The sequence below is a fragment of the Dreissena polymorpha genome, chromosome 2 (genome assembly GCF_020536995.1).
Source record: "Dreissena polymorpha isolate Duluth1 chromosome 2, UMN_Dpol_1.0, whole genome shotgun sequence".
In the NCBI taxonomy this organism is placed as follows: Eukaryota; Metazoa; Mollusca; class Bivalvia; order Myida; family Dreissenidae; genus Dreissena; species Dreissena polymorpha.
In genome coordinates this window covers 84,218,319-84,288,195 of record NC_068356.1, presented here as the reverse complement: position 1 = coordinate 84,288,195, position 69,877 = coordinate 84,218,319, and the positions used below count along the sequence as shown (strand labels likewise).

Here is a 69,877-nt window from a genome sequence, read left to right as displayed (position 1 = left end):
TAATGTACCAATGTCTTTTAAGATTCATAAAATTTATACATAACATATGACCACTATACAAAAGCCTTATAAAGGGACTTTGATATACATACATATCAACATATTGTCTGTACAATCAAACCAACTAACCATTGTTAATCATTGTACAAAACAGAGTTGGAAAATTGGAAAATGAAGTGATGCCTGACAAAAAGAGAATATTGGCCTAAATAAGACTACTTGACATTACAATGGTACTAAAGGAACACTGGTTAATTAAGAATTTGATGTTGAAGAAGAAAATGTAAAGACACAATTCAGCTATTGATACATCATAGTTTTCCCGTTTATATTGGTAGGAAATGAAGAGCAAAAGTTAACTATAAAACCTTAAAACCAACTATTAATATCTACAACCATGATCAATACAATTACTCAAGGATTGCAATACATAGTATAACATATAGGTGAATAAAACTATGTATGGTTGCATTATGATCAAACATTAAACAGATAAACTTAACATACGTTAGCATTGAAACAACAAAACGTCCTCGAAAAGTTCAGTTTTTAAGTCAAGGATTATATATATATATATATACTGAAAATCTTGTTGATAATAGCCCTTCGATCTGTAGTGCAGTTTCTCAAAACAAAACAAAGCATTTAGGTTGATAAAATAAAATAAAATAGAAAATCGTTTTCGTGGTGTTGTTATTCTATATGTGATAGCTGCAGATTCCTCTGGTCTGGACCTAATTACTATGTACAATCACTATACACACTGACAGTATATACTGAATTGATACCAATTCCAATGATATAGGTTAACAATGGCTGTTTGGTGTATGCGCATCAAATGCACATCGCCGTGTCTGTCGTGCATCGTCCTTTGAGCTTCGTGCGTAAATTTTTATGTAAACCGCATCTCCTAAACCGCAGGCCAGATTTAAACGAAATCTAACAGGAATTTCCCTAATGTGATCATTTTCCAAAGTTGCTTACATCTTTCCAGTCCGTTGCTTTTGTTTATCGAAATAGCTAAAAAATAGTATTTATAAACTTTTAAATCTTCTACTTTAAAAACGCAAGGGTCATAAATTAATATTTTGTGTCTTACATAGTTTAGTGGTCGTCTTCTTAGTTTCTCAAATCATCCATCTGGGGTACAAACTGGTCAGGCCCAAAGGGTCACATTAGTTAATTATATTTATGTAGTGAATAACTCTTAAACTACAAGTCCCTGAGCAAAAACCCAGGTAACACGAATACATATTACATAAAAAGTATTACGAGACTATAATTACATGGAAATATGAATGATTGTTAACCGTATTATTATACATTTTAAATTTATTGAAAGTATTGTGTTTCTTAATGCGCTAGCATGCATAGGTAGTACATGTAAAGCACTTATTAGTACAACGTCACCGCCTCTATTTTTAGAAAAGATTAATTCAGTAATTCCCGGTATCCGAGTCGTTAAGAACGTTCACAACTAGTTTAACACAATGATGAAATAAACAAGTAAATGTCAGCTCCATTAATTGTTCCAATACTCCTTTGCCTATTTATTAAAGATACAAACGTATACTACTTCGTACTGTGTACTGGTCAAAAACAGCAACTTAATACCGCTTAAAGGCAATCGTGAACTAATTGTTCAAAAATGTTATGATCGACTTGAGCCCCTGGCAGCATCTTCAATGTTATTCCTGCCGCGTATATAAAAGAGGGACTTGCGTATACAAGAGCTTATCGAGGGGAGCGCAAACACTGTAGAGCCGAAACGGAGTATTCATTTTATAAGAAATATAAATATAAAGTGGCCTACCAGGTGAAAATATCCACTACTCCTTCACGAAAAACACGAAAACGACGCCATCTTGGAAGTAAGTTCCAACTACCCTCACTTAAACCCGGTAAGGTACCGTATACGCTAGCCCCCTGTTATAAAGGCCATTTAAAGTAGTTATTTTATTTATGAACGCGCTTCACATTCTGATTATAACATTAAATAAGGACGATTGTGTTCAGTTCTAAAATGTGGGTTATATGTATTTATTTGAAATTTTAAACATATTCATTTTAATAAGTGTGTAAATGTTTATCAACAAGCAATATGTGATAGTAATTGTTTTATATTTAAAATAAATGTAGCGTGTTTCCTTGTACTAAATTTGCAATATGTGTACGATTGGCGCTTAATGTTGCTGCTGCATAAATTAACCAAAGAAAGCTAGGTCAAAAGTGGGCATAGACAGCTAACATCGTTACGTGATCCCCTACACAGTTTGATCAAAACATGTCCATGCAATGTTTTCAAATGAATAATTCAGACGCTTAAAGTATCCGTCTGCGCTCTTAATTATATAAGTGTTTACAAACCTGTTTGCTAAATTCAGATATCATCCCAGACAAGGTGAAGTGGTGCATGTTTACAAATACAAATGCATGTGTGTTTCGTATCATTAAATGCTCCTATATAAGGACGTCTCCTTCTTCATTACTGTTAGTGAACAGTTAGGAAGACAGTTCACAGCATCAACCTCAAAGAGTAACATGCCGTTCGTGTTCCCTCACAGCGACGTTAGCACTGATTATTTCACGGACAACAATGCCTCAGGGGGCGAAGGTGGAAGCTCGTTTACTTTTATTAAAATTGACAAAGGCGCTGTGTTGAAGAAAATAAAAGCATGGAAGGACGACTGGCGTATCACGGGCGTAGAAGTTTGGATGACTGACGATAGCAGTCGCTTAGTGGGCACTCGCTCGGGATCATTAGCCGAATTTAGTTTTCAAAGCGGAGAAAACATTACCAAGCTTAATATTCAGGCAAGTGGACCGTATTCTTCCGTGGCAAAGAGACGGCGATTGGGGGCAATATGGTTCCAGACTAACAAAAATAGGGATTGGGGAATATTTTCAAGAAATCTCACTGAAGATGGGCCTTTCTGGCCTGAAGTAGGATCAGGGATTTGCTGCGGGATTTTTGGAAGTTCGGGAGACGATGTTGATCGTCTCGGATTTGCAATGCTTCGAGAAGTAAAACGGTCTATTTTGACAAACGTGACCTATCCGAATCTGGCGAGGGAAATAGTGGCAACTACCCCCGACACTGTAGCTCACCAGGTGTTCAGCAACAATACAGCAATAGAGCAGAAGTTCGAGTTGAGCGGCTCAAAAAGCGTAACTATCACCCGAGAATGGGGTCTCAGCACAACGTTGTCATACTCTCACACAGTAGAAGTTAAAGCTGGCATACCAGAAGTTGCTTCTGCGGGGTCGTCGTCCACCTGGTCTGTCAGCGGAACAGCCTCCTTCTCTCAATCGTCAACGACATCTGAAACGAAATCTTGGACATGGCCGCTTGTTTGTCCTCCCGGCAGACGCATTCTAGGTGAAGCCACAATGTACGCCGACAACATTGACACGGAATACGAGGCCGATATGGAGTTGCATCTTGTCAACGGCAAGGTCTACCGTTACAAGGAAAAGGGATCATACAACGGCCTAAACGCGAGGACTGGAAACGTCACTGTCACAGATCTTGGACCCTTTGGTGGAAAGTAAAATAGTGGTGACTGTTTTCCTTGCGCCGATATGATATCGTTTTCGCTCTCTGACTTATTAAATACATTTATAACATGGACTGAAACAACACACTCTGCATTATTTAATATTTAATATCGAAATTGATTTATTGCACTAACTGTAGTTATTCTCTTTATAACAATCTTCAGTACATCCAAGTTCTTCTGATTTGCATCGGATCATCTAAATATAAAAAAACGAATTTCACCAGAGATGCTGAGCAATTATTTGCCGTTATATACTTTATCATGTTACATTTATTTCTATAAAATAATTTTCATTCTCGAAATGTTTATATCCTATTTTATAGTATCAATAATATACTAGTGATGTTGATTATACATTTTATGAGTAATATACATAAATATTCAAGCCATGTAAACCAGCTTTTCATACGTTGTATTACTGCAAAACGATGATCCTGAATTAATACTATATGATGCTAGAGTTTGAAATTTTGTCATTAAGAAGGGATTTTGCTGATGTTTGTATTTATTTAATTTCATCGTTTCTCAAAAAATTGTACTTCTGTTGCTCTGGTATATATTAACCATTGAGTAATAAAATAGCTTTTAAATATAATTATTCTCTTGAATTGCTTTTTGATTTAAATAGCGATGTAAATTTATAAACTATGTTTAAGAATATTCCGTTGACCCAGCACTATCTAGCAGAGCAATACAATACTGTATGATGTGTGAACATAGGCAAGGTTTACATAGAGCAAGCTTTAACATTACAACTTTAAACAATTAATATAGAAGTGTTTGGCAAGCGGTTCGACGCATAATCCCAAGAAACTAGGTTTCTCATGAGAACCTAGGTTTTCAAATGATAACCTAGGTTCTCATTTGAAAACTTGGGTTCTTGAAGCCATGTTCAATCTTCAAGCGAGAACCTAGGTTCTCATGAGAAACCTGGTTTCTTGGGATTATTCGTCGAACCGCTTGCCATAGAAGTGGATAAATTTGCAATCATGCTTTGAAATTTGTGAAAACGCTCACAAATGTCAACGATTCTGTAGGATAACACTACGTTCCCCTTAACTAGAAAAACTATACAAATAAACATGGACAGGCGACCAGATATACAAAAAGAAACGTCATAAACGTAAGAAAACACAAGTGGTTAGCGTGTGGCTATGATATCAATCAGTGAAAAAAGACATTTTGAATGATGAATAATGAAATTATAACGAAGAATCAACATATCTATAAAACAAATTCACTATCAAATATATATATATATATATATATATATATATATATATATATATATATATATATATATATATATATAACAAGGTATTCAACTAAAAATCACCCAAAAACGAGTTGCATCGCTTTGAACAGCCATTACTTCATCAGTTGTGCAGCGATGTTCACGAACTGGGTCTTATTCAACGCATTAATGAATTTCCTTCCGGTTCGAGCTAGAGTTTGAAAAAAACAACACTAATCTCATATTACAAACAAAGCTAACCCATTTATAGTCCTTCCAAAATCACACATCATATCAAAGTTGCTATTTGAATGAAACAACCATTGGCGGATACAATTGGAATGTTTTGTTTGTATTGAGAGTTAAGTCGCTTTTCCAAAGTCTAGCTCATTCCGGTTTAACCCTTAAAGCGCTGGAGCTGAATTTTAAAGGCCTTTGCAAACAGTTTGGATCCAAATGAGACGCCACAGAACGTGGCGTCTCATCTGGATCCAAACTGTTTGCTATTCTGATAGTATTCTTTGAAAAAAATCGAAGAAAATGCTAATTTTAGAAATTCTGCAGACGACATTTTAGCAGAAGACAAATTACCCAGCATGCAAAGGGTTAATCATATTATAGCGCAGCTACCTTTCGTCGGATCACAGTCATTGCCTTGCATAGAGTCACGTCGGATCACAGTCATTACCTTGCATAGAGTCATTTTCGACATTCGTATAGTTACGTATAACTCTATGCATCGTTATGTATCGTTATTCATAAACATATACGTAAAACGATAACAAAACATCGCCCAACGGCGCATATTTTTTAAATTATGAACCGTATTGTTATAAGTGTTCATTGCGTTTCTCGTACTACACAGTTCGCTTGCAACGCGTTTAGCTAAATGATATCTCCCTTGTTTTCGCAAGAAAGCCATCTTTGGCCGCAGCGTGGATGCTAACTAAAGCGCAGATGCACCGAGTCTGATCACAGTCATTACCTTTCACAGAGTCAATTGCGACATGATAATATTTACGACGGATTCTTTATATCAATGTAAATAAAAATATAAATGAGCCTCGCTCTGTGAAAATTGGATTTAATGCATGTGCGTAAAATGTCGACCCATATTAGCCTGTTCAGTCCGCAGAGGCTAATCAGGGACGACAATTTCTGCTTTTATTGAAATTTTCGTTTTAAGATTATTCTTCTTGACACAAATCCAGTTAGGGCGGAAAGTGTCGTCCCTGATAAGCATATGAGGACTGCACAGGCTTATCTGGGACGACACTTTACGCACATGCATTTAACCCCCTTTTCTTAGAGCGCGGCTCAAATGCATATAACACCGTAAATATTTGTGAATTTTATTAAGAGTCACGGGAATGATTTAACAGAGGGGGTATAAAACGGACACTTCTTTCTCTAGAAACCCGGGGCAACTCGAGTCAATCGACATTTTTAGGTTGCTATCCGGGAATGGCTCCAACGCTCCAAGTTTAAAATCTGTCTCCAATGCCAATAAAGCGCCGACACAATGCAGGGGCATCGGCACCAAGGTACAAACCGTACCAAAACTGCTTCAATAACAAACACATAACACAAATATGTTAGTGTCCGGAAACTGACTTCCACTACAACATTAATTTTGCATTAAAAAAATCTAGTCCAATTATTGATATATTGTTGTTGGATGTAAGATTGCTTATTTCGATATCCATCGTCTGAAATTCCGGCAAACTAGAATTTCAACCAGTATTAAAAATAATAGTAATACAAACATTAAAAGAGCAAGACTAATTGATTTCAAGTAAATATTATATTAAACATCAAACCGCTTAACGAATAAACTTATTATTTTTTATTTATTTTACACAGCTATGTAGATAAATGTGCATTTATTGTTATTTATTGGCTGGTTTTTAGTTTATACCAGTAGTAAAACAAGATAAAAACAAATCCGATTCTGATTACAAAACAAACATAATATTAAGATCACAGTCCCAGTTATGGAATTATATGGAAGTCCTGTAGGGTCCTTTTGATTTATGTCATTTAATTGGCAACTTGCGACTTGTGACTTGAAACTTATGATTTGCAAAATGGCATTTTATGCGCGTTTAGAGCCTAATTTTCTAATGGGCGAACAAATATTGTAATGAATCTGAGGAGGTTTGTTGAATTGTTTTGTTGTGTGTGTGCAGTGTGTAATACATCAATTTATACGGACATAAAGTACAAAAAACGTGTTATGCATTTACGGCCAACCAATGTGAACCCCAGGGATGTGATTTAAACAAACTTATAAATAACTGGGTAGAGGACTACCATTCGATTTTACACTAAAAATACCAAACCTTCCGGCCTTGCGGGGGGGGGGGGGGGGTTCAGAGGAAATATTAATGTTTTTAATATACACATAGTGACATATGATTAAACTTTATTGCATTAGTGTATCAAACTTAATGCTCAATTTTCCCCTTCCAGTTTTAGATTATTTTCAACGTGTTCGCTTTAATCACTATGTTGAGCTTTAGCGACCTTTATATTGCGTAACCATTTGTATGATTTCGAACACATAGTTTTGAATTTTTACATCTCAATTTTGTATTTCATTTTTACCTTAAATTGTGACCTTGGCATTTTATTGAGGGACCTTGTTCTTTGCTTAGACTCTCCGTCTCCTTATTCTTCTCACTTCTGTTATTTTAAAATCCACCCATGCTCTACAAAATTATAATCCAGAAATACGTTAACTTTGACCTTGAATTAGGGGCATGGTTCATGTGCAAGATATTCTGCTCCACAATGCTGATTACTAATTCCATGTAATTTAAAAATCTATTCATGCTGGACAAATTTAATGCTTCAGACGAATAGACAATGGTTACTTAGGGTTGGTCTGAAAAGTAAAGAAACGTCGGGAAACCCGAAAAGGAGCTAATTTTTATAATATTCAGAGATCTCTGTCATCAAGGAAATTATTTCTTCATTTGACCTGTACGGTCACTGAGATATATTTAGCCTTCTGTCGGTGTCATGGAAAGTTATAATTCCCTTGAAGGCCAACAATTTGATAGCAAGAAACTTTAATATTTTGTAGTTAAAGTTATTTTATTAATCCAGAGTTAAAATAAAAATGGGGGTAAATTATTTACTATGCTTAGAATTGCTTAATGCATATCTTTTTAAGATACCGCAATTTGCAGCTGAATTGTGAAAATTGTTGCATATCGACGATTAATATGGTGTTTTTTCTGAAATAAGATTATCTTTTTTAAGTATTATTCAATGGTTGCTTGACAGATAAATGTCGTTATCTTTTCACGCTTATTTAAATATTTATTTTTTGCAAAACTTAAAGCGGGCGGGGAAAAATAAGTAGTAGTGGTCAAATAGTTATGAATAGAATGTACGATATATTTTTTCTCAACGATTTCATCGATAAAAATTTCTATTAAATTAATTGAACGGATGAATATGCATTGTTGCCACATGTTTTGTCCGATCTTCATGAAACTTCGTCAGGAGGTTTTTCTCGATGATATCTAGGACGAGTTCGAAAATGGTTCCGGTTTGTTGAAAACAATGGCGATCAGGGGTGGGGCATTTTTCCTTATATTGAAACAGTAAAAACTGTTTACACTCTAAAAGTCATATTTATAGTCCACTTTTAATATAACTTGGTCAGAACATTTGTCCTAATGATATCTTGGCTTGAAGATGGTTTGGGTATGTTACATAAAATGGCCGCCAGTGGGCGGGCGTTTTTCCTTAAATGGCTATAGTTAAACCTTGTGAACACTCTACATGCCACGTTTGATGTCCGCTCTTCATGAAACTTGGTAAGAAGATTTATTCCAATAATATATTTTGGACGAATTTGAAAATGGTTCCGGTTGGTTGATATACATGGCCACCAGGGAGCGGAAAATGTATCCTTATATGGCTACAGAAAAACCTTGTTAGCACTCTAAACGTTACGTTAATAGTTCATTCTTCATGAAACTTGGCCAGGACATTTGTTCTAATGATATCTTGGGCTGCACAGAACAGGTCAGTTCCTTTGTATCATAGGTGAGCGACTTAGGGTCTTTCAGGCCGTCTTGTTTGCGTTTTTATTGCGAAGTTTTACAGCACTGATTTTGTTCTTGTATCTATAGCAAATCAGAATCTTTTATATGCACGGAAAATATATATGAAACTTATTAGGTTTTAAGAACAATTTTATCGAATGCGATCGTATCATCATCCTTATATGTGCCTAAGTGGAATGATATGTCCTGATGGTTGTATACAAAGCGTATTTCAACTATTTGATTTTACTTAGTATTCAAACTTGTAACCTATTTGAACTTGTATGCGACTTGACAAAACATGATCGGTCGATCTGCAGGCGGACGCAATGATATTGACACCAACAGTCTTAACTGTTTTAATGTTAAACGTACTTATCGATATCTCTTCAAAGAGTGTTCATGTGCCATCCTGATAAACAAATCTGTTGATCCCAGGCGGACGAAATGTTCAACTGTATCCTGTTTAGAAACTACTTCATGTGATACTGTACATTCCTATCGATATCAATGTGACGATTTTAAAAAGATGTATAAGTGCAAGCGGTAAATTGCTCTACATACCGAGACAATCTTGAGAGTACGACTTTTGCCTACAATGATTCACTATGTCAATAGTTTGGCGCGATACCGGAGCATTCGCGGTGCAGATTTCGCATCCAAATGTATCAGAAGGAAAAGAACGAACTGAGGACTGTTGACTATATATGGGCCGTGCTCTGTGAAAAAGGGGTTTGATGCGTGTGCGTAAAGTGTCGTCCAAGATTAGCATGTGCAGTCCGCACAGACTGATGAGTTTCGACATTTTCCGCTTTTATATTTTCCGTTTGAAGAAAGTCTCTTCTTAGCAAAAAATATAGTTCAGGCGGAATGTGTCGTCCCTGATAAGCCTGTGCGGACTGCACAGGCTAATCTGAGACGACAGTTTACGCACATGCATTAAACCCCTTTTTTACAGAGCACGGCTTATATAATCTAGCATCATGAAACTCAGAATCAAACAAGGGACAAAATTGTCACAAAACCAGGTTTTCAATACAAATGTGACCTTGACCTTAAAGATATTGACGTAATTCTTTCGCGTGACACACCGTCCAATGATGGTGAACAAATATGCCAAATGATTTTAAAATCTCAAATAAAGAATGACATAGTTATGGCCCGGACAAGCTCATTTTTGACCTTTGAACTCAAAGTGTGACATTGACCTTTGAGATATCGACGTAATTCTTTCGCGCGACACACCGTCCAATTATTGTGAACAAATGTGCCAAATGATTTTAAAATCTGACAATGAACGACATAGTTATGGCCCGGACAAGCTTGTTTCGCCCGCCCGCCAGCCCATCAGACCACCAGCCCGCCAGCCAGCCCGCCAGACAGCCCGCCAGCACGCCCGCATTCGCCAATCTAATTATCAAATTTTCCTTCAGAAAACCTGGTTAAAAAAAACATTCCTGTCAGATAATTCATCACAAATGTCCGTGATGTGAATACTGAATGTGTCTATTTTGAATTATATAAAACCTGATTTACTATAACGTAAATTTAATTCGAAAGTAAAACTAAACGAGTACTGCACAACGATTTATAGATTGAACACATTATTATTACTATTCATTGTATTTCTTATGTTTCCATAGTGACGCGCGCTTTAATCGTCCTGCAAACTTTGAATATGTAACTTTCTTGGCAACATTATTTTGATTTTTTTGTGTATATATTCTGAATCACAATATTATTGTTAAGTGCAGTACCTCATTTGAGATTTATTACTTAATGTATACCATTGATACTGATGAAAAGTGGCAATTCCAAATAGATGTTGTACTATAATTAATGCGCATGTTATTGATTCTCACCTTTTAACAGACTTTGGCATGTTTTGGAGTTTGTCATTTAATGCTTTATATTGATAAATGTAAACATTGGATCTTAAAAGCTCCAGTATTTTTTTGTAAAAAGGTTACCCTTTACAAAGCTCGAACCCTGACCACTGACCCCGGAGTCCAAAAAGTCTAAAGTAAAAGTCTACTGCCATGACCACTCGGCCAATCGTGCTCATGTAATGAGAGATGTATGTTATACTAAAGCAATCCTCGTAGTTTCACAAAACATAACGACAACAACAGAACTCTCCAAAGTATTCAATCGTTTTGCGTTGCAACGCGTAATAATCTTCAGGTTTTTAAATCGTCAAAGGATGCATGTAATGGATATTTCAGAGCATGGTAATTGTTCAGTATTATTATTTCCTCACAAATATCATAACTAAAACGAATCTGAGACAACTTTTTAATTATTTTTTTCAATTTAACAAAACGTGAAAAAGGCCCCTTTAAATCTTCATGAAACAAATGTAAATGATGGACCGCTATACGCTTGCACTCTGGCGATAACGGGACTTTAGGGTACTAAACCTCTCATTTAAGTAGACGATTCTTTCTGGCGTGAGTTCGAAGCCTACTATAGATATGATCTTAACAAATCATGTGTTTGCAGTCTGTACATTTTTTCTTAATTATTTCATGAATATAACACCATTAATAGATAAATTTGTACCGACAAAGAGGGAATTTGCATTGTTTTAATAAATGCCTAGTTTAAAGGGAAATACCGTCGATACGACCACTTAAAATCAACTAGAATTTCTAGAACACTTCTCACTATCAACAGACCGGCCGTCTATAATATTCTTTGTGTAGAAGTACACTAACAGTTCCCAAGTATTGGTTGAAGAGCGCGGGCATGGCTTGGTATAAAAACAAACTGAACACAACTTCATTCGGCAGTCTAAAGAGGGTGAATGTTAAATAAGTATAAGAGGAACAAAGGCCTTAAGGCGCTCAACAGAGACCCAAAAGAACATAACTGTTCTTCGCAGGAAGTTTTCACAAGGTTACACTAATAATAAAAATTGTCCCAATATCTGGTTGCCAGGATCTTAAATAACCAACTATAATTTTCGAACTCAGACCATATACAAATATACAAATTTGTTAATGTTCTGAGCAAGTTTCGCGATGAGTGGGTAAAAGAATGTGACTTCTTTAGCGTTCAAACGGTTTTACTTTAGCATCATAAGTACAATTTCCCCGCCTCATGGCGGCCATGTTTTCCAATGGACAGGAAACATATTTCACTCGTTTGAGAAATCATGAAAACAAAGGTTTAAAGCAAATTTCATGAAGATTGTACAAACAAACGTGACATTTAGAATGCTCACAAGATTTTTTTCAATATGACCTAGTGGCCTAGTTTTTGACGCAACAAGACCCAGTTTTGAATTCATCTTAGATATCATGGGCCAGCGCTTCCGCTAGCTTTTAAAAGTTGGTAATCCTTACTTCCATGACTTAAAATTTGGATATCCCAGTCATAAAATATGGACGTCCCATTTTTATTTCAGTATTTTACAATGGACCTTGGAACTATGAGTTGCGTGTTGTTTTGTTCTTTGTACGATGGTTAAATTACAATACAAGGAAATGTTCATATTTTTCTATATCAAAAAAAAAAATTAATCACATCATAATATACATCAAACATAACACGTATGCTCACATATCTGAAGCTGTTAACTAGCTACTCATTGTTCGATATATGAACAAAGTAAATCTGAATTTTATTTTAATGCGTTTAAAAAGAGAACAAATGTGCATGAGTGATTTAAAAGTTATTGTCAGGTAAAACTCTTCTTGATTAGTTTATCTACTAGTATTTCATTTTACTGTACAACTTAACCCTTTCAGTGCGGGAACCGAATTTTAAAGGCCTTTGCAAACAGTTTGGATCCAGATGAGACGCCACAGAACGTGGCGTCTCATCAGGATCCAAACTGTTTGCTATTCTGATAGTATTCTTTGAAAAAAAATCGAAGAAAATGCTAATTTTAGAAATTCAGCAGACGACATTTAAGCAGACGACAAATTTCCCAGCATGCAAAGGGTTAAATATGAAAATTAAAAAGAGTTGTCCTATTCAAAACTACAATACAAACTACTTTTATACATACGTAAGTAAATATGTAGACCAGATGATTGTTATTATTTACAATCGGGATTTTTTCTCATGAGCACTGACTGGTTTGCAAAATCACTGTTTACAGTATCGTAAAACATATGCATACATACATGTGTTTATTCAATTTCTCGATACAAAATTACCAGATATACATTTAAACACCTACATTGCAATTAACGGATATCATAATCAGTACCAATATTACATATATTAATAAATGTATTTAATATTTACAAAAATACGAATCAGTAATTTGCATCATATTAAAGGTAGTCTCAAGAATAGACATCGACAATGCCACTGCTGTAACGATTTAAAATAAAGCTATAAAGTAGCCGTATTATATCTTGTACAGTAAAACTGCGATAACTCGAGGAAGCACGGGATCGACATCGATGCTCGAGTAATCGCAGGTTTCGAGTAATCCATGGTATTATTTGTTTTCACTGTCTCGGTTGATAATGCTAAATTTTGACCGCAAACGCTTTATTTACATTTAAGACGGTGCTAAAGAAAAAAAGGCTTTGTAAAAATCGCTTAAGGTTACAGTATAATAAACAAAACAATTAAGATGATCGTAAATTCATTTAATTATTTCAACATACACACAAAACATATATATAATCAAAAATATCTCATAAATATTCACTGTATATGTAGCATAACTATTTTAAAAAAGCACACAAGGTACGTACATGCGCATGAACAAAACACACACTAAAAACAACATAATCACTACACACTTTGCATTTTATGTACATTAGTCAGACTCGTATTATGCAAAGTCAAGAATTGAAGATTGTCGCAACCCATTAGCTTCCTGGAACTGATGGCGGAAGACGTTTCGCGATAATTATCGATTGCTGGTAATTATTTAATTATCATTAAAACTGTGTAGCTTTGATCTGCTTTTCAAAGGATGACAATTTGCAGTGTTTCTCAAACTGCAACTACCTTCACACCTAATCGAGCGCCTTTTGTCTGCGTGATTGCGCTGTTTTCACAACTCGAATATTTTAAGCACCGACCAGACGAGAAAACCTCCTCGAATAATTGCCAGTTAATTAGGTGTGAAATGCCTTCCAGGGACCGGCACACGACCTCGAGTTATCGAAAATCGCATGTTTGAGTTATCGCGGGTATTTTTATATAGACATTAAAGGAAAATGCTAGGAACTTTCTTTAATGCTCGAGTAATCGCCAGTTTTCGAGAAATCGCCAGCTCGAGTTATTGCAATTCTACTGTACAAGGAATTCAATAAATAAAATTGAAGAAAACAACAAAAAACGTATTATGAATCATGAAAATCTAGATGACATAAATTTGATTGTAATTGCCAAATTACCGGCTGTGCTATTCTGAGTTATTTTTCATGAATAGTTGTAAGAGGTGCATTGGGTCAACTATTAAGCAAAGCCCTATGAAAAGCTAAGTTCATATGAGTATATCAATTTTCTTTTAAATTCGATTATAAAAATCATTAATTTTATCGTGCAACTGAAGTTATGCCAAACACGGATACTAGTACTCAGATGTTTAACAAGAAAAGTTTGGTTCAGGTGCACAAACCGACCTACTCAATGTGGTGACCAAAGAACAGTTTCTTGAGTTTTGTGATATTTTGTTTGCGTTTTGTAGAAGGTATCCTGTTAAAAAGATTTTAAATAAAATGGTTTAGGATATGTAGCTAGTTTGAAAATATTCATATTAATAATTGCATGAAAAAAATAACTCTCTATGAAGACACCCTCATCTAATTTGTTTTGCAAGTGTAGTGTTTTATCAGTTCTGACACAAGCAGGGCTGTACTCTACAGTACTTGGATCTGTGACTTTGCCTGATCGATTTTACATCCTAATATGATGGTTTATAACGAGGTAACACTCGATTTACAAGTATCTATCAGTACAGAAAGGTCCTACGGGGTCGTTAGTTTCCTTTTACATCATTCGCATATGTCAAGATAAGCTACAAATAAACAAGATACTTACACGTCAATGCTTTGAGTGTATTATCTATATTAACCCAGACTAAACATATTGATTGGTGAGTCCATTTACATCTTGACATAATAGGTTATTTTTCACCACTTATATCTTCCAACAACAACAACAACAACACAGGTTTATTGTGGTATTCATTGAGAGTGTTTAAAGATGTACAATCGTTGCCACTTTACTGTACCAGTTATTGGACCAGATGACTGGTTGGTAAATGCACTGGTCACAGTAACGCAAACCATATACATACACGCATTTGTTTAGTCAATTTATCGATAAGAAATTCCTAAACAAAAATTCAGGCACCTAACTTATTATGAAAATATATCATATTTAGTACCAATATCGATTCTTTATACATTAAATTAAATTAATACAATTTAGCCATCAGCATTAGAGCAAATATGTTCTCAAGACTTAATACAACAATTTAAATGTTTTGATTAACAACATAAAAAAAAATAAAAAAGCTATAAATCAGCGTGTTTCTTTCAAAAGGAGATTAATAAATTCAATCAGAAACTTATCATTCATGTTATGAATCTTATAAATATAGATGTTAGACATGTAATTATTATTATCAATGGGTTTGACAGTGTTTCTTATTTTTAGTAGAAGATAGAATAATAAATGCTTTAATTAAGACAAAAACATTTTAAATGAATTTAATGTGTTTGTTTTTTTCCCAGTAATATACATATTCGAGTTAGTGTTGTGCGCATCGGATCGATCTATTTGTTGTGTGTTTTCTTCCTAAATTGTTGTGTACATTAATTTTAATTTATACCTAAACAAGTTCGATTTCTGCGTTCTTTTCTTGTATTAAAAATGGTCGCGTAAATGCGAAAGTGTCAATATATTTAATATATTGAATAATTGTGAATATAAACTATAATTTTTATTTTCAGAACCAAAAGATGGCCAATATTCAAGATAAATGTGTTAAAGAATTTCATTAACACAAACGATCGCCATTTTACATTGGGAATATTCTCATTGAACATGCGTTTATCACGTTACGCGATTTGCGTGCGTCGAGCACTTTGCAAATTACGCAATAACGACCTATCAACAAATGAATTTAAATGTAGATTGAACATGTACCGGAATTCAGAAAATTGGGCGAAAGTGGAAGTGAATCCCTCAGAATTAAAAAAAAATGTTTCTCTTTAAATCTTACCTAGTACCAATAAACAAATTGATACGTCATGTTTTCAGATTAAACATACGAATTACCATGTATAATTGAAGGGCCTCGTTTTAATCGATGAAAAATAATGACACTAACACAGTTATGCTTCCTAAGACGCCATTTAATTAGCTTTCCCACTGTCAATCAAAGAGGAGTTAACACAGCGTGAGTGACTGTATTTATGTCGAGATATGTACGTCCTGTGTGAAAAGAAAAAAGCATACATGCGTATTATATGACGTCAAATAGATTTCCACCGTTTGTAAAATGGACGAACGACTGCATATTTTGGGCGTAAATTACACCCAGACGTCAATTTACGGAAGCGCTGCATGGGCACATATGTTCTTACTAAGTTTCATGAAGATTGGGCAATAAACGTGCATTTAGAGAGTTTGCACGCTTTTTCCTGACTATTACCTAGTGACCTAGTTTTTTACGCCACGTGACCCTGTTTCGAACTAGGCCGAATTATAATTGGGACAAATGCTCCGACCAAGATTAATGTAGATAGGGCAATATCTTCTAAAGTGTTCACAAGCTCCCTTTCATTTTTCAATCTGACCTAGATTTTGATTCTACGTGATCCAATTTCGAAATCAGCCGAGACCCAGTTTCGAACTCAGCCGAGATTTCATTGGCAAAAATATTTTGACCAAGTTTCATAAAGATTAGGCATTCAATATGGCCCCTAGAGTGTTAACAAACTTTTTCTTGTATTGGACTTTGTGACCTAGTTTATGACCACGGTTGACCCAGATTTAAACTTGGCAAAGATATCATTGGAACAAATGTGTTGACCAAGTTTAATAGAGATTGGCCAATCAATTCGACCTCTAGAGTGTACCAGTCATACGTTAGAGATCACATGGCAAGATCCAGTGTGTAGCTCTTAATTTGAGACAAAACTAATCCCTATCTGATTTCATAGTAATTGCATGCTAACTATGATTAAGATGATGATCATTTTATTGGTGATGATGATTGATGATTGATGATGATGATGATGATGATGATTATGATAATGATTGTGACGAAGCTGATTGCACTGCACCATTGTGTCAGTGATATTGATTATATTCGCACAGACACGATGATCGTGATGACACGAAGAGGACGGCGATGATGATATATGCGCCTATGTATTTATGTATGCAGTGTTCGCGATTCTCTGTAACGAAATGAAAACAAATTATCCCTGTTCATTTCCCAGGCTGGTGTAAGGTTTAAGCTTGGGGTCAGGTTTAGTGTATGGAAAATTTGTTGATAGGGTTCGGGTTAGGGTTAGGGTTAAGTCTTCAATAGAAGTTTGGGGAAAATGATGGATAGAATGGTCAAGTAGTAAATGGGAGATTACATGGCAGTTATTTTATTACATTGAACAGAAAGCTGTATTACGAACACAATATATTCAATGCTTAACAGAACACAGAGTTGTCGTTTCTGGTGCTGCCGTTTTGTGGTGATTGTAGTCATTTGCGAACATAGCATTGGCGTTGCCGCAGCACCAGTTGCTGCTGTTGTCGTTGACTTAGGTGGTATACATGAAATAAATGATGTTGATGAAGCTTTCCCAATGGTAAGCACGTGTTGTCTGTGTATAGTTGCGCTTTTTATCGATATGATAATGATGTTGAGGACGAAACAACATTTCAGCCAATAAATCGGTTCCATATAAAAGAGAAAACAAAACACTCTCCATCCAATATTTGACTAGGATTTGAAACTGGATCTTTTCCTGTCATAGTGAATATGTTAACCATTACAATATGGACGTTGTGTCGTTGATTAATGGTAATAACGAAGAAGAACAAAAACAAGAAGACGAAGAAGAACATGATGATTGTGATGATAGAGGTGGTATATATTTATACAGTCGTTCTGGAGTTTTAATTTGCTTCCTTGTGCACAATTCTTACATTCGTTTATGAATCTATGATACATTTGTTTAATTGTCATTTCGCCAAACTGTGAACAAGCCGTTTTTAAAATAAATGGCTTCTATGTACATTTAAAAGATGTTTAATGTGTAGTTTTACGCATCATGTAAGCAATGGAGCATAGCTCTGGAAAAACGGGGTTTAATGCGTGTTCGTACAGTGTCGTCAACATAAGCCCGTGCAGCCCGTACAGGCTTATCAGGGAGTACACGTATTACTTAATAATTTTTTTCGTTTAAAGGAAGTTTTTTTCTTAGCGAAAATCCAGTTATGGCCGTAAGTGTCGTCCATGATTAGCCGATGTGGACACGCACGGACAGACGGGTGAACACAGTTCTGCACAAACATCGAACCGCCGTCGTGAAAGCAATAGCCTATTATAATACATTGACGAGCTGACTGCATACGGGCACGGTAATAAAAAATGGGTGTAAGGGGAAAAACTCTTGCAAGATTATCTATGTTGGAGTTCTGAATCGCCTCCCTTTATCAACATCTGGCAAATGCTGATCTTTCTCATTTAGTTAAGAAGAACAAAATGAGCTTTAGTCATGTAAGCATAGATGAATTGCACAAAACTTAATACGAGGCGCATGGGTCAAGTTCACTGTAAGTACAGAAAAAAGTTTCAGCTCAAAATACTGCTTTTGTGGCTCGTAGGACTTTTGTATACTAGTAATACGTCAAACACTACATTACTTGATAACGTACCCCTTTTACAAACTATAATACCCAGAAATACCACACAAGAAACTAAGACAGAAGCATAAAAAGTCGAGCGCGGTGTCCTTTTAAGCTCTTGGTAGGTACACGGGTTAATGATACCATTACCTTGAAACAGTTTCTGCACGCTATCTTGATAGTTTATTTATCCTTTCTCTTACACCTTTTGTGCAGTAAATTAATAAGAACATTAGCATTGTTTCATAATTCCTGCACTTGTTTAAAGGCATGAAATGACAACAGACCATGTTTTAATTATAGGCAACAGTTTGTGAATGTGTTTACTATTATATTTAAATTCAGTTTATCCCCGGCATTTTTATCTCCGGCATAACAAAGTTTACGACATATTTGGCAAAACAACGCAATTTATTGATGGACTTTGCATTTTATTCAAAGTAGTGTTGTTCTTTTAAAATTTACCCTCACTTTGGGAAATCGGGGCTTAATGCATGTATTCACAGGCTTATCAGGGAGGACACTTTCCGCTTAAACTGGATTGAGACTTTTTAACGAAAACTACAATAAAAGCCGAAAGTGTCGCCCTGATTAGGCTGTGCGGACTGCACTTTTCGAACATGTTTTTTAAGCCCGTTTTTCTAGAGCGATTCTCAATTGTTCTTAAAAGGATTTTTAAGTTTTTTATTTTTAACTTTTGTTGGGATATTCTTCCATAGTGCTTACTGATCAGACTAGATGCGTTGCTATAGTCATAGGTAAAGAAGACGCATTGTTTTGTACATGTAAAGAGCAGATGTACTATTAAGAACATTTAAAAAAAAATATTTACACATAAGCAATCAAATGCATTCATATTTCGTAATTAAATATATTGTTATTACAAAGTTTCATAAATGTGAATCAATTGATGGAATTAGAGACATTACAGAGTTATTATTGGAACATTCGAAAAATGGACACTGTCTGCAATCTCTCGAGTCTCGAATTTTCTTAAGTGTGTCTTAACAGTGTATATTAAAGCTGATCGTTTTTATACATTGCACATTGCAAAAATGTGCACAAGGATGTCGTTGTTACATTTTAAAAAAGTAACAAAATTTGCACCATCAACTTAAACATAGTAATACAGATTGATTCAATAAGCGATAAATATTATTCTTTAAACATAAGTATTATTTTGTTTATAATTGCTAACACGAATTTCATCTAAAATGCATGTCGGAGTTTCTGCATTTTAGTGAACAAGTTATCACGGATTACCACCCTTTATGCTCACCTGGGTATGATACTGAATGCGTTATGACAATATAAAACCATGATTAAATCCTTCAGATTTACATTGTCATTGATACGCATACAATCTGACTTATATCGTTTTAACTAATCAGACTTTGACTGACAACGTCTTGACTTAGTGGTTTCATCATAAGCCTTCGAGATCTACTCTTGATGTTAAAATCGATGTAACGGCTTCAATTTCATTGTTTTAATTTACCGAAGAATTAGATACCGCATAGTTCTAAAATAAATGCAACTAATTGAAAGATAGGGTAATGCGGAATGATCCACGATTAAACTCGACTCTTAGATTTGTAGCGACTTTATCAATTTCTAAGATGATTGATATCGCTGAGTGATTGATCTAACTTTGCGATCGAGATAACGAAGATTTACCAGCCTGTGATGATGGATTGGCTTTATCTACTCATAGTTATTGGAATATTACCATAGTAGTGTAACGTAACCTACAATTTACCGGTGTGCGATATGTTTATCATGTATTTTTTATCAGCATCATCATTGTCATTATGATCGTACTTAAGCATTAAATCCAACCACCAATTCTTATAACTGATACCAAATGGACATTAGTGGAATGTAGTGAAAACGCCTTATTGTTCTTTTAAGACAATTAGTATCGCATCTCGAATTTTATTAATACATGCGCACAATTCAAACCAGTTGTTGAAAGTAATGGATTTTCCATGCCTCTTCTAACCAAAATAAAAACATACTGTGAAAACCGTATTAAATAATTGTGCGTAACGTGTCGCCCCAGATTACCTGTTCAGTCCACATAGGCTAATCACGGGCGAAACTTTCCGTTGCGAAAAAGATACTTCCTTTAACCCTTTACCACTTAGATACGTATTTTGACGCATTTGTAAGACCTTTCTTACTAAATTCAAGTTTTAAAGGCCTCATGACCAACCCGTAGGTATTGATGAGCAGAAACAGCATAACACCTGAACAGACTGCGAGTTTTTTGCACAACGCATTTTCACTTTAAACGAAAATGCCTTAAATGCGGAATGCGTTGTCCCATACAAGCCTGTGCGGATACTTTACACACATGCATTAAACCCTGCTGTCTCAGAGCGCGTTCTGAGAAAACTGGGCATAATGCATGTGCGTACAGTGTCGTTCGAGATTAGCCTGTGCGGATTGCACAGGCTAATCAGGTACGACACTTTCCGCTTTTATGACATTTTTTGTTTAACTGAAGTCTCTTCTTAGCAAAAATCCAATTTAGGCGGAAAGGGTCGCCCCTGGTTAGCCTGTGCGGACTGCGCAGGCTAATCTGAGACGAAAATGTACGCACATGCATCAAACCCTGTTTTCTCATAGCGAGACTAAAATCCATGGTTACCATGGTTATCATGAGGCATTACGCCGCAAACTCACCTATGTGCCAAAAAGTAAATATTGCGTCATATCAGACTTATGATTATTGGAACATTTAGCGACATAGAGAGACGCCACTTTTCAATCGGAACATTGTATGTGCATGTTTGTCGAAGTTTCTGAGGTCCTTTCGTGCACTAGGCTGCATTATGTGTGCACCCGGCGTGTGTCACAGCGTCCCTGCCTAATTAGCTTACAAAACTCATGAAACTTCGGACGAATTTTGTTTAGTGTAGATGCAATTTCAATCCTGTTTGTTGCTAATGAAAGACTTTGATGAGGTCTAGTGTTATGGGGTGAAGCCGGAGTACCCGGAGGTTACCCCGCCTGTCCGGTATGGTAACCACCAACCCAACACACTCGAACTTGGGCGAGAGGCGCGTGTGACAACCACTGGGCTAACCGGACAGCCCAGTGCGGCCTAAATGTAACTTTATTAAGACGAGCTAGTCTTTTCATTTATTTTATTTTCTCAAAGTCTTCACACACAAATACAAAATGGTACGTTATAGTGACTGGTTGATCTGTTGGCGTACTGTACATTACTTGTTTTTTATTTTTATTTTCCTATGAGAATTGGTTCAAGTATGTTAAGAATCTCATTTTTCGAGTTGTTATTCGGACGCCAAACAGATAACGACTTGTATTTTAATATTTCCAAACTTTGCTTAACAATGCGAAAGATGCGTCGATTAAATTCATATCTAAATGTCGCGTGACCCATAATGCGGGGTGTCCCGTGTGAAATATTCTATTTGTATCAATAGCAAATGTAACGGTATATTTCTAGTGAGCAGAATCTGATAATATTAAGTCAACTCACGAAGGCTCTTTTTGAATTAAATTGTTCCGAATTCAATAAAGAACGAAGACGATTTGTGTGCAATATAATCTTTGTTTTACTGCGCATTGTTTAAAATTCCTATTGTTTAACCGCCGACATTAAATTGCCATTAAACAATCGTCTTTGATTATTATCGTATTGAGGGTTGACATTTAAACAATGCGACGGTACTACCGTATCTAGTACTTAATTTATGTATCAGTAGATTATCATATCATATATTGATCATATTTTTCATATCCGTAGATTTTCTCATCATTGTAGTCCATATTTCAAATTATAAGCGTTTCGCAGACAGTGTGAATTATCTTTCGGATGATACAATTAAATTTAACGAAACATGACTCGATATAATTGGTTATTAATTGCCCTCTTTATTGTAGGTTTTTGTTGTCTTCTTCTTCTTCTTCTTTTTCTTCTTCTTCTTCTTCTTCTTCTTCTTCTTCTTCTTCTTCTTCTTCTTCTTCTTCTTCTTCTTCTTCTTCTTCTTCTCCTTCTTCTTCTTCTGCTTCTTCTACGATATGTTCTCCTCTTGTTCCTTCTTCTTTTTCTTTCTTTTTTGCCTTTTTTTTCCTTTAATCCTTTTCCTTCTTCTTCGTTTCCTTAGTTTTCTTTTTATTATTCTATATATAATTTACCGTAATAATTACAGACATATAACAATAAACATTATACGTGAATTGTTTGCGAAATAAATCAGACGTGTTTCTTTTGTTGGAATGTTTACGGTCTATTACATCCCGACGGTGAAATGCAAAACCACTTTGTTGCAAAAATCGCAACATATTAAAAATCAATGGCTTTTATTCATACAGAATTTATTTCGATTTGATGAAATGATAATTGGGTATAATGCATCTTTGATGTGATAGTCTCATATTTCATCTCAACACCTGGGCAAGAAATAGACAACTGGTGCGATTGGAATTCAAGTCATAAATGTTTCATTAGTTCGAACGAGCATTCGGATAAATGTTTCATTAGTTCGAACGAGCATTCGGATAAATGTTTCATTAGTTCGAACGAGCATTCGGATAAATGTTTCATTAGTTCGAACGAGCATTCGGATAAATACTAACGATTGAAATGTCAATTTTGAGTTAGCTTTGAAGGTCTGGCCATATGTGCAATATACAGCCTCTTACGCCTGTCAAAGAAAGTACTTTAAATATAAACCGGATATACTAGCATGTACACAATACACATGAAAAACGGGGTTAAATGCATGTGCGTAATATGTTGTCCGGGATTAGCCTGTGAAGTCCGCACAGGCTAATAAGGGACGATTTTTTTCTGCCTAAACTGGAGTTTCGCTAAGAAAAGACTTTCTTTAAACGAACAGCGAAACAAATAAAGCGTAAAAGTGTCATGCAATACTGCCTTAACTCCGTCATGCAATACATGTACTGCCTTAACTCCTTTTCGGCATTTATTCACATATATTAATCCACGTTTTCCCACAACGAGGATTCTATAAAAATCAAACTACTGGTCCTCATTCTTTCCGTAAACAACATTCACCAATTGTAATCAAATTTACAACTTGAAATTATCAGTGCAGTAAAGAATTCTCCCTGCTCATAGTAATAAGTAGCAAATTGGAACGATCCAACACTTGACCCTGTATGAGGCCCGTTCTATTTTAAACCTATTTATTTAAGCTCGATTGCATACAAAGCCTAAGGCTTATTTGAAACGCTCTCGAGTTCGTTTACTGGGACTTATACCAATACTTGGTGTCTACAGAGGAGATCTAAAGAACGCTCCCACAGTGGGGATCGAACCCATGACCTTCTCCGGTCGCTTGGCGGACCAACATCCATTACGACACGACGATCTTAAGTTTTGAGGTCGGTTTTTTCGCAAGGGCATGATTAGCACAAGTATCGAAGAGAACAATAACACAACGTTACATACCAATTATAAAAACCGTAATCCTTGTGATAAGTTTTTTTCACTATAGAAGTGTATATAAATTATTTCACCCAAGGTTTTGAACAGTTTGCACAAAAGTCATTATTTAATCAAACATGTCATTACACGATGTTACATACCATATATGGACCTTGAACGAGACAGACAGACAGACAGACAGACAGACAGACAGACAGACAGACAGACAGACAGACAGACAGACAGACAGACAGACAGACAGACAGACAGACAGACAGACAGACAGACAGACAGACAGACAGACAAACAGACAGACAGACAGACAGACAGACAGACAGACACACAGACATACAGACAGACAGACAGACAGACAGACATGCAGACGACAGACAGACAGACAGACAGACATGCAGACGACAGACAGACAGACAGACAGACAGACAGACAGACAAACAGACAGACAGACAAACAAACAGACAGACAGACAGACAGACAGACAGACATTTAGATAGATAGATGGACGGATAGACAGAGGGACAGGCTGATATTTTTCAGTTCAGTATCGAGATCCTATTTCGTGTTTCAAGATTTCTCTGTCGATCCAAACAAAAAGAGAAGACTTTAATTTAAAATGTTCTCAAGTTAAGTTTCCGCATGTTCTCATGGCACATGTGCGCTTGCGTCATTGTCCTACATTTACAGTTCGATATTGAACATCATTTCAGTCATAACAAACCGTAAGATACCTTCATGCAATTCAAACAATTGGTAATCTCATATAGGGTTATCAGAACTAAAATCAATTAATTCCATCAAGCGGGTTATGCTTTTCAATAGCCATGCCCGCATTTTGTTACATTTGCGGTTCTTCTGTCACTTATTTATCGCGGTTCAGTGGCCTGGTGCGTCGTGGGTCGCACGCCATCATGCCATTAGGACGTTTTGATCGAATCGATAATTAAACACTCGCGGTGCATATCGTTGTTATGATCCAATAGCGGTATGTTTGAATTGTAAAAGGGAACGACTGTCCGCCCTTCATTCCTTCATCTAATCCTATTTACTTTTTCTTAACCCATTTATGCCTAGCGTCTAGAAAAAGGTCTTGGCAAACAGCGAAGACCCAGATGAGACGCCGCATGATGCGGCGTCTCATCAGGGTCTACGCTGTTTGCTTGAAGGAAATTCTGTAAGAAATATTATAAATATAGAAATAAATATACCAGACATCCATAATTTTGAAAATAAATTGATCCAATATAGAAGAATGGGAGAGTCCACTAGGCATAAATAGGTTAAAATCTCTCCACTCCACCATGCATAATACCTTCGCCCTACGTTTTCTCCCTCCGTTCATCATCTCTACTTTCTTCATTCCTTCATTTATCTCTCCATGCCTCTGTTCTCCTCATTTTTCATTTAAATAACTGTATATACATCATTAAGGGAAACACATTCTTTTTCGGTAAAAGTTTATATATTTCATGCGGTTTATATTCGACAATGATGTTCCATTGTAGGTATTTGAGACCGTGTCCCCTTGTCAACGGTGTTATTTTAAATCGCGGACAAAATATTAATACCAAAGGTTTCAATAGAGGCACACATGAATTACATTATTATTGAGAAATCTTGGTCGATTTTGAAAGCTTTTGAATCTGCATGACTTTTAAAACAACTGTTAATTTTCAATACAAATGTCACGTGTGGTTTTAGTTAATGGATGGAGAACATTTATGGCTATACATACGATATATGTTATTTTCTGAAGATATGTTAGAGAAAATGTACGAAATATACATAATCTTAAAACAAACATAATATCCTTTATAAAATTGTCATTTGAGTTAATGTAACGTTCATAGTAAACATTTAACGGCAGTTTAACCAAGCAGAATATGGAAAGAACAAACAGCGATGTTTATCTCCAGTCTTTATACAAAAGTCTTTATTATTATACATTACATAATCTGGTTAGAAATATCGAATGGTATTTGAATATATGCATGTTTGTGTTCATTTTACAACGTCAATGGCATCAAAGATCAGGGTCGGTTTTTGGTAATATTCGGAAAATCGTGTCAAAATGGATAATTACCTCACATTATATTTGGTGAAGACACAAATAGAAAAATTCCTGAAATGTCGTATATGGGATTAGGTCTATCATATTGACCAGATCATGATTTAAATGAACGCTTTCGTACATAAGTTGCATCAATAGAAAATTGTTCTAAATGTGTATAACTTTAATAGTCGGTCATTTATCTCAATTTTCATGAAGGTATTTGAATAAACGTGCACCACATCTATAGTTCTCATAACAAACATCAGCATACGTCATCCGTATATGACTTAGGTGGCAATATACAGTTTTTTTTAGTCTCGGCCAATCTCATACACAAGCAGGAGTTAACCACTGTCCGAAACCTGGTCACCTCGCATATCTGAAAATAAACCAAGCACATTTCCAGAATGGTTGAGGGTGTGCCATCTGAAAAATCAGTAACATTCAAATCAACTGAGTTGGGGCAAAATGCTTTAGTATTGATTATTTCAAATAAAAACAACAAAATTATGTGTGTTTCCGAGCCTTTTTAAGCCAGTTTCAACAACAAACTGCCACTTTCCTGCGGAAGCAAGGTGCCTGGAGACCATGTTTTTACATTGGTAACTTACCAAGTACTAAACAGCAATGGAGAAAATTGGGGGTCGAAGGATTGGATTTTTTGTAATAGTTCAATGTCCGTACGCCCTTTCAAATTTCCAACAGAAACACTGACCGGAGCCAGCATTACACCTGTTTTCGAATTGCATTAATTCTACTTCCTGTATGCAGCTATAGTTACAATACCTATGTTTTGGTAACTTACAAACATCCAAGAACAATCACCACAACTCAAACCTGACATTCATTATGATTTAGACACTCAAAATGGTGCTTACTTGAGCATTGTTCTCTTTATTTTGAAATTTCTTGCCAATGTGCATTGGTGGCTAAAAAGTGTGGTGTGCAGCCTTACTGTTGAACGTTGATAGTGGAGAGTAGACATCACCTTTAAATATGGTGAAAAGAGTCTCTGATTAAATTATATTTACTGCAAATAAATAAACTGCTTAGGATGGAAATATTTTCATTAAATGTATGTTTAATAATGCATTGAGGAGAAAAAGATATTAAATGGGCCGCGCTCTGTGAAAAGGGCGTTCATTAAATGGGCCGCGCTCTGTGAAAAGGGCGTTCACTGCATGTGTATCAAGTGTCTCGCTGATTAGCATGTGCAATCCGCACAGACGAATGAGGGACGACACTCTCCGCATTAAATGGACTTTCGTCAAAAACAGTCTTCCTTTAAACAAAAAATACAATAAAAGCGTAAAATGTGTCGTTCCTGATTTGCACAGGCTAATCTGGGTCGACGCTTTACGCACATGCATTACACCCCGTTTTCACAGAGCGCGGCCAAAATTGTAACATATATTGTGCGTTGCTGTTTTTAGTAAGTTTGTATTTAATGACCAGCGTTATGCGAAAATCTGCATTATGCCATAACCGGCAAGCGTAGCTCCATGTCGGCCTGCGTAATTGTGCTGTCTGGTCAGGAGCTATCTTGTGACTATGAGACTACGAAACCGAAAATGGATGATGATGATGATGATGATGATGATGATGATGATAATGATGAGGAGGAGGATGGTGGTGGTGGTGATGATGATGATGATGATGATGATGATGATGATGATGATAATGATGATGATGATGATGATGATGATGATGATGATGATGATGATGATGATGATGATGATGATGATGATGATGATGATGATGATGATGATGATGATGATGATGATGATGATGATGATGATGATGAAACAACAGGCACGTTGGGATCTGACTTCACCCCATCTGATCCATTTTTTGGTTTAGTGTGACAATTTTATAAACAGGTAATAATTTTTGCCTTGTTCTGTTGAATACCTAATACAGTGACCGGTTGGTGCTCGGTCACGGAGATTAAGCGGCCCTTTAAATCGAGGGCTGCTTCATTGCATAAATCAACTATCACTATTTAACATATCCCGCGAGATTAACTCGTCTGCTACTGCAAATCTAATTGAAAATTATGACACTCTAGTATTTACCCCTTTAGAAAACGAGAGACTTTCGAAACACTACCTGCACTTAAAAGGGGTTTATATCAATTCGTTATAGAAATTATGAATTGGCGCGATTGGTGCAAAACTGAAATAAAAACACACGTTTACTTTAAGCACATAAGCCATTAAGACACTACCCATCGATCGGCGCTGATAATGGTGCAGGACAGAGTTTTTCTCTTAAATAGATTTTCGACTGAAGTGTTATAAAAACAGATTTGATATGCACGCAAATCTCACCGGAAATGTGACCTCAAAAGGTCGATGCATATTTAAATTTTACCGGTAAGTTTGAAATTCAGTTTCACAAGTTTGCCATGTGACATAACGGTTTTAAAAGAAGCAGTTATATATAAATAGATCTATGTTCTTGTCGGTGATTTTGTGTTTTTCTGTTGTTGGCGCTAATGACTTGTAAAATCACTAACTAAGCTGTCCGCAGTTTCGCAAGTGTGATAAAATTGTGAAGGATATATATTGACATCAAGGTAATTATTTGTTTCAATACGCTCAGAAATGATCGTGACGACGAAAAACAAGACGATTTGGAAGAAGAAGAAGAATATGACAATGATAACGATGATGATGATGATAACGATGGTGGTGGTGGTGGTGGTGGTGGTGGTGATGATGATGATGGTTACGATGATGATAATGATGATGATGGTGTTGGTGGTAGTGATAATGATGATGATGATGATGATAACGATGGTGGTGGTGGTGGTGGTGGTGATGATGATGATGATGATGATGATGATGATGATGATGATGATGATGATGATGATGATGATAATGGTGATGATGATAATGATGATGGTGGTGGTGGTAGTGATAATGATGATAATGATCATTATCGTGGTAGTGGTGGTGGTTGTAATTATGGTGGTGGTGGTAACGATGTGATGATTACCATTTTACTATTTAAAAAGGGTATTTAAAGCCTTCCATATTACAATTGTTCAACAAAAGAAATCAATTAAATACTTCATATCACCACAGAAACTTGAGTAAACAACCTTATTCGATAGCTTATTGTTCCAATGCGAGGCCTATTGAAACTTTGGAAACTAACCTCTCCTTTCTACCTTTCTCGCGTATACTTATGACACAAAGACTTTAAGTTGTGTACCCTAGCTAGACCTTTGTTCCCTTTGTGAGAAGCATAATGCCAGTTCAGAAGTTAATTAATTACAAAAGCAAATGGTTGATAAATTCGGACTTAAAGTTGGTTGTCACAAAGGTATGACTTAAACATAAATTACAGTTTTGTAATGGATAATTTATTTTCCATTTCGGTTTAAACATAACTACAATGGGTACTTGACATAATTGATGTAGTCGTAGATTTTACTCTCGCAAGTTTTATTGCATCTTTTTCGACGCAACACTCGTCTGTTGTGTTGCTATTAACTGTTATCATTTTCCATCAAAACTTAAATTCTATTAACGATCGGCTGACCTGCACAGGCTCATATAGGTTGATATTTTAGACATAATGTAGTATAATGTATATATAATGTAGGCTATGAGCTTGTATAAGCTTTACTGCTGAATAAATGTTGTCGTTTGTTTGTTTGTTTGATATTTTAGACACATGCATTTAGTCCAGTTTTCATAAAACGCGGCTTATAAACACGCAAACTCCTACTAAAGAAATATGTGGAATGCTTTTAATAACAATTTAATAACAATACTTGAAAATGGCATTTATTAGATATCACATCTGATTGAAGACTACTTTTAACTATGTTTCACTGAGTCTTTATATGGAGCATTAGGTAAACATAATCGAAAATGTCAGTTTTAATTACAGCACGTTGTCAATGCATTGTATAGAAATTGCATTCATAATGAAATTTATCAATAGGCGGACTTTGTACATTGGCGCTGGAGTGTATTTAGAAGTTTATGAGGTCCTTCAGCGCCTAAGGCCGCATTATGTGACAGTGTTTTTTTTTCGTTCAAATTTGTGTCCGGTAGGGGGACCCATTCCCAATGGAAAAAGGTATATATATTTTCTCAAATGGGACTTACAAATTCCCAAATTGAAGGAATCCAAAAAAAAGAATATTTTTTAATTAGGCTAAATATGTCAACTCTCTCCAAATCCAGCTCGATGTGGAATCTTAGAAAATATAATATTGATATCACCTTTATCATAAATTTCACTGTATTTGTAAGCATAAAATCAACAACAGTAATTTTCCAATCTAAGTCAAAAGAACGCGATATTTCCCAATCCAAAGGGACCCGGTCCCATTACCAAAATAGTGGAAAAAAACAATTGGTGAGGGCCCGAAGTGTGTGTCAGCGTAACTAATTCAGTTGCTAGACTTCCATAAGTTCGAACTAATTAAAATTAGAGCTGCAATTTCCAGATATAAGTCGCGTTCTGAGAAAACTGGGCTTAATGCGTGTGCGTAAAGTGTCGTCCCAGATTAGCTTATCAGGGAAGACATTTTCCACCTTAACTGGATTTTCGTGTACAGAAGAGTCTTCCTTTAAACGAAAAATGTCATAAAAGCGGAAAGTGTCATCCCTGATTAGCCTGTGTGGACTGCACAGGCTAATCAAGGATGACACTTTACGCATATACATTAAGCCCCGTTTTCTCAGAACGCGTCTCATTTGAGCCTCGTTCTGGGTAAACTGGGCTTCATACATGTGTGTAAAATGTCGCCCCAGATTAGCCTGTGAAGCTGGAGAGCCGAAGTAACCACAGGAGCATAACATTGCAAAGTGTCGTCCCTGATTAGCTTGTGCGCACTGCACAGGCTAATCTGGTACGACACTTTACGCATATGCATTAAATCTAGTTTTCCCAGAACGAGGCTCAGTAATTATCGTTTTACTCCACGGTATTGTGACAGGATCTCCACGACAGATAACCTTTCTGCCGCTAAACGCGTTCGAGACTTGCCTATACCGCACGTACCAAAAACCTTCGGGATTGGGACCATGTCATAGCTTTAAGGAGACGATACTAATTCAATTAAGGGGTAACAAACTCATGCTGAACAATAATTGTATTTTTTTAAGATATTTACCATGGGGATGACATCTTATTTCGGATTAAGTTTTAGAATTAAGGGCTGCATTTGCTTATATTTTTAAATGAAGAAAACAAAACGTTGATGATACGTTTTGGGAAGTAAAAGTATATGTTCTGTTTTTACAGAACACAATCATCGCATGACTAACCTCCCAATGTGAAATTTGCAACGGCAAGGTATTGGGATATCATCTATGGTGAAACCATCGGGAGAAACAACTTTCCACAAAAAGGCAAGTAGAAATTCCTGGATGATAAAAGCCTCCGTCTGGGAAAACTGGGCTTAATACATGTTCGTTAAGTGTCATCCCAGATTAGCCCGTGCAGTATACACAGGCTAATCAGGGACTTTACTTTCCGACCAAATTGAATTTTCGTTTAGAAGTGACGACCTCTTCACGATAATTTTCATACAATTTACATTACGCCTAGTTTTCGCAGAACGTGGTTCATAACAACTGTGTTACTCTTCTTTTACTTCAAGTTCATATACTTTCAACAACAAAATCTATTGTTTGCGTTTTCGACGCCACCATTATATATATATATATATATATATATATATATATTTCCGAAATCGTCCTTCCTGGTGTACAATAAAACTTGTGTCCGTTTACAGTTTCCCCTTTTCACCGAGTTACTGCGAGAAAGTGAAAAGACGTATTGTCGCAAAGAGGAGAAATGCCCCGCAACGGCACCTGTGCTTTCGGAAAGATATAGAAATGACAGAAACAATCAACATATCCTGACGACATACGGCGATCAAAACAACATGGAAAAGGAAACAACAGAAAGTAAATCCGGTATGTGATTTTCCAAGCGCGAAGATAACTATGTCTTTGTCAATATATTAGTATTTTAAGCAGATCTTGTTTTTTGTTCATCACCTGGGATCATTTATAACGGAAACATGAACTATTAATATTGCATCGTTGAATGAGCAAAAATTTGTAGCCACACCGTACAGAGTTTGCATTTAAACGAGGGGCTCTTGAGTTTTATCCCAGCTTGAGCTTGGGGATCAATACACGAACACACGAACCTATGGAACTCATTATAAATATGACTAACTTATTTCTTATGAAACGATACGAGCCGCGCTCTGAAAAACGGGGCTCAATCAATGTGCGCCAATGGTCGTACCGGATTAGTCCGTTCAATCCTTACCGGCAAGTCGGGGACGACGCTTTTCGCTTTAATGGAATTTTAATCGTTTAAAGGAAGTCTTGTCTGAATGAAAAACCAGTCCAGGTGGAAAATGTCTTCCCTGATTAACCTGTGCGGACTACACATGCTAATCTGGGACGGCACTGTACGAACATATGGGTCGAGCTCTGTGAAAAGGGGGTTTAATGCATGTGCGTAATTATGATATTTTCTGTTTAAAGAAAGTCACTTCTTAGCAAAAATCTAGTTTAGGCGAAGAGTGTCGTCCCTGATTAGCCTGCGTAATCTAAACAGACTAATCTGGGATGACACTTTACGCGCATGTATTAAGACCGGTTTTCCCAGAGCGGGGCTCACATACTTTCAGTGACGATAATAATCAGTTTTATAAGTTTATCAGAGATTCTGAGTGGCCCAATCCTTAACGTGGGTATCATTCTAACCTTAAAATATAAGTTTATCTACGAAACATAAGTGTATCCTCCAAAAATATGTATGTTTAAACTTATATCGAACATTCTATGCGTTCCAAAAAAGAGTCGAATATAAAAGTCCGTCGACGAAACACCGTTCTAAAATGTCGAGACAAAACGTATCAAAAATAAGCAACGACTCGTGCTATCTGGTACATTGTATCAAATTTCTGTAAATTTCAAACTGCAAACATTGATCCTATTAATTTCTCGATCTATCGACACGTTTTTATCAGTCCTGTCCCGTTTCGGTAATGTCGGTTTATCTAAAGTTTAAATTGGTTTAAATTTATAGTCGTCTCCATGCGTCTCCATGCGCGCTCATTGACGATGTGATTTCAACATAAATCTTGCGAGCTTTCAATGAGTGTGCGCCTTAAACGGGACAGTCCGTTCAATATAATAAGAAGTGTAAAAAACAAATGAGATCAACATTTAACAAACCAAGTTAATTTGAACTTATCGTAATGAAACTGCAAGGGTTAACGTATCCATATATAACAGTGCGTTGCAGCCATGTGGATATGTTTATTTTGTAAAATCAGTCAGTATAAATAAGTTCAAATATTAAAGTACATTATAAAAACCTTTATATTCATTTTCCAGTAAGTGTAGCGTATATAGTTTACCGACCTTTATGTTCAGTACTTCAAAAATACATTTTTGTTTAATATTAGTGCATTGATGTTATACCGTTATCTAAATGCAATATTTCTTGAATTAATGTTGTGAGAAAACAGCTGTTCATGTTTAGACTTCGACTTTCTCATTGATTAATTTTAAAATGTTTCACTTTGTTTCTTGTTTGTTTTCCTCTAAAAGATATACACATAACTACATAGCTGTCTAAGTCTATGTACATTTTAATGGGTACTTATTGGGTAATAGTATGTTATATTTATTTTTTTATAAGGATTCTAAATGAATTTTAGCTTCTTTTTGATCATTTTATGTTTTACCACACGTGTTTTTGTTAAATTTACCATTATCGCACATTACACGCAACCCTTTATAAAACTGGTCATAGTTTTTGAGAGCAATATCATTTGCACAGGTTTAAACAGGAGCTAACATGAAGCCTTTATAAACTCACGCCCACATCGATTCGGTAAGGTTTTTGAAAATAAAAAGTGTGTACTGGTATCTTTTTAAATAAGCATGTCTATCGATTCAAACCTTAATTCGACCACTCTAATAGGACAACCTAGTTTAAAAATATGCCTGATGTAATAGCGTCGTATAAGTGCACATTAGTATACGGCTCGAAGAGATGGCGATTTATGTAACGTTAAAGGAAGGAAGACGTTGATCAACAGGCTACATCAATACATTACAAATGAACCGCAGTGCATACTCATTGACAGAACATTCTTTTAATGTAAGTTTTCGGCACAACGAGCACTACTCACATGGCTAGCTTTGTTTACATAAGAAATTATTGAAATCAGTGCAGTCACATTTACACGAAGAAATAAACAGGTCAATAGTTGTTGATTGAGATTATTGAAACCTTGTTACATTAAATCGTGTATTTCTAGGTGAAGACGTAATGGCGCCGATAGTTTTACAAGACCCGCCAAAATGCAAGTTGAAACGCCAGTTATCCATCGACACAGTGGAAAGATCCGAAGCACTCCGAATTCACAAGAAAGCAGCTTCCACCCCAATGAAAGAATCGCCGGAAGTAAATTTTCGTCCGCAAGAGGAGGGAGTAACACAAAAATCAATTGGAAAAGCAAGGAGTAATTTTGAGTTTAAGGACGAAGTCGATGGTTCTTCACCAAGTTGTTCAGTGAGGTATGACTATATAAATGTCTATACAAGAGAACCATGGTATATTTGCTGAAAGCTTAACAGGCATGATATTCTAAATTGAAAGACCCTTTTGAGATTGATTTAGACACCAATATTTTCCACACTTTAACAGGATGGCTTCATTTTTCTCGGTACAGTATGTATTTCAATTTACCCCACAGTACAGTATACCATCAGGGCAATCGTCATGCTTTGCACACATTCGTAATAACTAAATTTTGATAAATATTTAGGGATATTCTTTCTTTCTTTTTCTCAAAAATACATTTATACATTACATGGCCGTATATTACACACAGGACATCAAGACACATTGACAGAATTGACTCAGGAATAGATTCTGACGAGTCTGTCAGCAGATCCCGGCGAAATTTACGTCGTCATATGACGTCAGACGATGAAGACGTCACCAGTCACTGTGCTCCATTTACCAAAGTTCCGCACATTTACTGTTCGCCCACAGGGGATGAACACACCCCGTATGATAAACCCCCGTTACTGAGCCCTAATCGCTTCAACTTAGCGGACATTGGTCTAACTTCCCCTTTTATAAACCTAACGCCGAGAGGCGCAAAAGGGGAAGACGAAGTATTTGTGTTCCCCGACTCTGTTGCTCACAGAAAGGTGTCGCCGTATAAAGGCTCCTCGTGCAAAGGGGAACCCGTTGCTGATGTTTTGGATAGAGAAATTTCCGAGCGATACAGCCGCTCGACTAGGAACGCTAACCGTCAAAGTTATGAACGGGAAGTTGATAGTTTGGATAAGAACAGAAAGCGAACAGGAGAACGCGACCGAGAACGCGACAAATACGGGTCGTACACGGAAGTTGAGAACGAGAACAGAGGCGGATACGTGACCCCTAAGGGTTTTGTTTGGCCTAAAACAGCGACAGTTACTGAACCGTTGCCGCTAAGTCCAAGAATCGTGACAGCGAGTCCAAAATCGCGCAGTTCATCCACCACTTCCGCTTCCGCCTCGAAATCAGCCGAGCGAGACGAATATGGCGACTACGACGATGAGAAGCTGAGGATGAAGCTGCGCATGCTCGAAAGAGCGCATGCGCACGCCAAGGAAATATACGGATCACCTCCCGCAACGCGAGGGTATGAAGTCTCGGACTTGTCACCAAAGTCTCGCCAAGCTCGAGACATCGCGGGAAGAGCCACCTTCAAAAGCATCAGCTGTGTTGACAGATCACCGAATGAAAAGGATATCATTGAGACAACCGAGGAGGTGCGGAAATTCTACGAGAGGTCAATCTCTGACCCCAGGTACAGCCCCAGTCAGTTGAGAAGTGTCATTCAGAAGCCTAGCCCCTTGGCTAGGGACCTGCCAAACTCAAGGGTGGGCGAGGCGATTCCAGAATCTGGGGTTGGTAAAACTTTTCAAGTTTTATGTTGTCATTTGATAGATTTGCGTTTATTTATCGTAGTTTTTCCATATTCGAGTTATATGACTGTTGTTTTTTTTCTTTGGAAAATCTTGTAGTTTGACAATCATAATTTTTTTTAGATAATCCAGAAAATTGTTTAAAGATATATTTCGTTATTTGTAAATAGAAAATCCTGTGGTTTAACGACACTAATTTCGCTATTTGTATTTGATATTCCGGTTGTTTGATAATCACACTCTCTGTGTTTGTCTATCAAGAAGCCTAACAAGCCGAATTTGTTTGTTCTGTCTAGAAAATACTCTATTTTAAAAAATATTTCTTTTGTTTATAGAAATTTCATTTGTTTAATAATGATGATTTTGTAATTTGCCAACAGATAAAAACTGTAGTTAAATGATTCTTATAACTTCATTTGTTTATCGAGCATCCAGTAGTTAGTAAAAGATGATCTCCTTAGTTGTCTATAGAAAATCTAGTTGTAGGTCTATATGAAATTATAATATCCTTATTTGTCTTCAGAAAATCCATTCGTTTATAAATGAAAATGGCGTTATTTGCCTATGAAAAATCAGTAGTTTGAACATTCTGTCCATAAAATTTTGCGAATATCAAACTGCTATTGTTAGAATGGCTATTATACTATGTTATATTACGATATTGTTCATCTTTCACCTCCAGCAACCCGAGCGCTTCCATAGTCCACTCAGAGATGACGTCAGACGTAGACTTTTTAGAAAAGGCTACCCAGGTATTATGCTATGAATGCAAGATGTTACGTCATTTTACGAAAGCAAATTCAAAAGAAACGCCATAAGGGCCACTTACTCATAACTTAAATGTTCAAATAAGCTGACAGCATTGGACCTGGCTTGTATGTAAATTTTATCATAGTGTAATTTATGTCTATTCTAATTTAAACAGGTGGAGCTGTAAAATATGTTCACAAGTGATTTATGTCTTCTTCGAAGACTTTAAATCCAGTGTCATCTTTACTTTGTAAGAAAAGGTAATACAGCCAAAGTTGACTTTAAAAAATGAGATTACAAAGAGTTTAATATCATCCCAAACATTAAATGTTTTATGTCCGCTATACAGTCACTCAAGGGTTTGTGGTCTCATTAGCGGACAGGGTAGCTCTAAACCAGACTGCGGGGTGCGCAGGCTTGCCTGGTGCTACCCGGGCCCCATAGGACCCATAAAGACCCATTTTCGAATGACGCCGCTAAACTAGCTGTATAAAATAATTTTTAACGGGTATGCCATATAAACCATAAACAACCATTTAACCCGAGCTTATTTAATCCATACTTCTAAAGACTACGACCGGCAGACATCATATCCGGACCGCCGCGGCTCTTCATCCAGTCACGTGACCACGGACATACCGCCGGAAGTGCTGACGTTCCTGCAGTCCCGCAACTTCCATCCCGAGGAGCTCGAAAACCTGAAAGGTACAGTGAAATGCATCCTTTTGATTAACGTTATATTATAATCCTTATCCGAAAAATCGTTATATGTTTCGTTATTATTGTTTGTTTAACCCATTCATGCCTAGTGGACTCTCCCATCCTCCTAAATTGGATCAATTTATTTCCAAAATTAGGGATTTCTAGTATACTTATTTCTATATTTAGAATATTTCTTACAGAAATTACTTACAGCAAACATCGCAGACCCTGATGAGACACCGCATCATGTGTCGTCTCATCTGGGTCTACGCTGTTTGCCAAGGCCTTTTTTCTAGACGCTAGGCATAAATATAGGATTTATACATGACGGTTAGTGGAGCTTTATTGTCCCCTACCGGTTTCGCCGGAGGGGACTTATGGTTTGCGCTCTGTGTGTCCGTCAGTCTGTCAGTCCGTGAGTCGGTCACACTTTTCTGGATAACTTAAAAAGTTCTTGAAACATGGATAGATGGCAATAAGGACATTATGCTCGTCATTTCATTTTGTTCCTACGTCAAAAATTCTGGTTGCTATGACAACAAATATTTAAAAAATATATTTCTGACAATGTTGGAGCCGGTAGGGAACATATATTGCTTGGCAATAGTCTTGTTTCAAATAACTTTTTTAAACAATTTTGCAACTAGGGCATAAAAAAAAACTGTCTTTTATGCACTAAAGATTTACTAGGGCATAACAGACAGGTTTTTAAGCTGCTTTTGTCAGTGTGAAATACATCAGAATCACTTTATTTAATAAGCCTGTGTTCTTGTTCAAAATTTGATTTGTACTACACCGTTATGTTTCACGGAACGTGAAATTTTGTCAACGATTTCAGACGTTTTCAATGACTTAAGCTGTCTCTTATGCACTAAAGATTTTTTCAAATGTATTTCAATAACGTGAGATATTTGCCAAAATAAAGTTCTTAACGGTGTGATTACATCCTGTCCAGCCCGTGTGTAAACCCTGAAAACCCCGTTGAGTCTGCACCCTGTATCATAATTATCCTCATGAGTACCGAAAGTAACATCTTCATCATAACATCTTCTTCATTATGCTCCATTAGGTATAACCTCTAGGCGACATTTGGTAAATGTGTAATGTAAATTTGGCTGTTTCTTTGAATATGTTTTGATACCTCATTGTTGCGTATTGTTATCAGAGCCCGGTCTTGGAAAATTGGACGTAATGCATTTGCGTTACGTGTCGTTCCAGATTAGCCTGTCCGTACAGGCTGATCAAAGACGACACTGCGCTTTTATTGAAGTGTTCGTTTAGAAGAAGTCTTTTTCTTAGCGAGAATCGAGTTTAGGCGAAAAGTGTCGTCCTTGGAAAGCTTGTTCGGTGTTTTCCCAGAACAAGGAATATAACATGTAAAGTTTTCTTTGATTAGATATCTTACGGCGCGGTGGAACTCCCCCACTGTCGTCATCTCCTACCAAGTCATTCCCGTACAATATGACGTCACAAGGTCACTACGGTGACGTCACGGAGGAATATAGTAACTACTGGGGACAGGGACTTCTGGCTTGCGCCGACGGCGTTGAGAGGCCACGTGGTCCGCTTCGAGAAAGACGACTGGGTTCGTAGAAACAATGTCTAGGACGAGTTAAAATATCGTATTTTATGGTACTTTTATTGATGACAAAAAAGGAATACACGAAATCGTAAAAAAAATGACTAGTATCAGGATTTACGAAAATTTCACAATTCTTTAAAAGTAGCCTTTTTAATATTCATAGTTTTTTTAGACGCAACAGTTAAACTACAAGAAAGATAATTGCTCTCGGATGGAATTAAAATAAGTTATAAAGGAAATCACTTTAACAGATATGTACATCTACGTATGTTCAGATTGGTTGCCGTTGTAGAAAAATGTCAATAACTATCATTACTGCAACGCAGTTTCTCAGTATTTTTAATAAATGGAATAAATGACATACAAACAGGTCATAATATTCTTTACTTTCACCGTAATCATTTTTGCGTATTAAACTCCGTGTCCCTCTACAGGCGAGATCGATGTCCACGTGACTTGCGACAAAGTTCAGGAGATTCTGCGAGAATTGGACCACGATGACAGGAACTGCAAATGTGGCAAAATCGAAGAAGAAATCAAATCAATGGCGATTAATGCTTATAGGTATTTAATTCAATATATAGAAAGAGAAAAAGAAAAGTTGTTTGTTTCTACTTATCCGACCAACACTTTTTTTCAATTTATACTCTAAAGTCTTTTGTTGGCATTTATGTTAAATATTCGATGATTTTAGGATCATAGCCGCATTCGATTATGTTCGATAAAATAACTTTTACATTTGAAGAAATAATGTTGAATAAATACCGATATTTCAAACATTAATGTCATTTAATTTCCTGGTTTAATTGGTATAAAACTGTCAAAAACCCCATTCAATAAAAAAACAAAAACAACACTAATTGCCCCTTTGCAAGAAATGTTGGTAATCGATGTCTAATTTAGTTATTTTTATATTTTCAGCTACATTCCTCTTTGTATGGCGTTAATAATTAAATAAACATCATGTTTAAAACTACGAATGTTACATTAGTATGTATTTCAAGTTGTGTCTAGATATAATTATGAATAAATGCATAACAATTGAGCCGCGCATGTGAAAATGGTTCTAATGTCATATTAAGCCAGCGTAACTCCAGACCAGCTTACGCAACCGCCCATTCTGTAAGGGAAGCTACGCTATAAAGTCACGCAAGGTTTCGTGGTTTCATTAGCGGTAACGCTAGCTCCTCACCTGACAGAGCGATTGCGCTGGTCTGGAGCTACGCTGGCCGCATATGTCATTAGACCCATATTCGCATGCGCGGCTCAATTGCTATTGATTTGAAGGCTTAATATGGGAACAAAACTCGAAACAACAGCATATTTTAACATTGTTAGTATTAAACATAATATTTTTTAAATTTTATTTAATACTATTTTATATTATTGCCATAAGGCCTATTATATATTGCATAAAGCGGGCAATTATTCTGAAAATAATCAATTCTTGCAGCAAGATCCTGCGTGCAGACCGTGGTCGGGACGCGTACGAACAATTCCAGCGAGAGAAGGCAGAGACGGACGCCATGGTGTATGATTCCATGAAGAACCTGTGCGGAATAAAGTGTTTGTGTAAATATGGCCGAACGCTAGAGGACGTATACAGGTCAGATCTCTTTCCCGTCATTTGATAGGTTTCTTAATTTTGTAACGCGATTTTCTATTGGTTTGGTTAACGAATCAAAATGACGTTTTTTTCGATTGTCATTTTACATAAATATCAACAAAACAGCCCATATAAGTCATTCACTAATGGTATCTGTGTGTTTAGCTCCGTTTATAACCTTTTCTGTCCCGATCTGACATTCTTATTTTATTCAATGAGTTGAAATGTTTAATGCATAATGTTCACACTTTCACAGCCCCTTTAGTGGCATATCTAATAGTCTGTTAATTAAGTTATTGATAAAGTTAATACTAATTATTAATTATAAAATTCGTCGTTTTTAGCGGAAGCGTGGTGTTCCGACTTCACTGCCCCACCCTGGACGCGCTGCTGGATCTCTGGCACACGTACCGGGTGGGCGACCTGGGCCGCCAGATACAGGGCGCCTTCGTCACGCGCGGATTGCTGGATCGGCACGGCTGTGACGTCATCGAACTGCGAGTGCAGATCGCATGGAAGGATTTCGTACAGTGCAAAGAGGAGCTGGGTGAGTGGACTGGTATAGACGATGTTGAATATAAATGAAGCTCTGTCTTGGAAAACTGGCCTTATTGCATTTGCGTAACGTGTCGTGGTGGATAAGCCTTTGCAGTCCACACAGGATAATCAATGAAGACACTTTCCGCTTTTAAGTATTTTTCGATTAAATGAGTATGTATTCTTCTAAGCGAATATCCAGTTTATGCGAAAAGTGTCGTCCCTGATAAGCATGTGCGGACTACACAGGATAAACTGGGACGACACTTTACGCACATGTATTAAAACCCGTTTTCCCATAGCGAGGCTCAAGTTATGATAATGGTTAAAGTGTTGAGAAAGACACAGGATTTTGACTATGGAGGTGAAAGTACTGCTGCTGCTGTATCTGATCATGATGGTTCTGTTGGTGTTGGTTGATGTGATGTGGATTATAATAATGCTGAAGATGAAGTGATTATAATGTGATGGTGATGATGATAATGATTTTTTTCTATCATGCTGATAAGGATGGTGAGGTTAGGGTAGAATTCATATGCAATTCAAAATATACCGATACACGTGTTCTGTCCCACTATCGCAGAGTTACAAGCGGAGAACGCCGCCAACCGGACGCCGACCAAACAGATCACGGTGATCCACGCCCGAAGTCGCTCCGAGCCAGCCTCTGTTACCAAGCAGGCCAACCAGATCCGTATCTCAAAGGGCCCAATGTCTCCATTCCGGGAGCGGATGTGCTCCGACTCGTCAGTGGAGTTGTCCCCGCGTAGGGCCTTCCAAGAAATGTGAGTACTACACGGACGTCACTTTCCGCTTTCATGGTATTTTTCGTTTAAAGGAAATATCGTCTCAGCGAATCTCCAGTTTAGACGGAAAGTGTCGTCCCTGATTAGCTTGTTCGAACGGCACGGGCTAATTTGGGACGACACTTTTGTCTGTGTCGTTGATAATGACCATATTTGATAGGTGAGATTGGAATTTCCTCCATCATTTAATGATGATGATACAAACGTTGATGATGATTAATACTATCATATAATAATTGGTACCGCGCATATATTCCAGTAACTCTGGCAAGTTCCCCATCCACCCTCCACCCTCGGCGTCCCGGAAGTTCTTTCCTGAAGTGCTACTGGCCGCCACCGACGCCGTTGATGACACCGGTTCCGCCAAGAGCCCGCCCGTCTCCCCGACATCTGAACAGGAAAACGTGGAATTGAAAGTGTGAGAACAAAGAACCCTTTGTTGTCTTAAAATGGCAGACAAAAATGTCAGTGTTTTTTTAAGAACTGGTGCCGTTTCCAGGGTGTTTATTTATTATGAATATTCTTGGATCTTAATTTCAGTAAGTTAAACATATGTGTACGAGGGTTGAACAACGGAAAATGCTATTTTGTTTGGAATCGTGTGGGACTCCTTTTTTTCTTTCTGTCCTACGTTTAGTATAGGTTTTATGAGTCCGATGTATTGATCAGCAAAACAAAACTTTAAACACATTTGTGTTCAGTAACGTGAAATGTGTTAAGTATTTAAAAGGGGTTATGAGTGATATAAGGGTTTCAAAAGTGATAAGAAATGTGTGATTTGCAATATGTGATTTGAAGGTATGTTTTCTTAAAGTTATTGGTCACGCCCCATTTGAATGTATTCGTGCATTTGTTAGGCGTAATTTCAAATGTTGATGTTTTTTGCAATGAGTTGTTCACAATTGCATCGCTGTGTCTTAAAGTGATATTATGGGCATCTAACAGTATATAGGTGTCTATCGCAACCGTTGTTTATTTTTGGTGTTTTCACTTCATATACACTTATATTTGTTAATGCAGCATCAACATACTAAAACAATATCCCGGAAAGAGAAAAAAATCTATTTGAATATCAACCATACTTTTGTTTAGACAACTGTCGACAGAAATGATTCGATGTACGTTGTGAGTCTAAATGTAGTTTTCATGCAAATTCGTTCATACGACACAAAGACACAATTTTGTTTTACGGATCATTTCGGCTTTAATAGAGGACTGGGTGAGTCATGTAAAATATCGAAAATAATATATATTTTTTTATAAACAACTGGTAGCAAGATGAGTTGTAGATAATTGGTCAGTTACCACATTTTAAGTAATTCTTTGACCTGTTAATTCTTTTCAGCTCAATTCAACAGTGGAAAATGCCCATAATATCACTTTGAGAATGCTTCTATTGAAGATATACTGAAGAATTATTCTCTTTTTTGTCAACTCAAAAGGCGCAACGAATATTTGAAAGCAATTGGATGGGTCCGAAATTTAGGTTGTTTGAAAAATGGCTACATGGTTATTCTGTATGTAATACAACATGTGCATGCATTATAACTCCCCATTAGTGTTATATGTTTTGTTTATTAACAGATTTATGATTTTAACTTAATGTAAGGATTAGTTTTTGTATTGATGTTTTAATCTTGTGCATGTTTGAAGTTTATTTCATGTTGTGAATTCATCAAATAATTTATTTTGCATTGTGTGCGTTGAATATTTATTTAAGTGAAACTATCTCAGACTTGTTAAGTTTCAGTGGAATTTATGCAATTTCCCAACTGTTTATTTATCTGGATTGGTTTTTCTTGTATATACTTATATATTATAAAGGTTGGCGATTGCAAAAAGTTTATAGTGTCTTGAGAAAAGTTATATTTTTGTTAAAATTCGTTAATTGGTTTGCATCGTTTGCATTTCAGTGATTTGATTCGAGAATTGTTCAGTTAAGCTGCTTACCCCTTATACTTATATATATTTATGCATATGTATCGTTTATGGAGCCATTTTATGCCACAACTCATTTAAAATGATTTTCTTCTTTGATGTATTTTCCGTTATTGGACATTGAAGCGCCATAAACATGGTACAATGATTATAATTCCCATCAAAGCCTCGTCAAGCGCCCCGATGGGTGTGGATGAGAAACGCTCAATATGTACCCCTCATTGCGTGTTCATAGCAATATTAATAGTAAAATACATTTGAGCCAGGCTCTGAAAAAACTGGTCTTAATACATTTGCGTTGTCATTCAGATCAGCCTGTGCATACTGCACAGGCTAATCTTGTATGACACTTTTCGCCTTAACTGGATTATCGCTAAGAAGAGACTTTCTTTAAAAGAAAAATACCATAAACGCATAAAGTGTCGTTTCTGATTAGCCTGTGCAGAGAGAACAGTCTAATCTGGGACGACACAATGAATCATTTAATTAAAAAGTCACGTTTTTCAATAACCGTTTTACAATTTTATATCCGCCTATATATCGTCCGTTTTTTCCCGAATCTGTCAACCTTACGTCGTTTGGTCCGCCCGTCATGCATTCATTCACAGTTCATCTGATCGGCCACTTGATAATCCATAACCTCTGAGCGGCCTTGACTTGAATTGAATTCTAGTGGTATGTAAATATATTCTGATATATGGCTGAAAAAAGTCAACCAATAAAATTCACCGAATGAAGAACATATTTACTGAGTTTGTCTAAATTGTGTTTGTGCCAAGAGCAGCTGTTCGGTTCGATTTAACCCATATATGCCCAGTGGACTCTCTCATCCTTCTTAATTGGATCAATTTATTTCCAAATTAGGGATGTCTTGTATATTTATTTTTATATTTAGAATACTTCTTACAGAAATTCCTTTAAGCAAACAGCGCAGACCCCGATTATCATGCGGCGTCTCATCTGGGTTTACGCTGTTTGCCAAGGCCTTTTTTTCAAGGCGCTAGGCATAAATGGGTTAAAGTTAGTCTGCGATCAAATGCGGCGTCTCATCTGGGTCTACGCTGTTTGCCAAGACCTTTTTCTAGACGCTAGGCATAAATGGGATAATTCATTTACAGTAAACTAATATCTTCCTTATTTGTGTTGTAACCAGTTACAAATAATGTTCACGCCTTATCAATATAAATAAGAGATAAGCATCCGAAATTAAAATTAAAGGGTATATTTGAGCCGAGATCTGTGAAAATGGGGGTTTAATGCATGTGCGTAAAGTGTCATCCAAGATTAGCCAGTGCAGTCCGCACAGGCTAATCAGGGACGACACTTTCCGCTTTTGTGATATTTGCCGTTTCAAGAAAGTCTCTTCCTAGCAAATATCAACTTTAGGCGGAAAGTGTCGACCCTGATTGGCCTGTGCGGACTGTACAGGCTAATCTGGGACGACACTTTACGCACATGCATTCAACCCCTTTTTTTACAGAGCACGGTCTATTTACAGACGCCGAGATTTACATGCATAATCGTGATAATGCAATATTTTTCCCACACTTGCTCAATTTTGTTTGCTGGTACCGTCCATTTTACCGTCAAGGGTTCTTTTTGAAAAGCGTTATCATATTTACCCATAATCCTTCTCAAGGGTTTAAAGGGGATCAAATTTAAACCTTATCTTGTACTATCCATTATTTTATCATATTGACTTTAATTCTTAAGATTTTTTGCAGGACAAAAGAGGAGGGCGTTTAAATATTATTTTACCGCACATCATTAATTCTTACAAACAAAGGTCACGAATGTCTCTATATAACAGCGATATTTACGACGCGATTGTATTATTTGTCATAATTGAAATTTAAACTTAGTTTTTTTGAGCAGCTGCTCTTTAAAATTTTGAGGGAAAAAATATGTTTTAATACTGTTTAATTAACGGAATAACGTGCATCTTTAGACGAGGTGGTGTACTTTTACATCAAATTATCAGCCTATTTAATCACGATCGAATAAATAGCGTAGGTCTATTATAAACAGATCTGTGGTTGCAAATGAATGTAAATTTCTGTTTGCTGGCAAATTTTGTAAAGAAAAGGTAATTTGAACTATTGCTAGAAGACTCCATTTCAAGCGTTAACTAGTGTGTTATCGTCATAGTCACCCATTCCCCTGATCTGTCATATCATCCCAGATAAAGGACGAAACTTCTAAACAAATTTCCAATTTAGGCAGAAAGTGTCGTCCCTTATTAGCCTGTGAGGAATGCACGGGTTAATACAAAAAGAATTCTGATAACAAAAATGTTTTATACACGGAGTGTGTTTAGTGACACTTTAAAAAGTGTTTCAATGGTCGCACCTATTCCACTTTGGCCATTAAATATTCCGTTATTAACCGCTCATTTAATTCAGAATCCGTTGTCGTAGTGTTTGAAATAGCATTTGGTATAAATGGACGTAAATTGAATGCAAAATCACGTCCAAGGTGGCCAAAGAATAAATGAAAAACTGATTCGGGAACGCTCGTTATCGGAATATGATTACTCACTCGTGACAGTTTAATGGTCTTCGTGCAATAAACGAATACATTGTTATCCCGACCGGCCCTGTCAAGGATGATTTAAATAACGGATATGTTTTGTCATACATTACCTGTGTAGCTTACCTCGCTGCGGCATATTTAGAGTCCATACGGCACCGATACTTTTATTATTATTATTATTATTATTATTATTATTATTATTATTATTATTATTATTATTATTATAATGCTCGGGGAAAAACAAAATCGAATAGGTACGGGTAAAAGTAAAGCTTTTTTTAAACGCAGGCCAGTTTGGGACTGCATGCTTAAGTTGCTTAATATAGTTTTCCTCCATTAAGCCTTGTTCGTACACGTAAGTTTTGTGTACTGTGGTAAAAAAGTATTGGCGTGTTAATTGATTGAGTGTGTTTAAATATAAAAATGCCCGATTTAAAAGCTTTGAATTGTTATTCTGTCCAACAAAATCAGCTCAGACTGCATCTCCTACTACATCCTTCATTTATTACACAATAGCATTATATGTTCCTGTATTAAACATAAAAGTTATTATTGTGTATGTGTGTTTTTTACTGAAATTTACATTTGCTAATTATAACGTTTATTTTTATAATTAATACGGAACTTTTAAATATTCTACTAATCCAAAATTTCCAGAATTGCTTTATTTAAATAGTCTGCTTTACACACTTTCCTACAAATGATTGCACTGGTGTGTCTGATATTTCATTGTTTTAACGATAATGTCATTGTGTTTCATGCGTGCCGAGCTCTTTGAAAATCGGACTTGTTGCATATGCGTTAACCCTTTGCATGCTGGGAAATTTGTCGTCTGCTAAAATGTCGTCTGCTGAATTTGTAAAATAAGCATTTTCTTCATTTTTTTTCAAAGAATACTATCAGAATAGCAAACAATTTGGATCCAGATGAGACGCCACGTTCTGTGGCGTCTCATCTGGATCCAAACTGTTTGCAAAGGCCTTTAAAATTCGGTTCCCGCACTGAAAGGGTTAAATGTCGTCCCAAATAAGCCTGTGCAAACCTCACAGGTAAATCAGGGACTGCACTTTCAGCTTTTATGGATTTTATGTTTAAAAAAGTCTCGTCTAAACGAAAATACAGTCAACGTCGAAAGTGTCGTCCAAGATTAGCCTGTACGGACTGCACCCGTAAAACAGGGTCCGGTTGCCCCAGAAACACGATCATATGTATGATGTCATTAAATACAGATCAGTGTCGAATTGTGGTTTCCAACCAATCAACGTTGAGGGTGTAATGACTCTTTTCGACTACAATTCGAGATAGTTTTACACGCCGCTCAATTTTGACAGAGTTGTGGCTTAAAATACTTCAATTTTACTGTGAAATACTGATTTACATAAATAAACTGTTAGTCCATCCCTTTCAAACGAATGTAATAGTTTTATGACACGGCCACGTTTGGGGCGTATAATGATCACTAATCAGACAGTTTTAATTGCATTCCGAAAACAGTACCACATACTAGTAAATCTAGTTTCAGAGAATACTTCCTGCTATTTTTCTCCGTCAGACATGCATGAATGCTCGTATAACTTGAGATGCTTTAAATTGCGAATATGAGAATTGTTTGCCTGTGACATTTCTTTCATTTACTTAAACAGTATTATAAAATTCGTTTTGCAGTGTTTAAAGTATGAAGATTATTTGTTATTCTTTTGATGAAACTATACCACATTGTAGGCATACCGAAAAAATGTTACATTTTGATTGTGGTATAAAGATATACAAAAACAGGGAACTCGCATGATAAAGATTGGCTCATATGTGTTTCGAAAATAATGAGTTCCTTTCGCACATGAGGCTGCCTTATCTGAGGACCCGGAGTTTGTCCGAGCACTCCTACGCAATAAACATACTTGACTCGCAAACAAATGGGACGAATTTAGAAATATAGCTGCAAGTTCCAGCTTTCTCGTTTTTGCTGACAGATATTCCATTGTGGTGCGGTATTGTGCTGAGGCCGGAGGTTACCCAACCTGTCCTGTATGGTGACTATCAACCAAGCTCGCATGCGGCGGAACTGGGAATTTAAACCGGGTCGCCAAGGAGATGAGCTTGTACCAACCACTTTCTGAAGATTGGCGTGGAATGGTTTACATATAAATATCCGCAATCAATTCCCTGTAGAGTATGGACTGTACCGGACAGTGGTACCGCTGATAGTAACATGGTCATCGACAGCGGCAACGGTACTAAATCACGATATCGCACCTGAGCGCTCATCTGACGCTGGACTTCAAAATTGTTTGCGAATGGTCGGGTCGTAATCGAACAGGGGTGCGATTTTGTGCAAACATCGGTATCGAGCGCTATCTGGGGCTATGATTTTCACGTTACCATCTTCATGATGCTGATAAGGGGGACACGTACCGCTGGGCTTGAAGTGCGGGCCGTGGAGTGGTTACCAGGCAAAAGGGGTCACTGCAAGGCGGCCGAGAAAATAGGGGCTACGAGCGAAGATTGTTACGGGGGGTTTCGGTAAAGGTTCGGATAGATTATCACCCAGATTTTGAATGAAGCTTGACGATAAAACTGCGGATTAGTAAATATTTGAAATAAATATATCTGTGTACATTCGTTTATTTTACTGACTGCCACTAAATGATATATGGTGTACGGGATTGATTTGGTCGAACCTGTGAATCTAATCTTGTATTGGCATAACTGTTCAAAGGTGGGGAATATATTTCGATGACTGATTATCACAATTAGCGGTCCTGTTTTCTTAAGACTGTTTGCAGTTTAGTTCAAATGGACTTCCGCTCGAAACACAACTCTTAGGTCTAAATAAATACTGTATCTACGGAATAAATATAACTTGTCGATAAAATGATAAGACGAACGAAATAGATATAACAGGTTTTAATAACGTGAAAAAAGAACAAAAACTTGGTGCTTAATTGACGTTGCGGATAGTGATGCTGATGCTGATGACGATGAAGATAATGTTGTATATTGATGACGATAACGATAACGATGACGATGACGACAATGATGATGATGATGATGATGATGATGATGATGATGATGATGATGATGATGATGATGATGATGATGATGATGATGATGATGATGATGATGATGATGATGATGATGATGATGATGATGATGATGATGATGATGATGATTGTTACGATGTTACAGATGATAAATTATTATTACCTAAGTTCAACTTTTCATGTTCGTTCCATTACAACGTTTGTACAGCATTTTATTTATAAATAGGTCTTAAGGTCGGCGCTCTGCTAATACAAAATAGCCGACAGATAAAACCCTCGGAATGTGGTGATTTTCTTATCACAAAAACATGAACATTGTCATAAATATTGACAACTTTAAATCATCACATTTTTTAGATCGGTGTGCGTTCTATTTACAAATACTCTCACGAAATTTATTGACAAAAAGCTTTGGTCGTTGGCCAGGTTGGAGCGTTACTATGCAATCGGAATGTCTCGGTTATTACCGTAATAAAATAATGAAAAACGTCAAGGAATAGAGTTAATCCACCGCAATGGTATATTCATGTTATATTGTCACAGAATTTAGGCGTCCTATTGTTTTTCTCACGAAATGTCTTCAGGCGAAATATTAGCAGGTTTAAAGGAATTATGTTAAGGATTTTAGGGATCGGAAAGCTGTTCCGTGTTTTGTTGACTTTGGGATAATAAAATGACTAGTGTCAAATAAAAATCGATGACTTATTTTTAAGCAGCTTTTCCGTGCATTGAGTGCGAATGGCGAATTACATTATTGACATGCTGTTGTTCAAATACAAATTATTATTGTGTCTCCATTTGAGGCGTATTTGATCGAATTGAAGCAAGAGCAGTAAAAAAAAAGATTTAAAAAAATAGGTTCGCTTACAATTTGGAACAAAGATTGGGTGAAATCAATAATGTATTAATTAAAACGAACACAAAGACGTCAACAATTAAAAAAAATATATATATATAATACAACATGGAAAAAAACTAACAAATTACGAATTAAAATGATATTCAGCGTTACAAATTATTGTATTTTAACTTGAAATCCTGTTTTTGTATTTAAATGATCCGCGTTTTTCGAAAACTGGACTTGATGTATGCTTATAAAGAGTCATACAAAATAAGTCCGTGCAGTCAGCATAGGCAAACCAGGGACGACACTTTCCGCTTGAATGGAATATTTCATTTAAAGAAAGTCTCTTCTTAACGAAAATCCAGTCTAGGAGGAAAATGATGTTACTGATTAGCCTGTGTGGACTGCACCGGCTAATCTGGGACGACAATTAACGCACATGCTTTAAACCTCGTGTTCCAAGTGCGAGGTTAATTTAAATTAGCGTTCCAAACATGGTCCTAAGAGTCAAGATAACAAGCCGAATGGCTGTCGCCACTTAACCTCTCCGATGCCCCAGACAGAAGGCTCCTTTTATGTGCAAATGACTTTCTAATTGACTTCAATTGAGCTAGCCGAGAAATTGATTTCCTAAATAGCTTAAAATGAGAAATTGATTTATTTTACTCAATGACCGATATTTATGCGTTTTCTTAAACAATGCTTGTAACATGCAAGTGAACCTTGATATGGTTCGAATGCGTGCATCAAAACGATGCATTCAACGTTGTGTGAGCTGTACCCGTATTTAGTAAGGTATATGAGAGAAAACAAATCATTGTACGTGCATTGACGAAATTAAAACCCGCGGACTGAACTACACTGTATTTCCGACTTGTTGATATTAGTAATGGATATGGTTCCACAAAGACCCGGGCTCGATCCCCGATCGGAAAGCGTTCTAATTCTCAGTCTAAAACTCACAATAACTAGCACTGATTCGTCTTAGATAACGGAATACTCATAAATGTTTCCCTAAGCTCAAGCCTTTTAATGCAAATGATATAACACGCAATTGGTAAGTCGCATTTCGGGAAATCTGGGGTTCATTTATGCGTAAACAGTGTCGTCCCAGATTAGCATGTACAGTCCGCACAAGCTAATCAGAGACGCCACTTTCCGCATATACTGGGTTGTCTTTAAGAAAAACAAACTTCCTCTTAACGAAAAATTCCGTAAACGCGAAAAACGCCATCTCTGTGCGAACTGAACAGGCATATTGGGGACGCACATGCATTTGGCCTCGTTTAGCCAATATTAAGCACGAATAAATTGAGTTACACATGTAAGTGTAAAATTTTACCATCAAAAGGCAGTTCGCTTTCGCTTTCAGCTACATAGCTTTTGTAGTATATTTTCCTTAATTGCTGCTGTTTTCCATTACTTTACAAGTATTCTTGCGCGATTTTATTTTAGTATATATTTACAAATGTATATATCGCCCGTCACTAGGCAATACCATACCCAAGCCAATTCAGTCGTGTTTAATATTCAAGCAAAACGGCAGCTTTAAGGATCGAAAACCCACGCGGCGAAGAAACATGACCCGCTGTAAAATTTGGGGATTACTTTATGAACATCGATGTGGTTCCTGCCTATTTACAATGCATTTGGACCTTTTAAGGTCAGGTTTTGTTTCGGGTGATTTATATTGAGGGTTTATTTGTCGTTTAGGTTGATATAGTTTTCGTTGGGGTAATTGAGCATTAAATAATTGCCTGTAATGTGTCTTAAATGAAGCAATAAGAACAGCGTGCAGAAATGCAACTGCTTAAAACAATTGGCAAATGTTAAAGTGATATTATAGGCATCTTACAGTTTATAGGTGTCTATCGCAACCGTTGTTTTTTTTGTGTGTTTTCACTTCATATACACTCATATTTGTTAATGCAGCATCAACATACTAAAACAATATCCCGGAAAGAGAAAAATAATGCATTTGAATATCAACCGTACTTTCGTTTTGACAACTTACAACAAAAATGATTCGATTTACGATGTGAATGTAAATCTAGTTTTTGTGCAGATTCGTTCATACGACACAAAGACACTATTTTGTTTTACGGATCAGTTCAGCTTAGAGGACTGGGTGAGTCACGTAAAATATCGAATATAATATATATTTTTTATAAACAACTGGTAGCAAGATGAGTTGCAGATAATTGGTCAGTAACAACATTTTAACTAACTCTTTTGACCTGTTAATTCTTTCAGCTCAATTCAACAGTGAAAAATGCCCATACTATCACTTTAACATTGGATAAAAGAATGCATATGAGAAAGATTGAAATGCAATCTAATGTTAGGAATTTTCCAAAACTGAGCGAAGTCGTATGAAAAAGAAAACAAGTTCAATAAAATAATTATTTCTTATGTATATAATCAATGCAATGAATTGGAAACATATAAAACGCATGTGATCTAAGGTCGTATCTGATACATTATTTGTTTTATTTGACATGACCTGATTATAATGTCATTATATAAATATAAATGTCTGATTAGTCCATGTTGTTGGTGCGTGTGTGTGAGTGTGTATCCGTGTGTGCATTTGTGTTTTTCGAAGTTTATGAGGTCATTCCCGAGCCAGAGGCTATACTATGTGAGGACCCGGAGTGTGTATCAGCACAGCCACTCCTACCTAAATAACTTACTAGACTAACGAAAGTTGGAGCGAATTTTGCATCATAGCTGCAATTCCTAGCTATTTTCTTGGAGGAAACCCCACCTGTCCAGTATGTTGACCAGCCAAATTCACATGCTGCCGGGAAAGGGAATCGAACCCGGGTCGCAAAGGTGTGAAGCGAATGTACAGCCTCCATGCTTTTGATTAACTTGTTAATTCTAATAATTGATGATTGACGCGGGCTGGAAAGATTATCTCGTGTTTTAAATAGATAGCGCATGACACCGTTTTTTTTCTCCCGGTCATAACATGCTCAATGCGTTTTAAGAAAGAAATCAGCCCCGAGAAATCATTTACCAACAATTATATTGTCAGCAAAGGCACGGTATGACTAATGCCTTGTTTATGACTCCAGCAATAATTGGATCAGATAACTTAAAAATACGATTCTACCTGAAAAGAACCTACAAAATTGTGACTTAAAAGTTACAAATGTACAATGACTTAATTACATCATTAGAAATAACCATATAATATAGTCATAGAGTGGAGTGGAATGACACGGGACAAAGCATCTCTCCTTGAATTGCGCGTAGGTATTTTAATTGCCGCCATAATTTGTAGTTAATTGTATGGTTTGTATGTTTAGTAAAATACGGTGTAATGAAGTAATGCTAAACAACTCCGCGCTTCTTTAATGAACAAAGCCTTGCATAATAAGATATAAGAATAAAAAGTGTGCCAAAGTCTTTCTTCTAACGGTAAAAAAATGAAAACAATGTCTGATAATTTTAGTAATTGAATATTTAAAGTTTTAAAAGGAATATTACAGAATATTTTGAAAATATGACATATTTTGGCGATTACGTTTTACAGTTATGGTAAAAATTTAATTGCAAAGCAATTTCACCTAAAGAAAAATGTAACCTTAAAGAATGGAAACCAAGTGGTGTTTTGAACTTTACTCTTTGTATATGACATTCAAATAAACATAAATATCTCTATAATACTGTTATATAGTTTACTTGTCTATTCCTTTAAAAAAAATTATCGGTTAAGTCTATAATTTATTTACCAAATATCTGCTGTTTCAAATGATTAATCCACTATTGTAAGGGTATTGCTCCAGATTTTTTCCATGATGCTGTTTTTGTCGGTGATGGTGGTGGTAAAACAAACAAATTCATATCTTTGACATTTACTTCAAAACGAGTTTTATTATATAAATGACTAATTTGTTTCTGCATCGTGTAGAAAACTTTATTTGAAAGATCTGTAGTGAAACATAATGCACAAAGATTGATATTTCTACCTTTGTTCGCATTTGCGTCGGCAAATGTATATAAGACTAAATTGAAACAACAAAAAGTATTGAATACGCTTGCTACAATTAAACTTTTGCTGAAATCATTTTCACACATATCTGGCCACAAAAATGATCAGCTTTACCACGGGTTTCGTGTATTAAATTATTATGAGGGTATGACATAACGCTTTTACAAATTAAAAACCCGTCTTATCTTGAGTTAATCTGTTATACCACATTATTCTTCCTGTCATGAATGCTATCACAATAATTAAAAACTGTTTACAGTTTGTATATAAAACTGACAAATCATATTTCACAAAAGAAATGTCAGCACTGTGTTTTTTCTCGTCATTTGTCAAAAATCATAAAATAGCGTAAGGGTAGAAGTTATCTTTGGGGTAAATCTTTGATTGAGTTAATGCGTTGGCATTTATTAAAGTTACAGCTATACCCTTTAAAACATGAACATCATTTATTTGAAGACACGATTCTCGGTAAGGTCACTTGCCATGACTTTATTTTAGAAAGAAAATATGTTCATATGGTAGATAAAACATTGTTGTTTACTAGAAATTCACCTTTTTGCTTTAAGTTTGGTGACTAGATAAGACTTTAACAGATGGCGGGAAACCCTCATCAACTGGAGAGAAGCCGGTAAATAGATGGCCGTAAAACAGTGTAACTATGTTCATACATTTGCCGTGTGCATCATTTAAATAATTTAAATAAACAAATCTTTTCATCTCAAGTGTATAATTTAATAAATGCAAGTAGAAACTACAGGGAAAGGCAAGTACGTGTGTTTTATTGCTCACATATGTATATAAACAATGTCCCTAGTGTTGAAGTGAACAAATTGTTAGCGTTATAACATTAAACCTAAAGTATGCAATCAGAAATAAAACGAAATTTTATTATAAGTTTTTTTTCAGCAAATCATATCTTAGCGTGGGCACACTCGGGAAGTATTCCCACATCAATATCAACGAAAATAAACAAGGACAACGAACTGTATCCGGAACATAACGCGAACACAAAACCTGATGACAGGTGCTCTGTGACGCAAAACATGGCCGATATTGGGTCACTTGGTGCGATGACTTCCTTGTTCAGTGTCTGTCATAATATTAATTCTTTAGAGACGCAGTGCATCTTCCATCAATATTGTAGTAAATGCAGAACCTGACAGGTTCTTTCACAATGCGATGGCAGCTCACGCCCACACAATGATCGAATGTCATGTATGCGCATGCACCTTTCTGAACTAGGTTACATTACACAAAATGATGTTGAAAGTAGTGCATTTTTCTGAATAGTTCCCATTTTTCTATTTGAATTCAAGCCACTTAACAATCAGACATGTGTTGTGAGGTTATTTGTAACACTCTATATGTGTCTGGAGTATGTTGATGCATTTGATCGCAGACTAACTTTAACCCATTTATGCCTAGCGCCTAGAAAAAAAAAGCCTTGGCAAACAGCGTAAACCCAGATGAGACGCCGCATGATGCGGCGTCTAATCAGGGTCTGCGCTATTTGCTTAAAAAAATATGTAAGAAATATTCTAAATAGACTAGACATCCCTAATTTTGGAAATAAATTGATCCAAATTTGAAGGATGGGAGAGTCCACTAGGCATAAATGGTTGAAAGATCAACTTTTGCGTATGTACACAAAGGGCGTTAGCACGCGGTGCACGGCATCAACACCAAAAACACCAATTTGTGCATAAAATGCAGGCGAACGTAACGGTGTTGGACTCATCATAGACACAGAGTTGGTTCATTTTAGTCCTGTATACATGTTATAGATATACAAAGTTGCTTACTCGCCATGGTCGATCGTACCTTCAAGAAAAAGCCGCCTTCACGTTGACAGAAAATGCCGAATGAGCTATATTGCGTGTACCGGCGTGAAATACTTTTATAGAGGGTTTAATAGGAACCTTTTAAACATTAACAGCAATGCCAAAATTAGCTTCGTTTGTTAAACCCATTAGCACTTAGATACGCATTTTGACGTTTTGGTAGTCCCTTAGAAAGTTAAATTTAATTTAAGACCTTCCTTTCTAGATTCAATTTTTAAAGGGATCTTTTCACGCTTTGGTTAATTGACAAAATTGAAAAAAGTTGTTTCAAATTCGCAAATTTTCGTTTTAGTTATGATAATTGTGAGGAAACAGTAATACTGAACATTTACCATGGTCTAATATAGCCATTATATGCATCTTTTGACGATTTTAAAACCTAAAAATTATAAAGCGTTGCAACGCGAAACGATTGAATAATTTGGAGAGTTCTGTTTTTGTCGTTAAATTTTGTGAAACTACGAAGATTGCTTATATAAGGTATAAAATACGTCTAGTACGTGTACTCGGCGGAATAGCTCAGTAGGCTAGAGCGTTTTTACTTCAGGACTCTGGCAGGACTCCAGGGGTCACTGGTTCGAAACCTGTTCCGGGCAATGTTCTTTTCCTTTTTTTAATTTTATTCTTGATTTTTTACTGGAGCTTTTACGATCCAATGTTTACATTTATCGATATAAAGCATTTAATGAATAAGTTAAAAAATGCCAAAATCTGTGAAAAGGCCCCTTTAAAGGCCTCATTTCCAACACTTAGCTACTGATGAGCAGCAAACAGCATAAAAACTGAACTCCAGAACTGCGGTTTTATGCTGTTTGCACATAGCCATTTTCACGTTGCCTCTGAGTGGGAAAGGGTTAATTGATAATATTAAAAAATAATTTATTTTCTATTTGTTGAAATACAACAATTGTGAGTCTTTGTCGTATTCACTCAAGTTAATGTTATCCCAAAATCTTATACAATACCAGTGTTTTCAACTAACTGCTAGGTAGTGATGTCAGTTCATACCAGGCACAAGTACGAAAAGTTTATCTTAGCCATATATCAACGTCTAACGCGAGTAAATGTGGAGTAAAATAACCATTATTGCCAAATTTATTTATTTACTATAAACATGTTAATTTGGTCCGAGCACTTTGCCGCGGTAGAATTTCATTATTGTGTAATGGAAAAATATATCAGACCTCTGTTATTCGTGTTGTGAATCCCTACTCGGATGTGTCAGATGACAAAAGATTCGTTGCACTGACGAAGTAATTGATAGTGTAAAATTGGAAGCCAGCTGTGATGTATATTAGATATTAAGATATACGACACTTAATTTTGCCACGGCAGCATTTCCGCCACGCGCCAATCGCGCGACTGTTTGTTAACAAAGTAAAACAGGAGTGTTTGATTCCACCACAACACCAATTGCATTAACATCAGCGATAAAAAAAATTATACGATAGACAATCTTTTGTATAGAATATTTTCTTTCATTAAATACAGAATTAACAAAATGATTACTAAGATCGCATTTCGGTATAAGTCTGAGCTTGAGAACTTTGTGATGGCACGGTATAATGCGGATCATTGCAGCGTCGTCAGCTGCTTATTATGAAGAACAAAAAATCCCTAGATATATCACGAATACGTGTAATAAAGTCGCGTGTATTTCTGTCTTGAATATATTTAACCCTATGGTCTTTGTTTGGGGTATTTTAGCGGCAAAAATGTGGACTTGGATAAAATTACATTTTAAATTAAAATTGTCTAAATGGCTTTTGAATACAGACGCGAAAAATTTATATAATTGATAACGTTTTTTACAAATAAAGAATGAACGCGATCTACAGGAGCGTCTCTTGTCTAACGAACTAACGCATGAGCGTATAGTTGTATGTGTGAATATTTCGAACTGTACGAGGTTATTCCGCGCCCGGTGCTGCATTATGTGAAGACCCGGATTGTGCCCTAGCTCCCACACCTTATTAACCTACTAGACTTACAAAAATTCGGACGAATTTAAATGTATAGCTGCAATATCCATATATTTGCTTTTTCATTAAAGATCTTTTTGACGTTACATTGTGCTGTGGGAGAAACCGGAGAAGCCTGAGGAAACCACTCATGTACGGTATGTTGACTTCCGATCAAACGCACATGCCGCCAGGAACGGGGATCGAACACGAGTCGCGCATGGACAGCCGCTGTTCCAACCACTAACTGGACAGACTGATAAAGTCGATAAATTACAAACGCTAGAAACGCGTACGCCCGTTCGATATACAAATTTCATTCATCTGTATTTTCTTTAATTTTAAACTATAACTTTGTATAACTATTTAATACCCTACACAATTATGTACAACATTTCTAATCGTGTTTTTACGGTTGGGCATGCCCTTGGATCCACAGCCATGGCGCACATACTCGAAATACATCTTGGTACGCCCCTGATCAGTCCGGAATACATGGCGTGGAGTGAATTGTAATAACCGGTAAATGTACTGCTGACGGAAATGGTTTCGAGCTTTGGAATCGCGTGAACTACTTTTAAGGGGGTTTAATGCATAACCAATCAATAAGCTTGACGGGCCTCAGTGATCATATCGGCGAGTACGAAGCAAGTCTTTCGTTAGAGCCCACGCTCACGTTTATACAATATGCTTCTTGATTGACTGTTGGAGATTAGGCAAGCAAAATCTGAGAGTCATGACTATGTAAAGAGACATCTAATTTAAGATAATGTTGAGAAATTCAAACAATGCAAATAATTTTCAAACAGTTGCAATATATGCGATGTCATGTTTATGGTTATCCGGTCAGATGAGTGTTGCTTTTTTAGACGAGGAGCTTTCTTTTATTGGTCATTAATTGGCTCATCTATATTTATGAAAACGAATTTCCCATGGTATAGTATTCAAGGAATATATAACCTGGGTTCCGACGATGGGGTACGCCTTGCTTAAAAAATTGAACGACAAACTATGTTACGATGCAGCAACCTATAATTATGATAACCAAATTTCGGTACATGTGATACTATTCATTTCCGGTCAATCATTCGTGTGCAACATAGTATTACGTTAGGAACATATTGATAATTAAAGTCTGTTTCTTGTGAAATAAATGTCAATCGTTAGTAAAAGCTAATCCTAAGAACTTTGTTAAAGCAGGTCCTTGGAATTGTCAACCTTGGACTGGTATTCATACGACCCTCCCTCTGGGAACCTGGGCTGTATGCCTGTAGTCCGCACCGGGGCTGTATGTCTGTAGTCCGCACCGGGGCTGTATGCCTGTAGTCCGCACCGGGGCTGTATGCCTGTAGTCCGAACCGGGGCTGTATGCCTGTAGTCCGCACCGGGGCTGTATGCAAAGGCTTATTAGGGACGACACGTTTCACTGCTAAGGTACTTTTCGTTTCAAGGAAGTCTTTTTTTCTTAGCGAAAATCATTTTAGGTCGGAAAGTGTCGTCCCTGATCATTCTGTGCAAACTGCACGTGCTAATCTGGGACGACACTTTACGCACATGCATTAAGCCCTGTTTTCCCAGAGCGAGACTAAGGAATCAACCCACGCAACATCTGCGGTGAAACCCGCGCACGCATTTGTGAAGGGGTAATATCCACAACAATACAAGTTAAATTGCTACTGAACAACTGCGTGCAATATATTTTGATAGCGTGTAATAAAAACCGACTCTTTATAAAACTGGTGGCCTTACAATTCTTACAGATGCTTTTAGACTAACATAACACTTAACAGAAACCTACTTCATTATACAACCTGTACCGTTTTTGTTATTTATGTGTTATATTTTACAAAAAGTTAGCGCGTGTGAACACATGCAAAACGGTAATTGGAAATTGTACGCCTAAAATTAGTATCATTAACTCAAAGCTATCTGTGATAGAAGATGAATAAGTTTTAAAATATAATTGGTTGAATAAATTGAAAATACGGTGATACGATACCAGCCTAACGAAGAAATGCTCCAATCTATTAAGCCTGTTTCATCAGGCATGTGGTTGACTTGGATGTGTTTGTTGCACAGAATGTGATGGGCGCGTGGCGGGCACGCGTAAGGAAGGTCTCCAGTTCGTGCTATCTGCACGATTTCCCGCAAACTTTGTGTTGATCAGTTTTACCTTGAGGTAAATAGAACCCGCCAAATCAAAGTATCAAATTTATCGTGCATGTGTAAATTGAATTGCATTAGTTTTAATATCCGACATATATGTTTGTTATGATTGAAAAAAACAGGATCTGGATTTTTGGACAATAAAGTTATGCAAAGGTGGTTTTTGTAAGCTATCCTGTGTAAGCTTTGTTATAAGCATCATTCAAATTAAGAGTATCAAACGGTGGTGATTTTCGCACATCCGGATCGTTGATAACTGTATCTTTTTGTAGTGTTAGCTGTAAGCATATACCCTTTTTTAATGTTAAACAGCAACCAATATCCGCAATTGTATGGTGAACTGTATAATACACATGGGTCTGCAAAAAGCCGTATCAGAAATCAAGTCTTCATAAATATAATCCCATGCATAAATTAATAATTCGACACGTCACCCGAATTCGATGTTCACTTTTTAAAGTTTTTTTTAATGTTCACTAATTTGGCATATATTCTTAAAATAAAAGTATATACACGTACGTGTAGTATAAAAAGAGGGCAAACATGATTATTCGGAAATAGAAATAAACCATAAATAAATAATGTTTTGTGAGGGACATTCATCAGCTGAAATTCATAAAATGATATAGCGTGTGTGCGATGTGGTGATGTAGAATGTTGTGTACTGCCGTTTAAGTGTTTATGTATGTTGAAATTGCTAAAACGGCCTCAGTTGCCTAAGAGGGTTATTTGTTGTTGTTTTGTTGATGTTGTTTGTTTTGTTTTTGTTGTTGTTTTTTCGGCGAGGGGGGGGGAGCTTTTCATTTTTTACGGGAACCGCGTGGGAGCAACTTTTATTCTTCTTCTTGGTATTCTTCGTGTTATCGTTCTTGAACGTTTAACGTTTAAGTTCCTCTACACTAATATATTAAGTAAGGTCGTTCAATGGTATGCACCTAATCATTTACCAAATCCGTGAACAAGTCCCCTTTAAAATTAAAAAAAAATACTTTGTTTATATACATACACCATAAGCTGCTTATAAGCTGCGTACTACAAATGGCTATCAAAATTTTGTAAACTGAACATTTGTGGATTAAATGGATATAAACATAATCACGTACTATTTGAAATACACGTGTGTAAATGATTTGTACTCCGAGATTCTATCGATTTGATTGGACAGATTTATAAACTTCCTGCTTGAAATGTTTCGAACATCATGGGGACAACACGAGGTGATTTTTTTTCTGGAAATGATCATTTCAGTGCATGTTCGCAGCTTTTTCAAGCATCGGGTTACACAGAGCTTGATAATTTTATTTAGAAACCATAAAAGTCAAAATTGAATCATATTTAAGGTTTATTGGACATGTATTTATGAACCCAAAGACTAGACAATATTGTTAATGTAATCCGTACATCAACGCTATAAGTAAAGTGAGTATTTATTGTCTTACATTGTTTTCTCTAAATTTGCGTAACTTGCGCATTTAAAAATCGCCATGACTATGAAAGTTTATTGACGATCGATATGAAAGATTCTTGACAATGACTATGAAATGTTCTTGATGATGGCTATAAAAGGTTCTTGACGATGGCTATCAAAATGTTCTTGCTGATGGCTATGAAATGTTCTTGACGATGACTACGAAATGTTATTGACAATGGCTATAACAGGTTCTTGACGATGGCAATTAAAGATTCTGGACGATGGTTATGAAATGTTCTAGACGATGGCTATGAAAATTTATTGAAGATGGCTATGAAATGTTCTTGACGAATGCTATCAGGGGTTCTGAAATATTTTAAGAGTCTAATTGTCCACGGACAAGTTGGACCCACAAATTCACTTGTCCGTACCAAAGAAGTACTTGTCCGTACTTTTAAGATAGATAAAGGAAAAGATCATTACTAATTAAGCAAATAATACAAGCATACACTTTTGTTAACTTCTATTTTAAATTATAAACATAATTAACTAGAAAATTGAACAAAAAATACAAGCAAGATGTGCATATAATAAGATCACGTTTAAGTCACACATGATACTAGTCTCATTTATAAGACCCGCAAAGAATTTAGAGATATTTTTTATGTGGGCTAAATTCTTTGGAACTCCAAATATTACCAATATAAAAAGTAGCTTAATATTTGAGAGCGTCAACAAGTTCGACTAACATGATACCATCTCAGATATTTAATAATCTCAACATGACTAGACAATACACTTGAAATAAAATAATCTCCGTTAATTATAAGTATATAATTATCCGCTAATAAAGGAAACTACTTACGAAGTTTACATTTACACACATCGGCAACGTTTCAAGCCAAGGAAAATCAATTAGCCAAGACTAATAAAATTCTCGTTTCCGCTTGGCGTCGTGTGTTTATCATATTCATACTTGGCTTTTCTCTTCTTTTCCGACGCCGAACTGATTTTATCATTGGTCTGATTAGCGTCATGGCTATACGTTGAAGTGGTTTTATTATATAAAAATCGAATGCAGGTCGTTAGAACATGTATGCAGCCATTTGCAATGTACGAAAAGTGTTATCTTAAAATTCTTATGCGTGATTGGCTGTTGCTATACACATGTGTGCTGGTTTCTCTATTAAAACAGGGACATAGGTCCCTTATTAAAATTGTTTTCTTATGCGTGATTGGCTGTTGCTATATATACTCGTGGACTGGTTTACCACATTAAATAATTATTATCGGAAAATAACATACTTCCAGTTAAAAAAGTGTGCTAGTCCGCAGATTAATCATAAGCTATTTATATAAACTTCGTTTTTTATTTTCGAAAAATATTGAAGTTTCGTTCTCGAAACAAATTTTACCACGGAAATTTTACTTGTCCCCGGACAAGCCAGCTTTCAAAAACTGCTTGCCCGGAAGGGTAAATTGACGACTCGGACAACTCGGACAGCATATTTCAGAACCCGTGGCTATGAAAGTTTCTTAACGAGCTAAGTGAAATGTTATTAACGATGGCAATGAAAGATTCTGAACGATGACTATGAAAGGTTATTAACGATTGCTATGAAATGTTCTTGACGATGACTATGAAATATTCGGGACGATCTCTGTGAAATGTTCTTGACGATGGCTATCAAATGTTCTTGGCGACGGCTATGAAAGGTTCTTGGCGACGGCTATGAAAGGTTCTTGACGATGACTATCAAAGGTTCTTGACGATGAATATGATATTTTCTTGACGATCTGTGTGAAATGCTATTGACGATGGCTATTAAATGTTCTTGACGACGGCTATGAAAGGATCTTGACGATTGCTATGACAGGTTCTTGACGATCTCTATAAAATGTTCTTGACTGACGATTGCTATGAGAGGTTCGTCTTTTTGTTTTGTACTTAACTGTTTCACTTGCAATGCATGTCTACATTAATTCTACATTAACTGTCAAAAAGGAAACTGTATTTATTAAAATAAAATCAGAAATGTGTAGGGCTAAAATTAGTCTTAACTTACACTTAAAGGGATCTTTTCACGCTTTGGTAAATTGACAAAATTGAAAAAGTTGTTTCAGATTCGCAAATTTTCGTGTTAGTTATGATATTTTTGAGGAAACAGTAATACTGAACATTTACCATGCTTTAATATAGCCGTTATATGCATCTTTTGACGATTATAAAACCTAAAAATTATAAAGCGTTGCAACGCGAAACGATTGAATAATTTGGAGAGTTCTGTTTTTGTCGTTAAATTTTGTATAACTACGAAGATTGCTTATATAAGATATAAAATACGTAAAGTATGTGTACTCGGCGGAATAGCTCAGTAGGCTAAAGCGTTTTTACTTCAGGACTCTGGCAGAACTCCAGGGGTTACTGGTTCGAAACCTGCTCCGGGCAATGTTCTTTTCCTTTTTTTAATTTTATTCTTGATTTTTTACTGGAGCTTTTACGATCCAATGTTTACATTTATCAATATAAAGCATTTAATGAATAAGTTAAAAAATGCCAAAATCTGTGAAAAGGCCCCTTTAATATGCGTGCATACAGAGCCATCTATGAACTGTGAATATAACACGTTATGTGTTGCAAATTAGGTGAATAATTAAAGCACTGTTGCGGAGCACCTCGCAAATAGCATCTCGCAGTCCGTATACATTACCACGATTTCTTTACAACAGTTGCTTTAGTGGCAGTTCAGATGAATTGAATGTCTTCTTTAACAAAAGCAATTATAAATGACTCTTTTTACGACCACTATATCATATCTTCGTCGTAGACCAGGTAAGATTTTGATCGAAATTCTGTAAACCCACTCGTATGAAGTGAACAAAATAACTAACTTAAGAAATCCAATTGCTTGTCGCATGCACTTAAATTGTATTAGTTTCGCGCTGCTTTAACTTAAACCTAAACTGTATTGTAAAATAGCTAAACTTTGGCAGCAGTGTGCCCCAATATCGAAAGTCGTCTTCAATAAGGAAACAACACATGAACTCATGGTTGTACACAACGATCAGGGACCATGTAAAAACACAACACATACACTTATGGTTGTCCTCAAAAATATCAGGGGCCATGTCAAAACACAACGCATGATCTCATGGTTGTACAAAAAGATAGGGGGGCATATCAAAACACAACACATAAACTCATGATTGTTCACAAAGATCAGGGACCATGTCAAAACACAATACTTGAAATCATGGTTTTACCAGAAGATCAAGGCCCATGTCAAAGCACAACACATGAACTAATGGCTGCACACGAAGATCAAGGGCCATGTCAAAACACAACACATACACTTAAGTTTGTACACAAAGGTCAGGGGCCATGTTAAAACACATGACATGAACTCATGGTTTATACACAAAGATCAGGGGCCATGTAAAACAAAACACGTGAATTCATGGTTGTAAACAAAGATCAGGGGCCATGTAAAAACACAACACATGAATTCATGGTTGTACACAAATACAAAGATCAGGGACCATGTTAAAACACAACACATAGACTTAAGTTTGTGCACAAAGGTCAGGGGCCATGTTAAAACACAACACATGAATGCATGGTTGTACACAAAGATCAGGGGCCATGTAAAAACACAACACATGAACTAATGGCTGTACACGAAGTTCAGGGACCATATCAAAACACAACACATACTTAAGTGTGTACACAAAGGTCATGGGCCATGTTAAAATACAACACATGAACTCATGGTTGTACATAACAATCAGGGACCATGTAAAAACACAACACATGAACAAATGGTTGTCCACAAATATCAGGGGCCATGTCAAAATACAACGCATGATATCATGGTTGTACACAAAGATCATGGGTCATGCCACAACCCAACACTTGAACTCATGGTTGTACAAAAAGATCAGATGCTATGTCAAAACACAACACATGAACTCATGGTTGCACACAAAAAATCAGGGAACATGTCAAAACACAATACTTGAACTCATGGTTTTACACGAAGACCAGGGGCCATGTCAAAACACGACACATGAACTCATGGTTTTACACATAGATCAGGGGCCATGTCAAAAACAACACATGAACTCATTGCTGTACACGAAGATCAAGGGCCATGTCAAAACACAACACATAAACTTAAGTTTGTACACAAAGATCAGGGACCACGTTAAAACACAGCACATAGACTTAAGTTTGTACAAAACGGTCAGGGGCCATGTTGAAACACAACGCATGAACTCATGTTTATACACACAGATCAGGGACCATGTCAAAACACAACACATGAACTCATGGTTGTACAAAAAGATCAGGGACCATGTCAAAACACAACACATAAATTTATGTTTGTACACAAAGGTCAGGGAACATGTTAAAGCACAACACATGAATTTATGGTTGTACACAAAGATCAAGGGCCATGTTAAAACATAACACGTGAACTCATGGTTGTATTTAAAGATCAGGGCCCGTGCAAAAACACAACACATGAATACATTGCTGTACACAAAGGTAAGGGGCCATGACAAAACTCAACACATGAAGTCATGTAAAAACATTTGTTACAATTTAAAACTGTTTTGCTATTTTATTTTAGAACATACATGTATGTTTAGGTTTAAGAAAGAATGCATCTAAACGAAATTGTGTTGATGAGTATTCATGTAAATAGATATTCCACTGTCGGATTTATAATGTTCCAATTAAATTTTAAATGAAATAGAAATGAGATTTAAGATGGAGACTTCTCTGAGTCATTAACCCTTTGCATGCTGGGTAATTTGTCGTCTGCTAAAATGTCGTCTGCTGAATTTCTAAAATTAGCATTTCTTCGATTTTTTTTTCAAAGAATACTATCAGAATAGCAAACAGTTTGGATCCAGATGAGACGCCACGTTCTGTGGCGTCTCATCTGGATCCAAACTGTTTGCAAAGGCCTTCACAATTCGGTTCCAGCGCTATAAGGGTTAAGATTTAAGTATACAAGCACGAGACTGAAACACGTTCATGACTTTTGAATAAGATATTTCATTTCACATAATTAGTTTTGTGAAATAAATCTCTTCGCGTCATTAGTTTTGGGAAAAGTGTAAGAAACTTATGTTTATATTCATATTCGTATGAATTCTCAATGGAAGTTGTTTGAGGGCGATAAACAACGAATTTTTGTTATGTGCTCGTATGTTGATGTAAGGAAAGAATTAAGAACAGAACAGAACATGTGCTTTATTATGTTTTATATGACTGACACAATGTTCATCGTCAGTAAAATAAAACAATCAATGCATGATTAAATATATTCATGTCACGTTAATCATGTTATTTCATTACCAGGGTGATAAATCGATATATTCTTATTTATAATATGATGAAAGACTATATTGATAAGAACTTTTTCGATTTTTACATAAGAAAAACTCATTTAAAATAACATCTCAACATTATTGTTAAAGGTCGGGTGTTGTATATTTGTATCGTTCTTCTTTTTTAAGATAATACAACGGTAAATAGTGTAGATGTGTCAACGAATCTTCGAATTTTCGAATATTCGTATAATAAAAATTATTCGAATATCTATTTTTTCTGTAAAAAAGCTATAACTTTATGTTTTATTGATTTTTTTACAAGCGCCATAATCGACCTTTCAGCCCACTGTTGTGTCTTCTTGCTGAAAGTTCGCTGTACTGATTATCCCACACATGAAAGTGTCAACCGCGGTCTATTATCGGACGCATAATGCACAATTTTGTTCAATTATACACGCTTTTCGGCGAATATCATTAATCATTTTCGAAACTGTCAACAAATAATATCTGTTTTGCCTCCCTGTTATAACTACTCGTCAAAAGACTGTTAGCTTTGAGCGGGTAACGCGAGATAACCGCGGAAGAAATGTTTTGCTTGAGTATGTCTACATATCATTTTTACTTGTAGGGGTATGCACGTGCTTATCTTTGATAAATTTTTAATAGAGAATGCCCTTCACTTATATTAGCTACTGAAGTCCGCACCGGCTAATCAGGGGCGACAAATTCCGCATAAACTGGATTTTCGCAAAGAGACGACTTTCTTTATACGACAAATACCATAACAGTGGAAAGCGTCGTCGCTGATTTGAGTAGAGAAAAGTAACAATAATTAGTATTGTTAGACCTCTATAAGGTGATGGACAGTGAACGAAGAAGTCGGAGAGTTATAAGATTAAGAAGTGTCAAACTTAGAAATTGAACAATTAAAACACAAAGAGGAAGAATACTAATTGCTATAGACGGCACAAGGAGGGAGTAAACTATATTAAGTGCAAAGGAGTTAATGCCCAAGCGATATAAGCCACAGGGGCAAAATACAATTAGGTAGAATATATAACGATATAAGATGAAGAAGTAAAAGACGTGGGGATAGAAATTAAGGGGTCAATAAATCACGAAAAAGAAGACGGTGAAATAAAAGGCAAATCTATAGAGATTGAGGTGGAAGGCAGAAGAAAAAGAAATAACTTCAATGTTTTACAAGACTAAGATGTAGAAGATGTGAAAATATATTATGAAAAACTAAAAAAAAGAAGAGTAAGCCGAAGATAATACTAAAGACAAAGAAGGAAAAGATGTAGAATGTAGAAGTAGAAGACGAAGAGTAGAATGTAGAAGTAGAAGACGAAGACGTGCAAAACAAGATTGAGATGACTAAGATGTAAAAGATTATAGGGAGGAAGACACAAAGGTAGAAAACGTTAAAGTAGAAAACGAATAGTGAAACACGATGCCATAGCAGATTGAAACAGAAAAAGTACCGTATTCACTTTTAACAATAAATTGAACAATACATAAATTAAAAAAAATAATAACGAAGACAGCTTCAAACAGGCGAATCGCTACATGTTGTCAGTTAACAGTCGAAAGGTCAATGTCTTAAATGTTTTAAATGTGTTTAAAGACAGCTTTCTTCTTATTTCAATGGAAGCTAAACATGCGTGTAAAAATCAATTCAAATGCCACTTAGTGTTAACAAAAACACCCCGACCAATTAAGACCTATGATTACTGGAACGTTAAACACTACTAAACTTTACCGAGATATATAGTGTAATGTACCGAAAGAAATAAAACTTAGCAAAAATGGATGAAAGGAAATACTTGTATGAACAGAACTTGTCAAATATGAAATTCAATGAAATAATGATTTAACTGACATTGAGAAAATGTTGTCAAAGTAACAGATACGGTTATTATGACGTTATTAAAAAGAGATCTTCATCTCAACATTTATTTACTCAATATCAAGAGATCTTTTCAACTTTTAATTACCCTTCTCTGATGTAAGATAGTTTAACGTGTTTTTGTGAGCTTTATTTTTCGGACAAACAAAGTTGTTAACAAATATAAAAACTCAAAAGTCGAATGATAAATAGATAAGAGCTCTAAAACGTATCATGTTTAATTTCTGACCCTTAACGACTCCGTATGTTTGGCACGGTCCTTGAAAAAAAAAAAAGAAGATCGGCCGTTGTTGTGTTTGAACTCAGCCCACACATATCGTTGACGCCCTCTTTTTTAGTGTATTGCCCCTTCCCATTGACCTTACATCTCTTTACATTATTAGCCTCGTTCTTCTATTAAGTGTCGTGTCCTATTAAACTGTACAGTCCGCACAGACTGAACAGGGAAGACACTTTCCACATAAACGAAAAGTCACATAAAAGCGTAAAGTGTCATCCCTGATCTAATCAGGGATAACATTACGCACGTGCATTAAGCCAAATTTAGCCAGAACGAGGCTCATATAAGTATATATATTTTAATAAAAGTAAAAATAATCTAGCGCCTATGGATTTTGAGTTTGTTTTTTTCTCTCTGAATTATATAGCACGATTGTCTGGGGTCGCTTGTCCCTGACACTACTTTCCTGCGTGAAAAAATACGGGAACCAGACCATAGTATCCAATGTGATATGGTT

General features: G+C 36.3%; 2 protein-coding genes across 2 annotated transcripts; both read left to right on the top strand.

The window, feature by feature from the left end:
- Positions 1–2,541: 2,541 nt before the first annotated feature.
- On the top strand, positions 2,542–3,552 carry LOC127869874 (aerolysin-like protein). The gene has a single exon (XM_052412530.1). It carries the CDS (start codon positions 2,542–2,544, stop codon positions 3,550–3,552), a length of 1,011 nt encoding a protein of 336 aa, XP_052268490.1.
- Positions 3,553–28,588: 25,036 nt separating this feature from the next.
- On the top strand, positions 28,589–47,023 carry LOC127867881 (uncharacterized). The gene is made up of 13 exons (XM_052409389.1): positions 28,589–28,763; positions 31,454–31,560; positions 31,947–32,130; positions 34,506–34,764; positions 35,082–36,153; positions 36,854–36,923; positions 37,492–37,626; positions 39,020–39,208; positions 39,640–39,769; positions 40,659–40,811; positions 41,156–41,358; positions 41,932–42,133; positions 42,414–47,023. The coding sequence occupies exons 2-13, from the start codon at positions 31,522–31,524 to the stop codon at positions 42,574–42,576; spliced, it is 2,799 nt and encodes a 932-aa protein (XP_052265349.1). The 5' UTR covers positions 28,589–28,763; positions 31,454–31,521; the 3' UTR covers positions 42,577–47,023.
- Positions 47,024–69,877: the final 22,854 nt, after the last annotated feature.

What these genes read in the sequence shown, in the direction of transcription:
- LOC127869874 (XM_052412530.1), top strand. Translation starts at nt 2,542, where the DNA reads ATGCCGTTCGTGTTCCCTCACAGCGACGTTAGCACTGATTATTTCACG.
- LOC127867881 (XM_052409389.1), top strand. Translation starts at nt 31,522, where the DNA reads ATGGTGAAACCATCGGGAGAAACAACTTTCCACAAAAAG. An exon ending in AGGCGATTCCAGAATCTGGG is followed by an intron (nt 36,154 to 36,853) that starts GTTGGTAAAACT and finishes TTTCACCTCCAG; the next exon opens with CAACCCGAGCGCTTCCATAG. An exon ending in TTTTAGAAAAGGCTACCCAG is followed by an intron (nt 36,924 to 37,491) that starts GTATTATGCTAT and finishes ATACTTCTAAAG; the next exon opens with ACTACGACCGGCAGACATCA.